The sequence below is a fragment of the Antechinus flavipes genome, chromosome 2 (assembly GCF_016432865.1).
Source record: "Antechinus flavipes isolate AdamAnt ecotype Samford, QLD, Australia chromosome 2, AdamAnt_v2, whole genome shotgun sequence".
Taxonomy (NCBI): Eukaryota; Metazoa; Chordata; class Mammalia; order Dasyuromorphia; family Dasyuridae; genus Antechinus; species Antechinus flavipes.
In genome coordinates, this window is record NC_067399.1 from 424,882,445 (window position 1) to 424,954,533 (window position 72,089).

Consider the following 72,089-nt stretch of genomic DNA (forward strand, 5'->3'; position numbering starts at 1 on the left):
GTTTATTTTAAATAGCATTTTTTTTTGTTTCATAAACTGCATTACAAATGGTTTAGGGATAAATCAGTGTATGGAAGCTATCAGCTGAATTTTAAAAGTTTTAGGATCAAGTAAATCTGAAAATAGCCTGATTTTTTTTTTTTTTCACAATTATAACTTTTTATTGATAGAACTTATGCCTGGGTAATTTCTTACAACATTATCCCTTGCACTCACTTGCATTCTGACTTTTCCCTTCCCTCCCACTCTCCCTCAGATAGCAAGCAGTCTTATACATGTTAAATATGTCACAGTATATCCTAGATACAATATGTGTGTGCAGAACCGAACAGTTCTCTTGTTGCACAGGAAGAGTTGGATTCAGAAGGTAAAAATAACCCGGGAAGAAAAACAAAAATGCAAGCAGTTTACATTCATTTCCCAGTGTTCTTTCTTTGGGTTTAGCTGCTTCTGTCCATCATTGATCAATTGAAACTGAGTTAAATCTTCTCTTTGTCGAAGAAATCCACTTCTATCAGAATACATCCTCAAACAGTATCATTGTTGAGGTATATAATGATCTCCTGATTCTGCTCATTTCACTTAGCATCAGTTCATGTAAGTCTCGCCAGTCCTCTCTGTATTCATCCTGCTGGTCATTTCTTACAGAACAATAATATTCCATAACATGCATATACCACAATTTACCCAAACATTCTCCAATTGATGGGAATCCATTCATTTTCCAGCTTCTAGCCACTACAAACAGGGCTGCCACAAACATTTTGGCACATACAGGTCCCTTTCCCTTCTTTAGTATCTCTTTGGGGTATAAGGCCAGTAGAAACACTGCTGGATCAAAGGGTATGCACAGTTTGATAACTTTTTGAGCATATTTTCAAATTGCTCTCCAGAATGGTTGGATTCATTCACAACTCCACCAACAATGTATCAGTGTCCCTGTTTTCCCACATCCCCTCCAACATTCCACATTATCTTTCCCTGTCATTCTAGCCAATCTGACAGGTGTATAATGGTATCTCAGAGTTGTCTTAATTTGCATTTCTCTGATTAATAATGACTTAGAGCATCTTTTCATATAAAATAGCCTGATTTTCTAGATATATAAGAAACTTACAAAATATATATGAACAAAACTATTCCCCAAAAGATAAATGGTCAAAGCATATGATCAAAGAGTTCTCAAGGGATATGAAAGATTGTTCCAAATCACTATTAAGAGAAACACACATTTTCTGTAAAAAATGAAGTTTTATTTTACTCAGAAAATTTAAAAAGATGGCAAAAAATTTAATTAGTAAATGTTTCAAGGTTTATGAGAAAATAGAATCATTAATACATTACTGTGGTGCAATAAAGCAATCTGACAATTCTGGAAATAATTTTTAATTGCACAAGAAAACTAAATTGTTCATATCTTTTGACCCAGAGATAACACTGAAGGATATATACAAAAGGATACCAAATATTAAAAGAAAGCCTTGCTATATTCCAAAATATTCATAGCAGCTTTCATGTTAGCAAAGAACCAAGAAAAAATAAATGGATATTAAAATGACTAATATAATGGAACAAGGAACAATGAATAGAAGGAATTCAGAGAAACATAGGAAGACTCTCATTAACTGAAATATAATGAATTAATGAAACCAGAAAAACAATATGCACAAGTCTAAAATAATATAAAGAAAAAAAGAAAAATAAGAACAAATACTATTAAAGTAGTTAGGTGATGCTAGTCTTAAGCTGGAGTCAGGAAGACTCACCTTCATGAGTACAAATTCAGCCTCAGGCAGTAAGTGCCTGAGTCACTTAACACTGTTTGCCTTAGTTTCCTCATCTAGAAAATGATCTGGAGATGATGACAAATCATTCTAGTATCTTTACCAAGAAAATCCCAAATGAGATCATGAAGAGTCAAATACAATTGAAAATAATTGAAAAACTTTAATTGTAATGACCTGTCTTGACCTCCGAGAAAAGATGAGGAAATCTACCTCTTCCCTTTTGTTAGACAGAGGGGAAACTATGATTTGCAAACACTGTCATATTTTTTATTTGTATTCACTGTCATTAGCTTTATGAGCTGGCTTTGCCCATTGGGCTTTTATAAAATCAGAACAAATCATTATAGAACAAAATGAATCAATGTTAGTAAAAAGCAAAAAAAAAAAAGTCAGATCTATCCAAATTATTACTCTTTTCTTCATACAACAACCTAAGAGGTCCTTATTCTGCTGAGATAAAAATAACACTTTTATGATGATAAATTATATGGCCCTCTATATTATCTGAAAATTCCTGCAGAGGATGAGCATGTTAATAGTAATTAGCTATAGTTTACCTAGTAAGATCTGAGTTAAAGAAATAATGAAAAAGAAGATCTGAAAAACAATGAAAAAGTAAACTATTGGAAGAAAGGTGATTAGATGCATATGGATATTGTCACTTAAGACAAATTCTGACAAAGATAGCACAGCAGTAGAGGAGGTGGAGGGTGGGGAATTGGGAAAGGAGAACCAAACCAAAATGTTTCTCTTTTCTAACCTTGTCTGAGGCCCTCCCTACTTCAGACTATTACAGCTCCATGGACAAGCCTGGCTTTTCTGGAGGGCTCAATTGCCTTGCCCACTTGGCTATAGCCCAGCCTAAAGCCATCACCTTTTATGACATCAGTGTGATGTTGTGAATCTACTGAGTGAAGGGAAGTCTCAGGTAGGTAATCCTGAGAGGAAACCCAGTCAATGAGATGGAGTTAGCAAGGAGTCTAATTGAAATGATTTGACTTTTCAGTGTCTTTACCTAGACTATGCAGGTTGGACATGTGGGCATTGTCTGGAAAAGAAAAGCAGATTCATCTAGAAGAATTGTCAGTACTTCTATAGACAAAAAACAGGTGAGATTAACCCATATCTATTACTCATATCAGTGCCACGTATTTTGATACTGATATATTTATTCTATTAAGCTCTTTATTATTTACTGCATTTTATTGGTCTCTAGGACAGCTAGATGATACAGTGGATAGAATGTCAGGCCTAGAGTAAGGAAGATTCATCTTCTGGGCTCAAATATGACTTCAGACCCTTCCTGACTGTGTGCAAGTCACTTAACCCCATTTGTTTCCGTTTTTTTATCTGGAAAATGAACTGGAGATAGAAATAGCAAACTAGTCTAGCATCTTTCCCAAGAAAATCCCAAATGGGATCACAAAGAGTTGGATACACTAAACAGCAACAATATAGCATTTTAAGGCTTGCCAAGTGCTTTACATATATTATCTCATCTGACAGAACAATCCTATAAAGAAGATATTGATAGTCCCATGTTAAAGGTGAGGAAAATTAAGACTGAGTGAGCCATACAGTTGGCAAAATGTATGAGTTGGAATTTGAATTCAGACCTTCCTAAATCTAGGTTCAGTATTTTACCCATTCTGTCCTAGCTGCCTTTAAGCCAGCATCTTATTGAAGTCATCAGAGCTAAATATTCCATATTCCGACATGGGCTTCATCCTTCTGACTTGAATTCTAAATTTCAACTATTTGTTTTCCCAGGAGGGATAAGCCTATAACTAAGCATTTGGTTGCAGATTGTTGTTTGAGATCTATGAATGATATGATATATTATATCATACATATCATTGTTATATTATAATAATAATTCTTCTCCTTTGTATAGCACTTAGCAACACATTTCCATATTATCTTATCTCTGAAGTTGGTAGGGCAGGTGTTATCTTTGTCACTCTAGTGCTGAGGAAATGATGCTTAGAGATGAAAGATGAAGCAACTTGCCCACTGTTAGTCAATAAACATTAAGTGCCTACTATATGCAAGATGGAGGCAACTAGATGATTACTAGAGTATTGGCCCTGGAGTAAACCTGGCTTCAGATCTGGCCTCAGACTCGAACTAGCTGTTTGGCCTTGAACAAGTCACTTAACCCTCGCCTCTATTAGAGAAGGAAAGGGCAAACCACTCCAGCATCTTTGCTAAGAAAACCCCATTGACTGTATGGTCCCCATGATGGGAGAACAAAGAGTCAGACATGGCTTAATAACATCATCTATCATAGACCTAGATTTATCTGTCTATGAAGGAAGACTCAGAATCAAACATGCCTGAACAACATCATCTGTCCATATAGATTTAGATTTATCTCTCTGTCTGTGATCCAGGGGGGTCCCATAGAGTCAGACATGACTGAAGCACTGAACAAGAAATGCCAGGCCAGGCCCTCCAAGGAGCTTACCTTAGAATGGGGGAAGGCAATACATAAGAGGAGGTTATCAGAGGTGGGGAAGGGGAGGGAAGTCATTAGGGAAGGGAGGCACAATAATAAAATCAGTTAGCTGAATTCTGAGCCCTCTATAAAGTGAACCGTTCAGAGGAATTTATTGCTCTTCCCTCCAGCTATCCAGTCCAAGGGATGAGGCAACTGAGAAGACATTGAGTATCAAAGCTAATCAGTCTCCATGATAATGAAATTACAGGTGATGAATTTATCCTGGGAGGTAATTGATGTTGGAAAGAGTTGGAACCAAAAAAAGTAGTTGATGACAATTATTATCCAGGTCATAAGTGGCAGAACCAGGACTAGAACTGTGGGTATAGGGCACACTAGGAGTTAGAATTGGTCTGGCCAATCTTTTTTATTTTACAGATAAAGAATTGAGGCACAGAAAATGGGGAACTAACCTAAGGTTACACAAGAATAATGACAGTATCTAAAGCTAATAAGAAACATATGGTCAGAAGTCTAAACTTGGTCCTCTAACTCTGCCTTCAGCATTTTAAAAAATAAATCATTATTAATGTCTTTTTATATCACAATCATATTCTGTTCTCTTCTCCAACCCCAATCCTTCAGGAATTGAACCCTCTTTTATAAGGAAAAATAATTAAGCAAAAATTATGTCAATCCAGAGGCCACATAATTAATATCTGCCATTTTTTATCCTTTTGGATCATATAGTTTTCTTATTCTTTTGGAACATATAGTGGTATGTGGTATAAAACGATTGTCTAACCCTAATTTCTGCCAAACTGATTTAAAGTTTCCCAGAAGTGCTTGTCAAATATAAAGAGTATGCTTCACTGTTCTATGTTCTTTAGTTTATCAAATTTTGGACTTCTATTTTTGAATGCCTCTTTCTTTGTGTATTCCACTGATGAACATTTTTCTTTTAAAATCTATGCTTAAAAGACTTTAAAAATATTATTTCTGTATAATATACTTTGAAATATTGTAATGTCATTCTATCTTCATTATTACTTTAAAAAATCATTTCCCTTGAAATTTTAAATCTTTTTCATATTTAAATGAATTTTGTTATGAAATTGTCTAGTCTCTGCATATGATTTTTTGATTAGTATAGCACCAAATCTATTTAAGTAGAACCATTTTAAGTAGAAGCATAATTTTTATGACATGATCTAACACTTAGCTCCAATATTTTTTCTAGTATATAACACTGATGCCTCATGTACTACTCATTCCATTATGACTTCATCACTCAACTGAAACTACTCTCTCCAAAATTACCAACAGCCTCTTAATTGATTAACTTGCTGTTCTTTTCACATTCTTATCCTTCTCAAACTATCTGCTTCTTTTGGCCATTTTGACTATCCTTTCCATCATAGATAGGCATTCCTCTCTGGGATTTGTGATACTGCTCTCTTTTATATTACCTCCTCTGTGTAATCCATTTCTTTACTGGATCACCTTCCATGTCATGCCCCCTAATTGTAGATGTTGCCCATAGCACCATCCTGAACCCTCTTCTCTTCTCTTCCTATACAGTCTGTGAATTTATCATTTCTCATGGATTTCATTATCTCTATGCAGATGACTCATAAGTCTTATGTACCCAGTCCCATTTTCTCTCCTAATTTCAGGTTTATATCAACTATTGATATAACTACTATATATCAGACATTTCAAATCCTAGAGTCATCTCAAACTTATGATATCTAAAACTGACCTTTATCTTTTCTCCCAAATCCTCTCTTCTTTTAAACTTCACTATATTCAAAATAACCTTCCAGTCTTTCAAGTTCATAAGCTGTAACAGTAACCTTGATTTCACATTTTCCCTCATCCCACATATCCAATTAGTTGCCCAATCTTGTCATTTCTACCTTCTTATCTTTTGTATTCAATCCCTATACTCCACTCACACAGCTTTTACACTTATTTCAGGCCCTCATGATCTCATGTCTTAATTATTGCATCTTTATAATTGGCCTATCCATCTCAAATCTGTCACCCCCCAATCCAACCTGCACACTGCTTCCAACGTAACTTTTCTTAAGTAGAAATTTGACCAAATGATTCTTCTTTTCAGTCAACTCTAGTGACTGCCTATTGCTTCCAGGATAAAATATAAGCTACTCTGTTTAGTTTTTAAAGCCTTATACAACCTGATTGCAACCAGCATCTTTGGACATTATTACCTCTCCTACACTCTGTGATCTAGAAAATTTGACAAAATAGTCTCTCTCTTCTTCATACTTTCCACTTTATCTCCTTTCTCCATGTTTTTGCATTGACCATCCCACATGTCTAGAATTCACTTCCTTCTTGCATCAACTTGATAAGATATCATTTCTACATGAAACTTTTCTAAATTTTCCCAAACACTAATGATGTCTCTGCAAAACCCACCTTGCATTTAACTACTCTGTAAATATAGGTGGTTCAGGGAATAGAGCACTGGGGTTAGAATCAGGAAAACTCATTTCATATAATTACAGATCACATGACTAAAATGATACTATAAAAATATTTGTCTTTATTCACTTTATACTTATGCTCTGTGTTTGAGTGCCTCTGTGTATATACAAATTATATATGCATGTTATTTATGTATGTATATATTCACAGAGATATTATATCTTGTATCTCTCGCATTTGAATAATTTCCTTGTAAATAGGGATTGTTTCATTCTTTATACTTGCATCCCATGGTCTAGCATAGTGCCTAACAATAGCAAACATTTAATAAAATATATATCGATTAAACTGACTGGTTGGTTTAAATCTCTTCAGAGAAGGAAGAGAGCATTATAAGCCAATTCTTGATTTTTAGCTTTTGCCAATTTCTAAAGTGTAAATTTCATACTGAAAATTTAACAATGAGATCTTTGTAAGACTTTTAAGCTAGCTCCAGCACACACCTGAAAATCTCAGATTATTTAAGCATAAATGTATTTTTCACCATTTCACCATTTCATGTATTCATCTTATGTTTAAAATGATTACAAATTCCTCGAAGGCAGGAACTATGTCTAAACTTCTTTATATGCCTATAGTACTTAGCACATTGTATATTCTATATAATAAATGCTCATCAAATATTTATTGATTTTAACTAATTAGTTTTTCAAAGTCATTTTTATTTTATTTTCAATTTCAAATTCTCCCCCTCTTTTCCCTCCCTTTCTCACTCACTGAGAAGTCAAGAAAAACAAAACTAATTACAAATATATAAAAATATGCAATGCAAATTTCTATATTAGTCATGTTAATCCAAAACTAATGTTAAGGAAAGAAAAAATAATAAGGGAACAAAAACAAAAAGAGAAAATATATGCTTTAATTTGTACTGAGTCCATCAGTTCTCTCTCTAGAGATAGAATTTCAGCATGAGATTTCAGCATGAGCTCTGTGATGGGTCATTTTGTTGATCAGACTTTCTAAGTCTTTCAAAATTATTGCTGTTATTGTATCAATTTGAACTAATTAATTTGGTGCTCACTAAATTCTCACAAGAAAGGAGCATGCTAAACTATGTATTATAAGCAATACAACACAGATGTTCTCAGGAAACTCTAATGTCTTTTCTTGTCTCTCATCCCATTCTCCATTTCTCCATCTTGATCTGCAGAGCATCCTGATATTGCTGATTTTATTCCTGTACTTGACCATGTGGTTATCAGGTAAGATAGCTTGAGTTCCCTGGATGTTCCTATGAAAAAGTCAAGAGAGTGAGTGTGAATGAAGGTGTATTTGTGGAAGAAATCTGGCTTAAGCAACAGTCACTATATCCTTTCTGTCTCCTCTCCATCCTTTAGAGTTGGGGCTAGAATTAGGGAGGAACTTAGGCAGGAATATGAATTATATGTATAACATTTGTTGCCTCCCTCTTGTAAAACTGAATTGCAATGTTTGTGTCTTAGCTTCAGGAAAAAGCTGGGAGACCTCAGAAGGAATCCAAGAATGTAATTTCTACCAGAATCATGGAACTTCTAAGGTACAGAACCAGAAACTAGATTTGAAATTAACCATTCACACAGATCTCCCCCTAGACTGGCAGTTCTTCCTTTAATGACCCACATACAGGACATATTTGTTCCCATTGTTTCCACTGGCCTACCCTCTCCCTTTGTCATTATCCAAATCCTACTGGTCCAGGTCAGAGATGACTTTCATAAGTCCTTCCCTAATAACTTGATGTGAAGTGATCTTTACCTTTTCCAATTCATTTCCCTCTTATTTATTACACACATTACACATTCAGCATTTTATTACATACTATCTAAATTTTTACACCAAGAATTTAGTCCTTCTCAGACTTCTTTCTTGTTCATTCTGTCATGTTTGTTGGCGTTGTCTCCCACATGGAACCAAACATTTGCAGAGCATTTACTATATGTAGGACCCTATGCTAGTTGCTTTAGGGGCATAAAGAAATGCAAAAATAATCCCTGCCTTCAAAGTATTTTAATCTCATCTTAAAGTAAAATTCACATAAAACAGTGAAAAAAAATATAGTTGAACAATTTGAGATTTCCTCAGGTGTATGATGGAGCCAGTTAGAACATTTCACAAAAGTTGATTATTACATTTTCAATATGAAAGTGATGGGTATGTTGTATACTCATTTTAGATCTTATAGCACATTATAAAACACATTTGTGGTTGAATGAATAGTAGTCAGTGGAGGAGAAAAGAGACAAGTGTGACTTTTCTTGGCATTTTGAAGTAGTAAAGACAAAGGGGATGAATAGAGAAGCAGTTATAAAACCCCTTCCTTATGAGAAGGTCTTTGTGGGAAAGAAGATAACATCTTGCACTTGGATAGTACTTTCTGCTTTCTGGAAGCACCTTCATAATAAATATCTCATTGAATCTCACAATTCTTTACCAATAAGCAAATCATATTATCCCTGTTTTATATGTAAACAAGAATACAGCTTTGTTAGGTGGATTGCTCAAATTTATGTAATTCTGTAGGTGTTCTCTTTGGGAAGAGGTACTAAGGCAGGGTAGATACTTGAAGAATGGCAAATCAATAGAAAAAAAGAAAAAAATTGCACAATGTTTTGCACATAGTTAACACTCAATGAATTTTCATGAACTGTCTGAATGGCAAAGGTAATACTTTTGATCAGATACCATGAAGATGATGGAAGGTATTCATACAGTATTGCAATTTATTCAGTTTTTTTGGTCATATCCAACTCTTTATGAGCTCATTGGGGATTTTCTTGGCAAACATACTGGAATGGGTTTGCCATTTTCTTCTCCAGTTCATTTTATAGATGAGGAAACTGAGGCAAGCAGGATGACGTGACTTGCCCAAAGTCATACAGCTAGGAAGTGTCTAAAGCCAGATTTGAACTCATGAAGATGAATTTTTCTGATTTGAAGTCTAGTGCTCTATTTTACTGTGCCACCTAGCTGTCCTCACAGAATTATAAATACTTAGTTTATGCCAGAAACAAAAGTTTAACCATTGTAATGAATACAAAAATTAATACTATGAGAGCTTAGTATATAAGATGATAGTTTAGAGGGTCAAAGAATTTAAATCTTGAATGGACCTCAGAGATGATTTAGTTAAGACTTCTCCTTTTACAGAAGATAGAGATAACCTCAGAGAGAAGTGATATAACCAAAATCAAAGAAACCAAGTTTGGCTGGGAAGATAAAAATCTGGTTCATAGCTTTGAAAATAATCTTCTGTTCTCTTGAATAGAAGCTTTAAAAAGAAAACAAATTTACTTGATGTGGTAACTAACACAGAATTGTTTCCAATTCCTTAGCAAAGCATTAGAAAATGTATCACCCAAGAGGCAACAAGGTGTAGTAGTCAGAGATTTGTAACCTGAAGGGAAGACCTAGATTAAAATCCAACCTCACTTTAGGAGCTTACAAATTATTTTAAATTTTGTTTTTTAATTTATGAAATAAAATAAGAATTTCCATAACTAGTATAATAATTTTTAAATGATTTGCACATGAAATTGTAAATCTATTATATATAATTTGCTATTCATTTTAAATGTATAATAAAGTTATCATAGAAATTTTTTTCTTTCATCTTCTCATCCTAAAGATGGCTATCATTAGACTATATATATAATATATTTATGTAATATAATATATTAAATATATATTTATATATATACATGTATTGTGTATGCATGCACACATACATGTATGTGTACATCTAATATATGCACAAATATGTGTGTGAAATCATTCTATACATATTTCTATTTATCAGTCCTTTCTTTGGAGAACTTGCTCAACCTTTTCCTCAATATCCTCATCTGTAAAATGAAGGTGTTAGTCTCATTGGCTTCTAAAATCCTTTTCAGCTCTAAGTCTATGATGCTCCCTGTAGGTTCAGGTTCTAAAATTCATAGATCAATTAGGGAAGTCTTTGCTTCATGTTTCAGAATTGTCCTGAAGTCAGTGCAGCATTCTGTCTGGCACTTCTCCTTAGAACTCTCATGGACGTATATGGATTTGGTTGTCCTGTAGGAGCTCTTGCTTCTATTCTGCATCTCTAAAAAGCACTGGAGAGCTTGATGGCTCCCTTGCTCCCACTCTATGTGTCAGGATAGCACCAAGATTTTTGATGGCTCCCTAACTGTTGGAATCTTTACAAACTGCTAACTCATTAGAGTTGATAGATTATTGATCTGATCTGTTTTGGGCCAGAACCTGAAACAAGGTACTAAATAGAACGAATTAATCCAATGCTTGTGTTTACACCTTTACTCAGTGGAGTTCACAAGTATGTGAATTCACAAAGCCTAACTCTGATCCATCATCATACTCACTCCTATTTCCTTTTGGCATGGCTCTCTCCCTACCTGTGCTTGTCCTGTTCCATTTCCTCATGGAATCCATGGGTTTATCATACCCAATCTTCAAAGTGGCCAATCTGAAAGTTCCATTCTCTCTGCTATAACTATAACTACACCTTTAGATATTGCCTTTATATCTAAGGAAGGAAGGGAAGAGTGGCTTCAATTCCGATCATCCCCTATTGCATCCCTTCTCACACATTCCTACCTTTTAAAAAAAATTACATTGGATGTAAATGTACAGTATTGAGGTGTAGATTATACATTAAGGTGTACATTATAAGATACTTCTAAGTCACACACATAGTATTACATATATAACCCAAACTTCCTGTTGCAGAGAGGGATCAGGCCGTGGCAGGGTGGGGTAGGGAAAATAGCCCTATACTGCTCACAATATTCTGTGATTCTGGATTAATAGAGAAAACTTACATTCTGGCAATCCTGTCCTTGTGTAATCACATGAGAGGTAAAAATTTGTTCAAGACTTTTGGGGAGAAGATACCTTTCTTTCTTCCAGCTTCAAAAAAACGACTCATGTTTTTCCAGACTCTCTTGGGAACCAATTCAAGATCCATGGGAAGAGAAAAACAGACAAATAGGACAGTCGTTAGAAGCTATGGAAGCAAAACTGGCTTCTCAATTTGTCCATAATTTCCAGCTTGTCTTCCTAGAGACTTCAGAAAATTTCCTCTTGAGTGAGATCAAATCCTTTTTCTTGGTTAAGCCAAGATCTCATCTCTCTTTTATTTAAAAAGCTTATCCAGTCTTGTGTATTTTCTTGCATATCTCATCTATATAACTTTTCTGATTTCTGTTCACCATTTTTAGATACATGCGTTCATTACATTCATTATTTGTGATGATCTTTTTTCTAGCTAGTTTTCTATGATAAGGGGTCAGATTGTGAATATAAGCTTCAGATAATCTTGCCCTCCAAATCATACTGACTAGAGGTGCTAGTGACTTTTTTGCACATATAAGATTATGTGTTTTTTATATATAGGTAAGGCAGCTTGAAGAGATACATGGATAGATTTTTCTGGAATCTTGACCACTTTACTCCAAGGAGTAAAAGGAGCTCCTGGAACTCCTAGAGAAGGAGCAAAAGAAGGGACACAAAGCTGGTCAATCTGTGATTCTCTGAGAAAAAAGATTTATGTTGTTCTGTTATATCTGATAATGTGGGATTCCATTTGGGGTTTTCTGAGCAAACATTATAGAGTACTTCATCATTTCCTTCTCCAGCTCATTTTACAGATGAGAAAACTGAGGTAAGCAATATTAAGTGATTCTCCCAGGGTCACACAACTAGTAAGTGTCTGAAACCCAAAAAGATGGATCTTCCTGACTCAATCCACTGTGCCACTTAACTGCCCTGAGAAAGAGAGTACAGGACTAAAATTATATTTATTGCCTCCTACCCCAAAATGTTTCTGATTTAGGGGCACAATTTTTAGGTTCAGAAGCAAAAAAGAAAAAAAAAAGGAAAAAAGGAAAGAAAGCTTTCCTGGTTGCTATTCCTTAAAAAAGAAGTTATTTCAACAGTTTGGTCTCTTCTTACCAACTTCTAATTAAACAAAACCATCACAGACAGGGAATAGTGAGGGAATCTGTTTATCCAAACAAATAGGAAGCAGAAATCAAAAGTTTTGCAGATTATATTGCACAAGAAATTCACAGAGTGAAGGGAGCTCTTTTACATATCTTTACATAAGATCAGGATGAGATCTTGGCTCAATCAAGAGAGAGGTCCTGATCTCACTCAAGGAGAAATGCCCTAGGGAACAAAGTGGAAATCAGAGACATGTTAAGGAGCCAGCTTTGCCTACATGGCCGCCTTCCAAAGTCTGTTTCTCTACATGTCTTGAGTCAGTTCCCAAGAGAGTCTAGAACCACGAGTGCTTTCTCTCAAAACAGAAATGGATAAAGTCTTTCTTTCCCAAAGCTCTCACACTAACTTCACCCCCTTATGTTGCATTATTGCATTATTTTTCTCTCCACTAATCCCAAATCACACTGCACAGAAAGCCTGTACCACAGGTGACCTTCTTCTCCCTTCTCACCTTGTTTGAGAGATGTGTTAAACATGTAAAACACATCATATGTCCCAGATAGGAAATGGTAGACCATTGTCTCTCTAGTCCCCACTTCTCTGTGTGAAGAAAGTTCTTGAAATGAGTTGCAGAGAGATAATGCCCCTCTGAATAATATCTTGAGCACAACATTACCCAACCAGTGCAAAAAAGCTTCCTAGAATTCTTAGAGGGAGTGGTATATTGCTCTGGATTTCCTTACTCTCTTTTACTAAATAGTGATGAGAGGCCTGCCATATGTATTTGAATATACTAGATTTGAGGTTGACAGGCCAATCATTGTGCCATGACTGAAAGAGATAGGAAAGGTTCAAAAATAATTGTAGCCTGATGAGACTGGGAAACGTTTAAATATTCTGCTTTTTAGAACCTTGAAAATCAGCTCAAGGACCAGCCTAAGGAACCAACCAAGGCTATGGGAAAGTGGTTGAGAGAAAGCCTGGACATTCTTCAGGAGAGACTGGAGCGAGAATTAAGGGTTCTGGAACAACAGGTCAAAGACCTGGAAGAGTGGCTAGATTATCACTTAAAGGATCTGGGGTCAGAAGAAAAGTGTGGAACCATCACAAGTCACTTTTAAGCATTCCAGGGATAAGGCTGGAGTAGCCTACAAGGGAGGATGGCTGATGAAAACATTTCTGAATGTAATGCAAAATAACACTCTGAACAAGACGGAGCTTGAATACTTGAGCTATGTGGTAAAACAAAAAATAAAGTAATTTGAAAACCAAGCACAATATTTGTCTCCATGAATGATTCATTTTACACACATACACACACACACACGCACATACACAAACATACATGCATACATATATATGTATGTATTTGTGCATGTGTATGTGTCACCTATAGGTATAGGATGTTATCAATGTATCATCTATAGCTCCCTTAAATTGATTAAATATTTCATAAACATTATAATAAAAATAAATGTTAAATAATTAAATTATTGTTCAAGAATCATATTTTTATTTCAAAGTCCTCACTGAGCTCTGGTTTTTTATCATAAATGCTCAAAAGTCCTCTATTCCATTAAAGTCTATTTTCCCCCTGTAGGATTATACTCAGTTTTGCAGTGTGAAGTCTGGGCTAATTCGTTGGAGGCCTCAGGGTCAGGCAGATTCAGGATAAGCAAAAGTCCTTGCTCTTTAAGGAGAGGAGTGAAGGAGATGGACAAAACTGCCAGGAGTTTTGCCAAGGATCTAGAGTTCAGAATCTCTACAATTTTCTCCTGTCTATACTGCAACCAAGTGAGTCTAACTCTTCTCACTCCACCCTTTAATCCCTTCTAGGATTATCTGTATACACCAAAGATCCAGCCAGCACAGAATAGTGAGAAGGGCCATTTTCCCAAGCATATGCTAATAGAGTTATTGTCCAATAGGTAATTAGCCTTAAGTGCTTGGTTGTCTGATTCAAGTACATCTTTTAAGAGTTTCAGCCCTTTACATTGCAGGATAAATCATTCTCATTGTAAGGCAATATCTTTTGTCATTTGTAATTTTAAGATCTCCAAGATTTCCAGCCTTTTAGTGAAAGCTTTCAGATCAACATGTTATCTTGATTATTGTTCCTTGATACTTAAACTGATTCACTCTGTTTGCTTCTACTTATTTTCTTATTTGCATTTTACCTTAGATTTTTAAATTTATTTTAAACTTAAGAACAAAAGAATTACCACATAGACGACAAAACTTAAGAGAGTTTTCAATATAAAGCAATAAATTTCCATTTCAAGAAAGGCTCTATAATAAAAACTGCACATTGTTTTCAAAGCTATCCAGCTTTTCTTTGCTTCCTTATAGGTTTCCTTTTATTCTCTGCTATGTATTTTTTACTTTTTTTCCCCTCTTCACCTAAGAAGATTACATTAAAATATGGACACATACACATTCAAATATACACATATACAAAGATACACACACACACACACACACACACACACACATATATATATACATATATATATGTATACTTGTATACACATACATATATACATAGATATCTATAAACATATACATATATACCCATATATACTCATACACATATATGGTAGACCATACTATGTTTATTTTCACTTGTCATCTGTTTCTCTGAAGGTAGATAGCATCATCTTTATAAGTCCACGTCTTTCCATGCTTTTTTTCTAAATCTACCAGCTCATCATTTCATACACCACAGCAATAATTCAACCCCATCATATTCTATTTGAGATATTGTTTATAAAAATTTTCCCCTAATTTTCTGCATGCATTCTATTCTTGGTTTCATAGCTTTTATTCCTACAAGAAAATTTTGATTTAAAATAATCAAAATAATCCATTTTTCTCTTCAACAATCCTCTTACCTTATTATATGGTTTAAAATCTGATACTACTGAATCTGCTTCCTTTACATTTCTCCCTCCCCCTTGTTTTTTATTTTTTTGAAGTTTTGATCTTTTGTTTTTCTAAGTGAATTTTGTTATTATTTTTTCTAACTTAGTAAGATAATTTTCTTAGTAATTTAATTGGGATTTTATGACATAGATTAATTAGGTAAAATTGTCATTTTAAAAATTATATTGTGTAATGTTCTCTTATTTCGATTTCCTTGGGAGTCTCTGGGAGCAGCTTTCCTTTCAATTCAGTAATCACCACATGAATAGCCAGGTGTTAAACTCCAAATCCTTTACTGTCTCTTTTAAAGTCCTTTCTCTTTCACTTGGGGTTCCGCTAGTTTTCTGGAGGCCTTCTGGAGTATTGGCTTCAGTGGAGATGTGTGAAGGAGAGCCTGCCACCAATGCAGTGTGAGATGAAGTGAATGAATCTCCGAGTCCAAAGGTTTGTGCTTCAGCCTCCAGCCACCACAAAAGTAGAAGATGGAATGAATCCATCTCAGCCTTCAGGAGCTTCTAGTGTGTTTGTCTTCTCTGGCCCTGGGAGCTTCCCTTTTGTAGCTCTCAGTCCCTGCTTATATGTTCCACACTGAGTATAAACCAATCATTATATATCAGGAAACCATTATTTATTGTAGTATAAAATCGATGCTAAACTATATTTAACCATTGTCTCCTCAATTCCACTTAGTACCTTGTTTCAAGTTCTGGCCCATAACAATATTGACTTTACCCATGAACAACCAATATTACTTCAGTTATTTAGATTTAACTTTATTTGTATAAAAAATATTTTATGTTTATATGTGTATGATTTCTGTAGCTGTTTTGGCAGGTATACTCTGGTACTTTATACTGCGTAATAAAAAGTGAAACAATACTGAATAATTTAGATGATATGTAGTTTCCTTATTTTTCTTTTAATTAAATCTATTTTAGCTTTAACTTTATCTATAATCATGATTACTGCCTCTGTTTTATATATATATTCAATTCCTGACTTTTATGTTTGTGTAAAATTCTCATTTTTATAACATTTCCTGAAAACAATATATTGTTGAATTCAAATTTTTAATCTGCTATTAGTTTCCATTTCATAGGAAAATTTATCCCATTCACATTCTAAGCTATAATAACTTTTTATATATTTTCCTCCTTCCTATTTTTTCCTCACTATCCTTCTCCATCCTATTCCTATCCCTCTTCATTCCTCTGCTTTATTTTTACTTATTACCTTGCCCCCTCCTATTCCTTAGCCTACTTACTCCTCCAAGAATATCTCCCTTATCCTCTCCCCCTATCCTATCCTTTTTTCCCCCTCTTATTTCTTTCTGAATTTAAAAGACACACCACACACACACACACACACACACACACACACACACACACATATAATGTTATTCCTTTTTAACTCATTCTTGATGATAGTAAGGTTTCATCAACACTATATACCTTCCCCCATTAACTTTTTCTGTATCATTTTTCTCCTTTTTTGTCTCATTTATATAGATAATTGCTTCTTTTTCTATATCCTTACAATTTTATTTTTTAAAATAACTCCATCATACTCAGCTCAGCCCAAACATTTCTTTCAAACTACCCAAATAAAGATGACAATCATAAAAGAATTCATATTTCCCTACATAAAAGTAAACAATTTGATCTTATTGAGTTATATGTCAATTTTTTCCACTTAAATTCTGCTGTTTTTGTCCACGTATCTGAAAGTCTTTCAATTCATTAACTATCCATATTTTTCCATTCAGGATTATATTTGATTTTGCTGGATAATTCATCATTGCTTGTAACTCCAAGTCAACTTAATGTCTGCAAAGTCTTGTGTAATGCTTATTATAACTCCATATTTCAGCTGTTTTTTCTTATTGTTTCCAATATTTTCTTCTTAACTTAGAGCTTTGAAATTTGGCTATTATATTCCTCTAAGTTTTCTTCCTGAGATCTCTGGCAGGTGGTGATCGTTGCATTTTTTTTCTTTTTCTACTTTGACTTCCAGTCTTAGAACTCCAGGACAATTTTCCTTGATAATTTCTGGTAACACTGTATCCAGATTCTTTTTTTATCATAATTTTTAGACAGTCTGACTACTTTTATGTTATTTTTCCTCAATCTGTTGTTTTTCAGATCAGTTGTTTTTCTGAAAAGATGTTTCTATTATTTTCTACTATTTTTTTATTCTTCTGATTTTGTTTTATTATTTCTTTGTGTCTTAGAGCATCATTAATTTCCTTTTGCCCAAATCTAGTTTTCAAGGAATTAATTTCTTCCTTAAGTTTCTGGTTCTCTATTTCGAGTTGGTTGGTTTCCTTTTCATACTTGATTTTTTTTTTGTATTGTTCTTATTTTTTTTCTAAGTTTTCCTCAATTTCTCTTATCTGATTTTTTTAAATCCTTAAATTCCAAGAATTCTTTTTGTGCTTAGGACTATTTGACATTTCTCATTGAAAAAGGAGGGTTTTTTTAGTTCCATTACCTTGTGAGTATGAACCTTGAATTTCTCTACCCCCAAAGTTGCTATCTATAGTTGGGTTCTTTCTCCTTTGTTCATTTTTTGTTGTTGTTTTATTTTGTTTTTAACATTATTAGAATGATCAAGTTTAGTCTGCAGTCATGGGGATTAATGACCCAGCCAACAGATTTTTCTTACTGTTATTTTCTGAGATCTGTGCCCAAGTTCAACTTTGGACTCTACTATCCACTCCTAAGCCACAACTAGAGCCCCTGGTCATGTTGTCCCAAATATACTCCCACTCCCTCTAATCCCTCCTGTGACTGCAAGCTATAACTATTCTCTCTTCTTTAGAAATGAAACCAGGGACTTTGCTCTTTTGCAAGTATGCACAGACAGTAGGGTTTCTTCTCCTCTGCTACTGCAGTTATCAGATGTGTGGTAGCTTCTTCTCCCTTGAAATGACAGCCTAGTCCAACACATGTCTGGTCAGCACTGCTGTTTGCTATCCCTTGACAATAGAAGGTCCTTTCAATCTTTTCCTACTCTACCATTAGACTCCTACATTGACCCTGAGATGAAAATTTCTAAGGCTCGGGCTCCTTCCCAATCCCAGTTGGCCCCAGTGTTGTGGTTTGTAATTTCACAGTGTTAGCCTGCCTATGTTTCACTCCACTCAGGGGCAACGCCTGCCCCTGGAAATCAGGTCCTTCTTGAGATAATCTTAGGTTGTCTTATAAGAATAATTACTTTATCCTGATTTTTGTTTATTTCCATCATTCTACATTCCTTCTGAGATAATGTTTGTCTTTTTTTCTGGAGTAAATTTGGAGAACCAAAAGTTTTCTGACCTACTCAGCCATTTACCCAGAATCCTCTCCTCTATAATTTTTCTTTGATCTGAGAACTTGATAATATTCCTGGGACTTTTCTGGATTTCTCTCAAAAAGTTATCATTGGATTCTTTATATATTATCCTCTACTTACAATAGATCTAGTTAGTTTTTATTTATAATTTCTTGAAATATAGTATTCAAGCTTTTTTTTATTCATGGTTTCAGGGAGTCCTGTGATTCTTAAATGATCTCTCCTTGATTTTTTTTCAGTTGGGGTTTTTTTTTTTCTCTTTTTTTAAGTCAGATATCCTACATTTTCTTTGTTTTGTTTTTTGTTTTTTCATTATTTTGACTTTGTTCCAATGACTCTCATGGAGTCAATGATTTCCTTTTGGTCTGTTACAATTTTCAGTATGTCCATTTCTTGGGAAAGATTTACCATCATTTCTTCTAAGCAACTTATTCTCTTCCAATTTTTTTCTACAAGAACTTTTATTTCTTTTTTTTTTTCATTTCTTGTTTTATTTCTTCCAAGTATTCAAATAGTCTTTGTAAAAAAAAAAAAATCAGTCTCTGCCTTAATTTGCAATTTTTTTCCTTTTGGATGATGTTTTCTTTGATTTGCTTATTTCATTAGCTTATTTCCTAAATTGAGGCTTTGTACCAGGGCCAGCCTCTGCCTTTTCTATATTTGTGAGTGGGATAGATGAACCTGGCTTTACTCACTAGTACCATTGTATTCTTGGACTTACCTCCACCTCTCAGTATTCAGGACTCTTAGATCTTAAATGGCTCAGAATTCAGGATCTTCAGGGACCTCTCATGTATTTCAATATGGACTGTGAAATGCTTTGACTTGTGCTTTCCCTATCTGAGCACTAAGGCATCATTTTAGTCTGATTAGTACCAGTCTAGTTGCTGACTACTTTTATCTCCTGAGACTTCCAGGATCCTCTATTCTTGTTGACTCCAGCTTCAAAGTTGTACATATTTTATGAGTCCCTAGATTTATCTAGTCAATTGTGAGTTTACCCTGCCCTGGTAGGGGAAGAAGAGGAAAAGTTGTGTTGGTTGCTGACTTTGTATGCAGTTCTAGAGTAGAACAAGTTACTTAAAATAGTTACTCATTAGATTTCTTGAACCATATTCAGTGAGATGAGAACTTCTCAGTGCTGCTAGAATAGATATATGTGTATTGAGAGAATCTGCCTCCTGGTACCTCCTCCTTGGAATGAATATGACTATCTCTTTCAAACTTTCAGACACAAATTCAGCTATTTGAAACAAAGAATTTCTCTACCCACAAAATGAAAGGAATAAGTTCCTTTGCCCAGTGTGGGATGCCAAAGTGAAATGTCTGGGCTAGCTTTCTGAAGGTCCTCGGGACAGGCCTTAGATCTCATCAGGTGATCTTAGTCACCACGAGATGGACAAGAATAGAGTCTAAAGTCTTTATTGTCTCCTCCACAGTCTGTCTCCTTCATAGTCTGTATCTGTCACAGTCTGACCCAGTCTTGATCTTAGTGGAGGAGTGCAGGAGGCAGGAGAGCCATAAGGAAGATAGTCAAAGATGGAATGTCTCATTTCCAGTACTCTCAGCCCTTAAATACCTTATTATAATTACATTATTATAGCATACTGAGTATGTGTGAACTAGAGAACCGTTACAGCATCATGCTAAGTACTAAGCATATCTATAATAAAGAACCATCATCTCATCAATTCCACTGAGTTAACAGCTTGTTGTAAGTATCCTTGTTTCACGTATACCTCTCCAGAGTTCCAGCCTTCTACAACATCATGGTATAGGTGAAACCAGAAAAATAGTGACTAGCTCGAAATTACACAGCAAATCAGCAGTATAACCAGGACCAGAATCAGATGCCCTAACATGAAAGGCATTCCAAAATATGATATGGGCTTGGGAGTTGGACAACTCGGGTACCTAGCAATAGACATCTCTAAGGCTGAGGCTCTATGGCAAGATCTTACAGATATGGCATGCCCAGAAAGATTTCTGTGCACGGAATCAGGAGACTTGCATTCAAAATCCGACTCTGACATTTATCAGCCACATACCTTTGATCTTGTCAGTTAATTCCTCTTGGTTCCCCTATCTTTTATATAGAGGTTACAGTAATGGTTAGAATGCAAATTCTCTTATTATTGTTCTATAAGAAACAATAAGCAGGATGATTTCAGAGAAGCCTGGAGAGACTTACATGAACTGATGCTGAGTGAAGTGAGCAGAACCGAGATCATTGTACACTGCAACAAGATTATATAATGATCAATTTGATGGGCGTGGCTCTTTTCAACATAGGCCAGTGCCAATGGTCTTGTGATGGAGAGAGTCATCTGCACCCAGAGAGAGGACTATGGAAACTGAGAGTGGATCACAACATAGTATTTTCACTTTTTTATTATAGTTTGCTTGCATTTTGTTTTCTTTCTCATTTTTTTCCTATTTGATCTGATTTTCTTGTGCAAAATAATTGTATAAATATGTATATATATGTTGAATTTAACATATATTTTAACTTATTTAACATATATTGGATTACTTGCCATCTAGAGAAGAGGGGGTGGAGAAAAGGGAGGAAAAAAATTGGAACACAAGGTTTTGCAAGGGTCAATGTTGAAAACTGTCTATGCATGTGTTTTGAAAATAAAAAGCTTTATAAAATAAAAATAAAAATGTAAATTTCTTAAAAGTTTGGATTATTTCATTAATTGTATTTGTATCTTCAGCATCTGATACTTAATAGGTCCTTAAGTTTTTGTGGATGGGTAAATTCCTGTAAATGAATTTACAGTCTGGTTGGGACAGTACGTTAAAGCACTGAACTTAGTGTCAGAAAGATACTAGTTCAAATTCAGTCTCAAAAACTAGCTGTGTAATCCTTGTGCAAATCATTTTATTTCTACCTGGCTCAGTTTTCTCATTTATAAAAAGAAAATAATAATAGCACCTACTTGCTAAGGTTGTTGTATCAAATGAAATAATATTTGTAAAGCCCTTTGCAACTTATAAAATGCTATTAAAAGTCTGGCTATTACTACTTCATCAGACTGGTTTGAGTAAACCTTACAGTGCTATTGAAATGTGAGCTGTCATTCTAGGAATGCATCCTGGAGAAATGATCTTTTCTACTAAGGCTTCTGAGAGATAATGGTACTAGTTTACAGAGATTTCCTCTCAATAGTGAAAATCTTTCTTGTTAGTTGCTAAGAAGACCATCTCAAATATTATAGCAAATGGAACAGTTTGGTTTTTTTAATCATTAATGAAGATTTTTCCAGTGAAAAGACATCCTCAGAACTGAAGGAGGGAAAAGGGAAGGGACCTATTTTCAGTTTCTGTCACATACAAGCCCTGGAGGAAAGGATAGGATTTGCCTTCTGTCTTGTTAAACCCTGTGGTGAGGAAAGAACAGTCATCTGGATTTGGAGGATCTCATGGCTTCCTAATTGTCAAAAACTTCCTTTCTTTGTTTCAGGCATTTAAAAAATAAGTTCAGCGTCGCAGTCAATTAAGACATGTCATTAATTTCATGCTCTGTCTTTAATGTTAATAGATGTTTTTCTCTATTCTCTTCTTTTTAACCAATATATTTGAAGATATTTTGTTGTTGCTGCTGCTTCCCTAGTCTTTCTTTTACCAACCTTAACTCCATCCTGGATTTGTTTTCTCATTTTGCTTTTGGCCCTGGGATTTGTTTTTCTCCTTTCATCTTACATTCATGATTCTACTGGGTCAGAATCTGCGATACTAGGGCCAGGGACTGACCTTTACACAACCTATGCTTAGCAAATTAAGAATTTAAAAAACAGGGTCTTCTTACCAGAAGAAAGAAATCTGGCACCTGAGTCAGGATGGGGATGAGGATGGGGTGGGGCTAAGCGTGGGGATACTGATGGGGATAAGGATAAGGTTGGGGATGAGAGGATGGAGATGGGAATGGAGTTGGGGATGGGGATAGGAATGAGGATGGGGAAGGGGGTGAGGTTGGGGATGGGAGAGGGGTCTAAGATATGACCACTTCTGTTTCTGGATGAAGTAAACTAGAGACAGAGATCATGGGATTTGAAAAGATTGAGGGAAAGGGAAATCAAATTACTAGAACTGTAGGCATGGAGAAGCCTGCTGTTAGCTTCTTGGGAAGGCATGGGACTATTCTATTTTTATTTTTTGGCAACCTTAGCACCTAGCATAGTGCCTGACATACAGAAAACAACAAATTCTTGACTGAAGGAATGCTGAAGATACTATATCTCCTAAGGATGTCTTGAACAGTAAAACTAATTAACCTGAGAAAAAATGACTTTCCCAATACCCTTCCGCAGCTCCAACACATACACACAAAATGCTTTGATATTCCAAGCTATTTTAAGTCCACATGGGGCTTATTGTAAGTGACATAGATAATACTGAGACTCCTATCTAACCTCAAAATTACCTAGCCCCACTCCCAGGAAATTATCTGAAGAAAAAACATTGATGCTAAGAAGTTTCACACAAGGTAATTAAAGGAAGCAAAGGTAAAGAAGATGGTGAACCAAGAGATAAAATTATTGATGGAATTATAAGGATCTAAAGATCCATTGAAAACAGTAGCCAGGATTTGGGCAGAATAGAGTAAATTTTAAAGGTTAAAGTGGTTGCTGAGATATGGTGGCAGAAGAAAAGTCTGATAATGACAATGGGATCCTATGCCCATGGTATCATGGAGTCTAGGAGTGAAATCAAGAGCATTTAGTCTTAGAGATGATGCCAAAACCTGCTGATGGTTTTGGTAAATAATAGAAGATAGAAGGAAAGTGAAATGCAATGGATAGAGTGCTGGATATCAGGAAGACCTGAGCTCAAATCCAGCCTCAGAATCTGACTGTTTAAATCTGAGCAAGTTATTTCATATCTTTCTGCTTCAGTTTCCTCATTTGTAAAATGTGGATAATAGCATCTACCTGCCAAAGTTGTTGTGAAAATCAAATACGATGAAACACTCTAAAACCTTTAAGGTACTATATAAATACTAGCTATTATTATATTATTATTCTTCCAGAGGACAGAGGGTAAAGGCAAAATAGAGGCTAGAACTCTGCAAGGAGAGAGTTTTGGTATCTGCATCATTTACATCAAAACTCATCCGTAAAAATAGTCCAATTGGAAAATCTAGATGCTGCCATTGATCTCTGCCTGGTGTCTTGTCAATACAAGGTGTACCAGCTGGCCCAAGTTCCCAGGATCCCCAGTGCACCAGGTTCAGTTTGTCATACAGGAAAAACAAGAGGATTATGTGTTAGAATGATGGTACTATGAGACTTGGAAGCCCAAGACTTTGGCAAACCTTGCTAGTTCATTTTGCTCAGATAGAAAACTTTCAAACACTTTAGAAAATATCCTTTCAATTCCAGACAATTAGCATGCTAACTACATTATTTCTCAAATAAACTAATATTTACTGGTGTGTGGCATGCAAGCCACTAGGCTAAGCAAGAAAAGAAGAATAATACAAGTAGCTTATAATTTAGTTTGAGAAATAAGGCATGAATCTAGAGAAAGAAACAAACTGGGGGTTAGTCAGAATATGTGGTTCTCTCTCTAAAAATTAGTCTGAGGCAGAAACTGTCAATCGACAAGAAACAGAAAAGAGGGGCTCACCAACTTATTGAACTGTTCTGACATCACACTTTTGTAATATTAAAAATGTTATATACCAAAATAAGTTTTCTTTTTGAACAAAAAAAAAGAATAAAGACATGACCCTTCAAAGCTTCAAAAGATTTGAAATTCTATGTTATGGAATATTATTGTTCAGTAAAAAATGACCTGCAGGATGATTTCAGCAAGGCCTGAAGAGATTTACATGAACTGATGCTGAATGAAATGAGCAGAACCAGGAGATCGTTATACACTTCAACAACAATACTATATGAGGATCAATTCTGATGGAAGTGGCTCTCTTCAACAATGAGAGGATCCAAATCAGTCCCAATTGTTCAGTAATGAAGAGAACCAGCTACACCCAGTGAAAGAACTATGGGAAATGAGTGTAGACCACAACACAGCATTTCCATTCCTTCTGTTATTGTCTGCTTGCATTTTTGTTTTCCTTTTTTACCTTATTTCTAAATCCAATTTTTCCTTGTGCAACAAGATAACTGTATAAATATGTATACATATATTGTATTTAACATAAACTTTAACATATTTAATATGTATGGGTCTACCTACCATCTGGGGAGGGAGTGGGGGAAGGAGAGGAAAAGTTGAAACAGAAGGTTTTGCAAGGGTCAGTGCTGAAAAAATTGCCCATCTTGTAAATAAAAAGCTAAAATAAAAAAAAAAATTAAAGATTTGTAATTCTATTTCAAGGGTCTAGCTTCTGGTCATGAAGATTAAAATTCCTCTCCTCTTTTAGTTGCTATCATCAAAATAATATACCACCACTATGACCCTTTCCACATTTCACTAAGCTGCTCCTCCCTTGTACTCATACATACACAGGTTATTGTTGGTCTTTACTGAAAGCCTTTCCAACATGGGAGGACCTCATAGAGCAGAAACTGGTACAATTTAGTATTACTCCCATACCACACTGAGGCTCAGGGTTTTGCAGCAGAGATGATTATATAATTATATGGTAAGGAATTTAAGTAACCACTTAAAGTAATACATAAGAAGTTATGAAGAGGCAGCTATATGTTGCAGTAGACAGAGAACCAGCTCTAAAGTCAGGAGGACCTGAGTTCAAATCTAGCTTCAGATATATAATACTCATTTGTTATATGATCCTGAGCAAATCACTTAATCCCAGCTACCTTACACATACACACACACTCAAAAATTGGTTTAAAAAAGTTATGAAGTCATGTGTGAGAAGAAAAATATGTACCATTCAAGCTGGACTAATTTTTTCCTTGAGATACTGATCCTTTATTATATGGATATTTATTTGCCAAAAGGAACAGAAAAAGAACACTTGTGGGAGAAATCCAGAAAAAAATGCAACAGAAGGCAAATACTGTTTTAAAGATCAGAGAAAATATACTCTCATATAAAAACATCTGAGTGAAAGCAACTCAGAAACAAAAGTGCTACCTAGTATTGGAGATAACTGTGGGACATTGTTTTTGAGAAGCTAATTTGATTATGACTAGGGGCAGCCTTTGACTTATTAGCAGGATGACTATGGGAAAGTCATTTAATCTCTCTTAATCCCAATTTCTTCATCTATGAAAAGCATCTACATCCAAGGATTGTTATGAGGGTCAAAAGAGAAATCCAAAATGCTTTTCAAAACTTAAAGTGCTATAAAAATGCAAAGTATTGCTATTGTCATTGCTATTGCTGTTGTTTAGGGCTTTGGTGTTTCTTGCTCAAAAATTCTGAATCATAGAACTATTTGGGGACTGTAGGGGAAAATGCATTCATTATTTGTATTCTATCTGACAGACAGGTGAATTTAGGGGTTTCTCAACTTAAGATAGGTGGGTCATTGCACATGAGGACGCCTTGGTTTCAGGCAAGAGAATGAATAAAAAGCCTCAGCTTGAGAAACTGATGAGAGAAGACAATAAGAAATAATGCTTATAGAAGACACAATAGAGAAGCTGATAGAAACTCCAGAAGGAAAGCTTAGGTAAAGTGAGCAAATCAGCAGAGCTGATAGAAATTGAGCATAGCTAAAACCAGGTGGCTATGCAATTCTTGATGGGAATGGATCTGATTGGAGGAAACCTGTTACTGGTAGCTGACTTGGGAATCAGCGTTCTATACTGAGGGGTGGATGAGGAAAGGCTGTCCTGATCTGTAGTGCTCTCTATAGCTTGAGAGGGAAATTCCTCAGATGATTGCCTCAGCTGCCCTTTACAATCCTCTCTGGCTCATTCTCCAATTGATAAATGGTCAAAAGATATGAACAGACAATTTTCAGACAATGAAATTGAAACTATTACCATTCATATGAAAGAGTGTTCCAAATCACTATTGATCAGAAAAATGCAAATTAAGACAACTCTGAGATACCACTATACACCTGTCACATTGGCTAAGATGACAGGAAAAAATAATGATGAATGTTGGAGAGGATGCAGGAAAACTGGGACACTGATGCATTGTTGGTGGAGTTGTGAACGAATCCAACCATTCTGGAGAGCAATCTGGAATTATGCCCAAAAAGTTATCAAACTATGCATACCCTTTGATCCAGCTCTGCTACTACTGGGCTTATACCCCAAAGAAATACTAAAGAAGGGAAAGGGACCTGTATGTGACAAAATGTTTGTGGCAGCCCTGTTTGTATGGCTAGAAACTGGAAAATGAATGGATGCCCATCAATTGGAGAATGGCTGGGTAAATTGTGGTATATGAATGTTATGGAATTTTATTGTTCTGTAAGAAATGACCAGCAGGATGAATACAGAGAGGCTTGGAGAGACTTACATGAACTGATGTTAAGTGAAATGAGCAGAACCAGGAGATCATTATATACCTCAACAACGATACTGTTTGAGGATGTATTCTGATGGAAGTGGATTTCTTTGACAAAGAGATCTAACCCAGTTTCAACTGATAAATGATGGACAGAAGTAGCTACACCCAAAGAACGAACACTGGGAAATGAATGTAAACTATTTGCATTTTTGTTTTTCTTTTTGGGTTATTTTTACCTTCTGAATCCAATTCTCGCTGTACAACAAGAGAACTGTTTGGTTCTGCAAACATATGTTGTATCTAGGATATACTGCAACATATTTAACATATATAGGACTGCTTGCCATCTAGGGGAGGGGGTGGAAGGAGAGAGGGGAAAAATCAGAACAGAAACAAGTGCAAGGGATAATGTTGTGAAAAAAAAATTACCCTGGCATGGGTTCTGTCAATAAAAAGTTATTATAAAATAAAAATAAAATATTAAAAAAAAAAAAAACAACAATCCTCTCTGGCTCTAGAACGGAACCTCTCAACATCCATAGAAAGTGAACCTGAATAGTTTTGCAGATCACAGGATTAAATCCTTCAATCAGATCAGCTACTCAAATCAACTATAAAGACTGACTTTATCTCCTGTCAGCTTCTCAGCTTGAACTATCTTCTATGTTCTAACCATTCCAAAGTTAGAACTGATCTAGATTCTGAACAGCATGAAATAAATGTTGCAGGACCCAACCAAATAATCTTATCTCCTGGGTATAACCTAGTAGCTCTGTATCCAGACAAAGTGTGGAGTAGCAAAGATAGATTAACTTTAGACTTGAGGTCAGAAGACCCAATTTTTAATCCTGACTGTCAATCTCTGTATGATCCTGGGGAAGTCTCTAGGTCCCATTTTACTTATCTATGTAAAAGTAGGGAGTTAGATTCTAGATTGTCTCTAAGGTTCGTTCTATCTCCAAAATCTTTTCACTTAGGAAACCATAAAGTAAGCAAAAATAAGAAAAATTGTGATCCTTTCCTTTTTAATATCAACTCCAAATTCGTATTCAACATTCAATGACTTCTAAATTGTTTAAATACAAGTGATTCACTTAATTTCTTTAGTAGTAGTAACTGGTACCAGATAATTTACCTATGTTTTATACATATTTGTGTATAAATATATATGTATAAAACAAAAAACATATATACAATGAATTTTGGGTTGTTCCCTATTTTTATCTTATTTTTAATTTATCAACTAAGTTATTATCTCCTTAAAAGTAGGGATGGTATCATGCATATAGTGTAATATACTTTGGCTCAGTGTGTATGGTGTGATGTGGAATGGAAAGATTGCTGTACTGAAAATCAGAATAATTGTTTACAAATACTGGTTTTATCATTTGCTTGTTGTGTGACACTTGGCAATTTGCAATTCCTTTGAGGTTCTGTGTCCTTATTTATAAAATAAAGATAGGCAGAGTAGATAGAGAGACAGCTTGAAATAGGAAGAATTGAGTTCCAATCCAACTTCTTATACATACTATATATACATATAAGCAAAAAGCTGCTGGAAGAAAGTTTTGATGCTGGGAGCCAGTTTGACCTTGGGCAAGTCAGTTAACCTCTCAGTGTCCACAGCAATTCTCTAAGACCATAAAATGAAGAGCAGGTCAAGCAGCAAGCAGCTATTGATCTGCATTGATATAAGGAATTTCCCAACAGGCAATTCCTTATACCAGTGACATTCCAGACCCTTCACCCTAGGAAAAAGGTAGTTATTTTTTTATTATTATATTTCTGTGCCTTGTACAATAGGTGGCACAGAAAACTAATGAAGTACATAGTAATTACCCCGGAATCTATAGATTATAGCTTTCATCAAGTGCTATATAAATATGAATATTATTGTTGGATTTATATGTCTTTCAAACATTCATCTCTTTTCATGTCATTCTTTCTAATTAGTTGCCTATATATTACAATCAGCCTAGTATAATAGAAAGAGCACTGTTTTAAGTTCTGTCACTTAAAAGATACTTTTGAGAAATTTTATCTACAAAATGGGTGCCTGTCCAACCTACCTCATAGGACTGTTTTGTGTCATCTGCATCCCAGAGGTTTTTCTCTCTCTCTCAAGGACCCCGATTCTTAATTCAAGAGTCTTGAGGGACTCTGAGTCCAAAAGAGAAAGGGTAATGCCTTTTTTTTTCATATTCTCTGATTCATCAAGTTCTTCTTCTCCTCACCCAAAATCTCTTAAACACAATTTGTTTAATTTAAAGAGTTCTCAAAAGGGATTAACAGAGTCTCTTCTAGAAATGTCATATAGTGTACAAGTAATATTTATCAGCTATAGGACAGCTATTTATTTCCTCCACCAAAACAAAATGCTTAAAATAAAAAAATTCATAAGCAAGCATCAACAAATACTCAAAACATGAAATAGTAACCATAAACTAGTCTTGTTTTACTTTCCTAGGAGATAAAGACTGCCAAGAGTTTTGTGAAATCCTGAACAGATTTCATTTTCACCTCAGTCTGCACTGTCCAAGCAGTAATTCACTCCTGGGAATATTTCTGATGGAGTTGGAATATATAGCTCATTCCCCTGGCAATAGTCATCTCCACCAAGAAGGATGCAGCTGCAGGAAACTTCTACTTTTAGGAAACTAGTCTGCTCAATGGCTCTGGACTCTTGAGCTCACAAAGTATCCTCCAAATCTAGATACAATTATGTTGAATTATTGTTTTGTCAGCAGCACTAAGAGAAAGCAATACAAAGCAGGAGCAGCAGGTACAGCTTTGAGATAATGTTGGGATCACCTAGACAAATCCATGCTCTCACTATCATATAACATAGCTTGTATAACTGCTATTGGTCAATTGGGTGGCTCACTGGATAGAGCATTGAGCCTGGAATCAGGAAAACTCATCTTCCTAAAATTTGGCCTCAGACATTTCCTAGCTATCTGACTTTGGGCAAGCCACTTAATCCTGTTTGCCTCAGTTTCCTCATCTATAAAATGAGTTGGAAAAAGAAATGACAAACCATTCCAGTATCTTTGCCAAGAAAATTCCAAATGGGGTCAAAAAGAATTGGACAAAACTTAAATGAATAGTAGCTCTTGAGGAGGATGAGAGGGAAGATGAGGTAAATTCTTGCTCTCTCTCCACTAGAAGACTAAGGGAGAGCTCATAAAGTCATGACAAACTTGAAAGAAAAAAAGAGCAAAAGCAGGAGTCCATTCTCCTTCAAAGCCTACTACAGGGCTCTATTTCAGCTCTGCCAACAATCATCCTCAAAACAGTTGAAGTGATGGAGACTAAGGGGCTAACCAGGATCCTCATGTTGCATGGGACTTAACAAAGAGAAACAACATAAAACATTGGGGTTCAGACATGACTCCACTGGAAATGTCCACAGGGAAATTTCCGTGAACATCACCTTTGCATGAGAATCAAATGAAAAAAATCTGTTTGTAAACTTAACTAAATGGCAAAACTATTTGTAGCTCTTTTTAAGAAAGTCCCCCAAATAATTATTTTAATTTGTAAAATGTTATATTGCTAGCCTATTTTGACACTGAACTTACTTCCCAATAAACTCTAATAACTCTTAATGTCACATATAGTAATTTTTTTTAAAAAAGATATTTATTCCTTTAACTCCAAGCCTAATACCTGAAAAGTTCAACAAATGATTGCTGTATTGAAATGAACCATTCATTTTTACAAATGGCTGAGAAATGACAATGACTTGTATTATCTTGGGCCCCTTAGTGTAGGAATAGAATGGAATTGAAGATAGATGGTTAGGTTTAGAAAAGTAGCAGTTTATAAATCTGTGATCATTTTAATAGAGTTAGCACTTAGAATGGAGAACTTTGAGTCAGAAAGACCTGGATTTGAGCCCTATCTTACACTTACACTATGTGACATGGATGAATTATTTAGCTCCTCAGAACCTCAGTTTCCTCATCTGCAAAAATGGAGATAATAATGACACTTATCTTGTAGGTATTATTGTTGTGATGATCAAATGAAATACAGCTTGGTCCTGATTAGTATAAATAAGGAATTTGCTGAAGTCATTGAATACATTCACATTCATATTATTCAAAGTTTTAATCATGTAAAATATGGTGTTTGGTTCCAGCTCAATGGAAATATGCAGTGCAAACACAAATAATGAGACCACGTTAGGGATTTTTATTTGCCCCATCAGGGTCTGACTCGTATAAGAAGATCATTATGTAAACCTTCAAGTGTTATATAAAGTAAATTGTTTATAAGAATAAAAGTTTAAAGGAGGATTCTTGTCACTGAGTGTCTTGCTGCTTTTACTATTTTGCCACTGATTGTTAAGAGTCTAAGTTGGTGAAAAAATCAGGAGCTAACAGATTTTAGAGCCTAAATGCAAAGCTATTTAACCACCAGCATGGTGACCCAGAACTCAGAGTTCTGTGTTGGAAAGCCAACTATGCCATTTGGGGCTCTCTTCTGCACCTCAATTTCCTCATCCATACCGTGAAAACATTGGATAAAATCCCTAAGGATCCCTTCAGTTTCATATTCTATGCATTATTCTACCTGAATCTTCTATTTGGGTGAAGTAAATGTTGGTATTGTGTTACTAGTATGCCTTATTGGAGGCTGGATTTAAACTGTAATCTAAACTCAGTTCTGATTTGTCAGGACCAACTTTGATGAAGTCAGGTAACTTTTCCTGCCCAACAGGACAATAGGAATGCCATAAGAAATAAGTGTTCTTCCTGCAGGCCAGGAAGGTTTATATCAAGCCTTTATTTGGGATGGTGTCAAATTAAAATCTGTGTTTGGTTTGTCCCTTTTATCCATTAATTTGCTAAACAAAATTGTGAAATGCAGTAAATTTAATTTGGCCCAAATCTCAGTGTCACAAGAACAATTGAGGGTAAGGATGGATGGAGCCAAAATTGACATTTCCCCCCCAGGCACCTACATATCTACTGCAGTGACTGTCACCACTAATGATGTGTATCCTGTGCCTGCGGCAAAGGAGAGGGAAGATGACACCAAGAGAAGAGAAGGTTTTAATCTATAACCTAGGGCTGCACTTCTCTTCCTGCATTCCTGTCATTAAAGGCAAGACAGACCTAATGGAGCTTCCATTCAAACATGTTTCTATTTTCTAACAGCCCAAGGATCTTTCCATTAGCTCATTTCTTCTTCATTCATGGTATATCATAGATCATGTACTGTCAGAGGCAGAAAAAAACCTTCACAACCTACTAGTCTCAAGTCTTTTATTTTAAAGATTAAGAAACCAAGGTCCAGAGAGAACAGACTTACCTACTTTTAAGCCATATGTAAGTGACAGTGGATACATTATATCATCAACCTGAGCACTGCCTCCAACAGTATAGATCTCAAGCCATCCATGTCTTTTCATCTTTTTTGATTTTTGTCCAATGTCTTTCCACAAATCCTGCAAAGAGAACCTAAGGAATACACAAGAGGTTTCCCTTTGTCACTTAGCATTTTGAAAACTGATAGTTATATATTACTTTAAAGTTTACCAGATAGTTCACAAACACTAGAATTGCATAGCAACCCTAGGTTATTATCCCCATTTTGAAGAGAAAGAAACTGAAGAATTGTCACTAGCCCTCAATTTCTTGGCTATTCAGTATCATAGGAAGAATCTGAACTCTTGGTTTTCTTGATCCCAAGCACAGCCCCTATACCCTGTAAGTAAAATAGGAACATTCAGTATTTCTATTAGTTATGTCATTGTTCTTAATACTTGATCGATCAATATTATTTTTAATCTATCCGTATTCTTGATGTCTTTAAAACCACTTGAGATCATAGAAGGCACAACTAAGTGTCAAAGTGAATAGATTGAAGGAGCTGCAGTCAGGAAGACATAAGTTTAAATGTGGCCTTGGACACCTATCAGCTGTGTGATCCTGGACAAGTCATTTAACTCTACTTTATTTTCCTTATCTGTAAAATGAATTGGAGAAGAAAATGGCAAACCATTCTAGTATCTTTGTCAGGAAAACCCAAATGGGATCATGAAGAGTCAGACATGACTAAATAAATGAACAATTACAAGAAGGTTTAGAGGGTCATTGAAATGGAAAGAACACTACAAGTCATCTAATTCAACTTCTTTGTTTTACAGATAAGGAAACTGAGGCATAGAGAGTTTAAGTAACTTTCCCAAAGTCACTGGGAAAATGTGTCAGGAAGCAGGATTTGAATGTAAATCCTGGAACTTCAGTTCAGTGATCATTCTACTTTGTACTGCTTTTAATATAGAAGCCATCATTGGTTATATGATGCAACTTGCTTATAACTACGTTCACATATGGTTTGTCACTGGGTCTGCATATGGATTCAGATATATGACTATATTAGAAAATAGGACCTTCTGTTTGGTCATTGTTCCTACTCTTAACTCTGTGACTTTAAGGCAGCTAGCAAACCTTTCTGATTTTCTCACCCACAAAACAAGGGGAGAAAGAACTAAGTCATTTCTAAGATCTCTTTAAAGCTATAGCATTTTATGGTCCACATGAAGAAATAACTCAAATGTCCTATGAATAGAAAATCAGTAGCATCATAGGCAGTCAGGTGGCACAATGAATGGCATGCTGAGCTTGAAACTAGGAATACTCGAGTTCTAATCCTGTTTCTGCTGACTAGCCATGTGACCCTGGACAAGTTATTAAACTTTTCTCACTTGATTTCCTCATCTGTTAAATTGGGTTAATAAAAGCACTTGAGATATATGTGAAAAGCACTTCACAAAGCTTAAAGCACTATATAAATGCCAACTATTATTATTATCTTTCAAAGGATACTCAGAAAACATGCTAAATGTGTAAATAGTCATAGATGTAACAGGTCCAATTCAATATTCTTCACATCTCCACAGTAAGGAGAAGAAATCCTTCTTCTAGGATTTCCTCTTTTCTTTCAATATTTGACACTTCATTTTTCTTGGTTTTTTTCCTCCCGTCCCCTGCCTTGTATACTCCAATATCTTGCTTTCTCTACCTTCCATAAAGTTCCCTGTGGCTCTATTGTTGGGTGCCATATAAACACAAACTCAGGGTGAAACATGACTCCATGTCATTCCCCAAGATAGGTATAGCATCCTGAGAACATTTTTTTCTTCCCAAGCTGAACAAAGTTTAATTCATAATTTTACATTTTTCAAGCTGCCTAATGCTGGTAAAAACAGAAAGCTTTCAGTAACCCCGATTCGGTAGCCAAGAATTAGCAAGGAAAACACTGTTTCCCATTTTCTAATTGATGCTTACGCCAAAGGGCCTCAGGTATGCAGAATCCTGAACAACTGTCTTCGGGGAGTTGAAGTCTCAGGAAACATATTCTCTCGGGCAACATGTGGTTTCCTGTAGCTGGTAGTTCTTTTGCAGTGTACTAGATGTTAACTTTCTTAATAAGAAAACATTTTTCAAATGAAAAATGACTTGTTAAACCACTTCTGTGTCACTTTTTCAGTCACACATTAAAGTAAACAAATGTGAGATGAAAAATGAAAAAGCTGCCCACTGCACCTGCAGAGTTTTACCAGCTCACATTACAAAGTCCTGTCTGAAGTGGTCCGAGAGCTGTTTCCATTACAAACAGCAAGTGTTCTTGAAAGTAATTCAAAGAGCCAAATTAGGCAGATTACATCAGGGTCTATTTCCCTGCAGCCTAAGTACTTTTGAAACACCTGCCTGACATATTTCAGACATACACCAAGGGAAGCCGGGCCCTTTGTGGTTTCAAGAATTGTTGAAGTCTCAACAAAAACTGGTGTTTAGGTTCTACCAAAATTAAAACTTGGTGATGTGCCTATGCTGTAATTTAAGTTGATATTGACCCGTTTTAGGCCATTTTTTTCTAGGGAGTTAACCAACTTCTCTTCTCTTCAATATTTAACTGTGCCAACCCATGGCTGGCCACAGCTGCTCAAAATGAATATTTGCTCAAAACGAGTAAATTATTGGGTAAGAGTTCATGGTCAGCAATCTCCATCCCAATGAACAGATGCTGAAATATGTTTTGCTCTGCTTGGTGAAGAGGTAGGGGATGACAGGTGCAGAATGTTGCCCAAACTTATCAGAAATTATTCTTTGGTTGATCAGTTTTGCTGAATTGTTTTTCTTTGTTACTAGGGAGTATTCAGCACTAGGAGGAAGTATAGGAAATTACTGAATATATACAGATATGTATGTATGTATGTATATATAACAGCAAAACTCCCCTCCTTTCTAAAAGCAAACCTTCAGGAAATTAACTAAAAATGATCTTTCCCAGGCCAAAATGCGTACGTGTTGGATGCCTGAGGCAAAGTTTACCTGCTTATCTTATTGGCAAACAGAAATTTGAGCTTCTATCAGTTGAGCAGACATAGATAAAGCTCTGAAATTGCTCCCATTAGATTTAATTCAACCTCAAGCATCACTGACCAAATTGTCAAAGCAGAATCCCAAATGCAGAATTTTTATGACTAGTGATGATGTAAGACAGAAAAAACACAGCTGGGTTTTCAGATCCTGCTTTAAGTTTATAAAATAGCAGTTAGAAGAATTATCATTCCTCTCTCAAACAAAACTTGCTGTCATTCAATATCCTTCAGATAGATTTGAGCATCATGCTGTGAGTATCCAATAGATGATGCATGGGAAAGCACTAAATAAATGTCAGCTATGGTTGTACTGATTTCTTGGAGGTTAGCATCCTAAAAAGTATTGGTCTCCAGTCTCTAGTAGTAGACAATTAGAGGAGAAATCAATCAACATGTCAACTAGCCATCATGTGAGCCAATCAATCAGTCAATAGGAGAGCTGGTCATTCTTCATTCATGTTCATTCAGTCAGTCGGCTAGTCCCTGCTTTCACTCCCTAAGACACCTCCAGACCAAATCTTTGCTTGTGTCTGTAGCTCACTTCATACAGAGCCATGTGGGAGTGATGTCATTACACCATTGCAGTACTATGCTATCCCTTGAGGTCCTCTTAAATTGCTTCTTCATAACCTTTTCTGGCAATAGAACCAAGGTAAGGATTGGGACACTCTCCCCAAACAGCTGCTACCTAGACTGTATTTACACAAGACCAACATAGACATGTGAAAAGTGAAAAATTCAGTCTAACAACCAGATCTCTTGGGGTCTGTATTACTATCACACACACACACACACACACACACACACATCCCACATAAATCAGACTTGTGATTTCATGAGTATGAGGAATTCCCTAGTGAGGAAAACTCCCTCTACTAATGCAGGACAGCATCTGCTCTGCAGTTTAGAGAGTCAGCTATGACATTGAGAGGTTAAGTGACTTGCCCATGACCAGTATGTGTTAAAGGAAATTCCTAGTGTCAAACATAACTTGGAAGACCAGGCAGCCCTTCTGAGTGCAGCCAAACTAGATTAAAATATAATTGGGAAATATTGAATGAGATCAACAAAAATACAATAGAACACATATAATTTAAATAATTGGCTTTCTGAGTCAATACATATCCACATGACTACTTATGCAAGGTTTGATGGTCCCATTTCTTTTTGAGTTGGACCCTATTGAGAAGAACTTAAGCCTGGAGTTTCATAACCCAAAATTTAATTCTCTATCTACTATACCACACTGCCCCTCCATCACCTTTGTGTCTTCTTGTGTTGCATGTGTGTATGTGTGTATGTGTATGTTATTTCCAAGAGATTTCAAGATTAACTGTCTCAACTGAATAACCAATTTGAAAGATTTTGTTTTTCAACAAAACAGAATCTGGTTGTAGCTATGTCTCTATCATGCCCCCCCAAAATCAATTATTAATTCTATTCAATCATTCAGCCATTTTAGTTTAGGCTAGAGATAATGACAGTCAAATTACTTAATCTCTCTGAGCCTCATCTATAAAATGAAAAATTAGACTATATAACTTTCAAGATCTTTTTTTAGCTCTGAATCTATAAGCCTTCGTATCGTCTGGTTAAACTGACCTGATTTTGGACTTATCTGGCTAAGTGCTTTACTAAACTATTCAATTCAGTCACAACATCCCTACTGACACACTCTACGTTAGTCACCTCAACAGTTACTTTCATACTGCATAGATGTATCCTCTATCTTCCTGAGCTTTAAGAGACTACATCAAATTAAAGACTGGAGTTCTGCATTATACTTATTATGTAACAAATCCCAGAACTTAATGTGTGCTTTCATCTTCTTGCTGGAAATAGTTATTTTCAAAGGCCCCTGAGTTCTATTATGTAAGAAGCATTAACCCATGTATAATGAGGATGCCAGAGTAAAAATGTCATTTAAAACATTGCACAAGTTTTAAAATTAGTGTTCTACAAGTAAACTTATTTTTAAAAAGAAGAAAATAGCGTATAAGCTTAATCAGGTTTTTATGCAAGCCAAATAAATGAGGAAGAACAAATCAGAGGCTATTGAGCATCCCAGTATGCTGGGAAATGCTGGCCATGTATCAGAGGCAGGTAGAACTATGCTCTTGGTAATATCAACTGATAAGTTATTATTCAAATTCAAAACAACCCCACATTCCCCCCAAAAAATTGTTTTAATTTGATGCATAAGAAATAGATAACACTAACAAGGACTAGCCAATCAACTCAATTGGTTTCACAAGAATACACTATTATGTACTACAAAATGTGATTATTATCTCTATTATCATGGAGTCCAAAAAATAAAAACAGATGATGATGCTTTGAGCAGCTAAATATTCAACCTGGCTCCAAGTGTTCCAACAATCCTAACCCTTCTCTTCTCTCCCAGATTCTTCACACCAACTGTGAATTATGTAAATGGTTTGGCCAGAATCCATTTCTTTTCCCAAAAGCAATTTGGCATAACTGTTAGAATTGGGACTAGGAGAAGGGAAGGTAGGGGACCACATAATGCCCAAAATAGAAGGAGAGGACCAACAAAGGACTTTTTCAAATGCTGCTTTTCACAAATGTACATATATTCAACACCATAAAATTCTTCCTAGCATATATAGGTACTTATTTTGCAGTGAATCATGTGGCATGTGTCACAACACAGGCTCAAAGCCTTCACCAGAGAGCAGAAAAGAAGAGGCAACATTCTCAAATATAACAAGGCATCATTTTAAACCTTTGTGTAAGGTTCATGACTATTATTCCATGCCTATTGCTTGACAATTTCTAGTCAGGCCCACTAAGCTATGAAAAAAAGTTTAACATCCAGCTGGGCTATTCAACTGAAACACTTCTACCTCTTTTACTGTCACAATAAGACATTCACGAACAAGGTTATAAAAAACCAATTTATATATATGTATGTACCAGTTTAAACCAATAATAAAAGTTCTAAGAAACTTTTCTTTGGCAATGGGGGAAAGCCATCCAGATTTTCTGATCTGATAAAAATCATTCCAGATTTTTATGTGAATAGAAAATAAAAGGTAGACAACAAAACTTGTTGGATTCAATCTGGCCTCTAGGCTAAGGGATTACAAATAGGTGGACAGATAAAATAGCATTTGGGCAATTGAATCATAGTCTCAAAATCAGTGTGGATATTTCTACTCCTTATGTCCCACTGTAACTCATGAAGCCTCATGTTCATATGTACACTTGCCAATCTTCTCCTGATTGCAAGCTCTCTGAGGATAAAAAGCATTTCCTAAAACATAAAGTGTGCATCTCCAGTAAGTCAAACAGATCAACCTCCTACTTCTTTCAAGTAGTTGTGCTCTAGGAGAGCTGAACATTAACTGATAAATTGTAAGTTTAAAAGTGGTTCTTTTGGTTTTGTTGATGTTGTTTTTATTAAGGTTTCTGACTACATTGATGGGGGGGGGTATTGATAAACTGGTTTCTGGTATAACATAGTCTAGAATCTCTTAAATTTAACATTTTGACCAAGTTTAAGAATATTTCTCACCCTTTAGGTAAGTTCAGTTCCATGTCCTCAAAAGTAACTCTTTGCTAATGCTCAGTACTGTGTGTGTATTTATGTGCATGACAGAATGACAGAATGACAGAAAAATCTAACCAATCTTTGCTTTATCCAAGATGATCCAGCAAGCTCTCTGACATCAATTTACATTCTTCTAGATTTCAGTGGTGACAGAGATGGTTTGTGAAAAGTGAAGGAAGAAACTAAGTCAATTTCAATGCCAAAAAAAAAGAAAAGAAGGAAGGAAAGGAGAGAGAGAAAGAGAGAGAGAGAGAGAGAGAGAGAGAGAGAGAGAGAGAGAGAGAGAGAGAGAGAGAAAGGGAGAAAGGAAGGAAGGAAGGAAGGAAGGAAGGAAGGAAGGAAGGAAGGAAGGAAGGAAGGAAGGAAGGAAGGAAGGAAGGAAGGAAGGAAGGAAGGAAAAGAAAAAGAAAGAAAGAAGAAAAGAAAATAAATTTATAATTCACTCTGAGTTGTAAGAAAACTGATTTTTCTTATCCAATCTAGTAGTCTTGCTTCATAGTTTATAATAATATAAAATTTGGGGCAGCTAATTGATGCTGCTCTGAAGTCCTGAAGTCAGGAGGACCTGAGTTCAAATTTGATAATATTTCCTAGCTGTGTGACCCCAGGCAAGTCACTCAACCCCAATTGCCTCAGCATAAAATAAAATTTGAACTTTCTGTGGGGCCTTGAGTCAAGAAGACCTGAGTTTAAATCTGGTATTAGACACATTAGCTGTGTGACCCTAGACAAGTTAAGCCCTTAATAGCACTATACTAATATTTCAATATACTAAGACTAAGTAAAGACAATTGTATAGGAAACTTGAGTTCCTTATTTTAAATGCTTACTACATTTAAAATAAAAGTTTAAAAAAAAACAAACCTTTTTGCTCTGTTCTTTCTATTTTTAATGATTAAAGTTTTTTTCCCTTCCTTTTTTGGCATCACAATCAAAACTTAGCAATTCTTCATTCTACTCCTCTCCCATAGAAATATTCACTTGTAATAAATAAATAAATGAATGGATGGATAAATAAATATGCCTGAAGTTTATTTTTTTAAGGATTATTCCTTCTCAAGTTCCAACCTCTCTCTTAAACTTTCCTCTCTCCTTTCTGGTCCCCAACTATTTCTTTATTGTATTTTATGTATTTCTACACCAGAATTCTTGTGTGTGTGTGTGTATGTTCAGCTAATCCAAGGCTATTAAGATGCCTAACTCCTCTCCTCACCATCTTCTCCATTCTTTCATTTGGACACATTCTAATTACAAAATTATCCTTTGTTTTTTACCTAGTATATTCCCATTTTCCTCCTATTAATTTTTTTAAATACAAACAGTGGATAGAGCACCGATCCTGAAGTCAGGAGGATCTGAGTTCAAATCTGGCCTTGAACACGTAACACTTCTTAACTGTGTGACCCTGACCAAGTCACTTAACCCCAATTACCTAAGCAAAAAAAAAAAAAAATAATAATAATTAATAAATGAATGAATGAATGAATGCAAACAAATCCAAGCCATCTCAGCATTTGATCTCCAGTGCTCTTCTACTATATTATGGAATCTCTCTTTTATCTCCATCTTATATATGAGGAAACAGAGTCTCATTGAAGTTAAATAATTTGCTCAAAGTTACCTACATCTTTAATGAAAGGGCTAAGAGTAGAATCGAGGTAAGAATCACAGAATCATGGATTATCTGTATTTGAAAGAATCTTAATGGCTCTCTTATTCAATTGACACCCCCCAAAAGAATCATACTATAGTATACTCAAGAAATGGTCATCTAGCCTCTACTTGAAGACCTGGGGAAGAGAGGAAATCCATCTTCTCATAGGAAAGCTCTTTCTGCATGTCTATATCCAATGGTTATGATTTTTTTTTTATGATATCCAGCCCAAAGTTGTCTTTTTGCATCCTTTTCCATTATTCCTGGTTCTACCATCTAAGACCACATACAATAAATCTAATTTCTCTTCCACATGACAGACTTTAAAATGTTTAAGAGAGCTACCATCTCCCATTTGAATTTTCTCTCTTCCAGGCAAACCATGCCCTATTCATTCAGCTAATTCTCATATGGCATGAGTTTAAAGCTTCTTAAACTGAGTGTCCCAGAATTGAACACAATTCTCCAGATGTGGTCTGATCAGAGCAAATTGTATTAAAATTATCACCTCCTTATTCCTGGAAGCAACAATTCTCTATTTAATGCAGGTCAAGACTGTGTTAGTGTTTCTGGCTGCTATATAACATTATTGATACATATTGAGCTAACTCAACTTGTAGTCTCCTAATTCTGAGCCAATTTCACTATACTAGATTTTTCAAATATTTGGATTCTGTTTTCTCTTTTCTTACTATCATTATAACCAATTCAACATCATTTTAGCCTAATATACAAGCTTTTCAAATTTTTGTACTTTTATTATTATCTTTTGTTTTTATATCACGCTCATTTCTGAAAGTATCCTTTCCTCCTCCTCTACCCAATGAGCTAACTGTTGTAAAAGCAACAAAAAGAATGAAGGGGAGAAAATCAGCTGAGTAAATTGAACCAGTGTGTCAACCAAATCTGGCCATGTATACAATATTCCATATCCAAAGTGTCTTTCCACTTCTGCAGAAAAAGGAAGAAAGTGTACTTTATTCTCTATTTTTAGGGGGAAGGGATAAACATGATTATTATGATTATGCAATATTGTTTTGGTTTTCCTTAAAATATTTTTTAATAATCAAGTGCTTAGAATTGACTGACTGACTTGTTTGGCAATGTCCATGCAAATGCTTTTCAAACCTCACCAGGGAAACTATTTGTAAGGAGAATTAGTGGCTACTGAATGCAGCACTTGTGCTAAGTGTTCAAGTGCAAGTATTCTAGCCAGGCTGGTCCCTTGGGCTCTACAATTTAAATCAGAGCCTAGCAAGACAAGATCTCTAAGTCAGAATATTTTAGAATGTAGCTGAATCCAACCACAAGGAAAAAAAAAACTCTTATCTTTGAAAACATATAAACATGCATATACAACACAAACACACACACAAAAAAAATTCAGAACTAGAAGATGTAGATTCAAATTCTAATTATGCTACTTTAACTGTGATCTTGGGCAAATCACTTCCTGTCTCTCAGTTTCAATTTTGTCTTTGGGGAAATGAGGGCAATGGAGTAGATGAACTCTAGAATACCTTTCAGTTTAGACTTTTATGGTCTCAAGAGTCTGTGACCAATATATTGGAGTCAGTGGCTTTCTGCAGATAGAGCCATTGGTAGAGATTTTGTGATTTTACTGCTGTGTGTCCTCAACCTCTGAGATATATTTTAAAGCCAAGAATCAGAAATCAGGAAGGAAATGGAAAACTGCAAAGAAGGTTCTTGAGTGGAAGGCAGAGATGTTGCATTAACCCATGACTATTAAGACTCCTCCTTCTTCCAAGATTCTGTGATTCCCTTATTGCTTTAGTTGGATTTAACAGTTCACACAGATTCCCATCTCTATATGAATGTCACCTTAGTGTAATATTTTGTCCCGAATACCTGCCTGATTATTTTTAACTCTGTTGTTAAACACCTACTAATGTGCCACAAGAGATATAAAGAAAAACAAAAAAAAATCCACTATGTTTGCCTTCAAGAAGTTCACATTCTCATGGGGAAGAGCACTTAAAAATAGTTGTACATAACAAGATATGTACAGTACAAAAGGAGGTAATTTCAGAGGGAAGGCACTAATATTGAGAAAACTAAGAGTTAGGATATGAACTAGATATTAAAGGAAACCAACATTTACCTAATATCATTAGCAAACATTATTTATAATGGGGATACACTAAAAGTCTTTCCAGTAAGATCAGGAGTGAAGCAAGGATTATTTAATATTATATTAGAAATGGTGGCAATAGCAATAAGAGGGAGGAAAAGAAAGAAATCAGAATGGATAATAAGGTAATAAAACTATCTCTTTTGCAGATAATATGAGGATATGCTTGGAAAATTCTAAAATTCAACTAAAAAGTTAGTTGAAACAATAATTTTAGCAAAGTAATAGTATATAAAATAACTCCACACAGATCATCATCATTTCTGTATTTCACCAACAAAATCCTGCAAAAAGAGATAGTAAGAGATATTTAACTATAGATTGCATAAAATACCTGGGAATATATCTGCCAAGATAAACTCAGGAACTACATAATCATAGGTATAAAACATTTTTATGTAACGTCAGATTTAAATAAATGGAGATATATTATTGTTTATGGGTGGACAAAGCCAATATAATCAAAATGAAATTTCTGCCCAAACTATTCTACCTATTCAATGCCATACTAATTAAACTACCAAAAAGAATTTTATTGAACTAGATTTTTTAAAATGTATTTGGAAGATTAAAAGGTCAAGAATATCTAAAGAATTAATGAAAAAATGTAAAGAAAGGAAGTTTAGCCATATAGATCTTATTATATTATATAGTCAAGTAGTCATCCAGTGTTTACTTAAAGAAATCTGGTGAAATGAAACATACGAGCTATCGAGATAGTCTATTTTGCATGCAGCCTTCTTCTCCTTTGCCTAATAGGATCCCTATAGTCCTTTAGCTGAAGACTCCTCCTGATGAGGACTTTATTGGCTCCCTCCTCACTGCTAATGTACATACTGTCCCCCCAGAATTATATTGTACTTACTCTTTATATATTTTGCATTTACTTATTTAATGGTAACTGCTCTCTCCCTACTGTTTGAAGGACTAGAATGTGTCATACCCTATTTCAGTGTTCTACAGTATGTTGAAGGAGGTTTGAGTTTCTTACATTGACTTCAGCCTCCACCAGCACCATTTCTACTCTTAACATCAGATTAGCTTTATAAAGAAATATTTACTTCAATTGTATAACAAGAACCTTTATGCAGGTATTGCCCCTCGCTCCAGATAATTGAGGAGCATAACTGCATCTTGAACCATTCAGATTCTATAAAGAGAAAGAGTATTAGACTCACAACTTAATTCACTTCTTATATAGAACAATCACACCAAGACCCAAGTCTAAAATTCGCTTTGGACTCAAGCACGAGGCATATTGGCTTCTCAGGACTTCGCTGATGGTCTAGATGCAGTATCTAGCTTAGATTTTTTTCTCCAAGGATGCCATGGTTCAAATCTTTCAAGATGGGCATTCTATCACCTGGGCCTATAGCTAAAAAGGAAGAAGGAAACAGAATAACCCCTCATTCTCAATTCTTGAAGCCAAAAAAAAAAAAAAGGGAAAATAGTTCCCTCTTCCCCTTACTCAGTTCAGTTTATGATATCCATCTTTCTGGATATTGCTGGAAAGAGAGACTATCCCACTCTGACAAATTTAAAGTTGCAGCCTGTTTTGGTTACATAGACAATGGAAAGAAGCCATTCCCACCCACATATCAGGAGAATACAGAATGTCTTCTCCTGGTAACAGTGTATCTCCATGTCAGGCAATATGCAGCAAAGCCCCCATTAAACTTACATATCTAAATGCTGTTTCCCTTGAGGAAATTTAGGGACTCTCCTCAGTCTAGCACAGTACATACCATAACTGGTGCTAAATAAATGTTTGGGTACTATATAAATGATGGATTAGGAAGTACTTCCTTACATTAAGTCTAAATCTGCTTCTCTAGCTTTAATCTAGTTCTTCTGGTTCAGCATTCAAGACCAAGCAGTTATTCACTACCCATGTGACTCTAAGCAATTCACAACTTCTCTGATCTCATATTCCCCATTTATAAAAACTAGGAGACTGGACTAGATAGCTTCTTATGTTCCTTCTCTCTCTAAATCTATGATCATAAGTTTTATTCTTCCTTCTAGGTGGCAGTCCTCCAAGTACTGGCCACCTTCTAAGTGGCAGATAGTTTATATCTATCCCTAAAGTTTTTCTTCAGGCTAAATATTATCATTTTCTTCACCACATCATCTTATAGTATGATCTCAAGATACTTGATTGTCTTAGTCATCTCTTCTGGTTGCTCTTCAACTTATTCAGTTCAATTCAACAAATATTTCTGGATTTCTTTTATGTATAAACTAAGATTTTAGTATCAGGTATTCAAAGATGAAATGTTATATACATCTGCCTTCAAGGAAATTGCAGTCTAATATGGAAGGAGGTGAACTATGACACATTCATAGATAAGTATGGTTCAAAACAGACTATCATGCTCATGGGTGGGCTGAACCAATATAATAAAGATGACAATACAATCTCAATCAATCTATTTATTCTGTGCCATACCAAACTATCAAAAAATTATTTTCTAGAGCTAGAAAAAAAATAACAAACTTCATCTAAAAGAATAAAAACTTAAGGATATCAAGGGAATCAATGAAAAAAGGTGAAAGAAGGTGATCTAGTCATACTGGATCTCAAATTGTATTTTAAAGTGATAGTTATCAAAACAATCTAGTACTGTGGAACAGCTAGATGGCACAATGGATAGAGCACCAGCTCTAGAGTCAATTTCAAATGAGTTCAAATCCAGCCTTAGACATTTAACATTTATTAGTTGCATGATCCTAGAAGAATCACTTAATTCCAATCGCCTTTCAAAAAACAAAACAAAACTGGTACTGACTGACAAATAGAGTGATGGACCAATGGAATAGATTAGGTACCAATTGCATTATAATAAATCACCATAGTAATCTACTATATAGTAAACCCAAAGATCCTAACTTTTGGAACAAAAACTTATTTGCTGGAAAAACTGGAAAATAGTATGACAGAATCTAGGAATACTAAGATAAAGTCAACATGAGTACACAATTTACACTTAAAAGGGGATACCATAAGCAAATTAAGTGAGCATGAAATAGTTTATGTGTCAGATTTATAGCTAATGGAAGAATTTATGACCAAAGAAAATATAGAGAGCATTACAAAATATAAAGTATATCATTTTGATTATGTAAAATTAAAAAGGTTTTGCAGAGGCAAAACCAATGCAACCAAATTTATTAGGAAAGCAGGAGGCTGTGGGGGGAAAGAGGGAGGAAGAGGCTGATTTGCAACAAGTATCTTTGAGAACTGAGTTTAAAAAAAAAATACAGCCATTCCCCAATTGAAAAAAGGTCAAAGGATATGAACAGGCAGTTTTCAGACAAAGAAAGCTTTCTATATAGTCATATAAAAAAATTCCCTAAATCACTATTGATTAGAGAAATTCAAATTAAAACAACTCTGAGGTACCTCTTCCCACCTATCAAATTGATTAATATGAAAGAAAAAGAAAGTGTTACATGTTGGCGGGAATGTGGGGAAATGTGATATTCATTGCATTGTTGGTGGAGTTGTAAACTGATCCAACTATTATGGAGAGCAATTTGGAACTATGACCAAAGGAGTATAAAACTGCACATTTAATCCCATGATACCACTGCTAAGTCTATGTCCCAAAAACATCCAGAAAAAAGGAGAAAGGACTTATTTGTACAAAAATATTTACAATAGCTCTTTTTGTGGTGGCTAAGAATTGGAATTTAAAGGGTTGCCCTTCAATTGGGGAATATCTAAACAAGCTGTGGTATGGAATTATAATGAAATATTATTGTGTTATAAGAATTGAGAAGCAGGATGATTTCAGAATAACCTGTCTGTCTTTTCCCCTCAAATTTTAAAAAACATTTTTATTTAAAGTTTGGAATTCCAAATTCTATGCCTCCCTCCCTTCTCTCTCTCTCTCTCTCTCTTCTGAGATACTAAGCAATCAGATATAAGTCATACCTGTGCAATTATGTGAAACATTTACATATTAGTCATTTTGTACAAGTAGATCTGAATAAAAGGGGAAAAATGAAAGAGGGAAAAATAGCATGCTTCAGGCTATATTCAATTGATAGGGGCACAGGAGAAATATAGACGTACTTTGTTTTATTACACTTTGCTTTATTGCTCTTTGCAGATATTGGGATTTTGTTTTTTATTGTTGTTGTTTTAATAAATTGAAGGTTTATGGCAGCTTTGTGACAACCAAGTCTATTGGTACCATTTTTCCAGTAATGTGTCTCTATTGTGTCTCTGTGTCACATTTTGGTAATTCTCACAATATTTCTAACTTTTCATTATTATTATATCTTCTATGGTTATCTTTGATCAGTGATCAGTGTAATTGTTTTAGGATACTATAAACTGTGCCCATATAAGACAGCAAACTTAATAAGTGTTGTGTGCGTTACGACGACTTCACCAACAAACTCTCCCTTTCCTTGGACTTCCCTATTGCCTGAAATGCAACAATATTGATGAATATTATATAAACTTATAAAACAGCATCATTGTTTGAGAAAATTAACTCCAATTTTGAAAGTTCTAATCTGGTAAAATGCTATTAAACAGCATGACATTTTATAGAGAAATTTTTTATGAAAGGAAGACTTAATCAGTTCAGTAAATTTTATTGTTATCTTATTTTAAGAAATTGCCACAGTCACCCAAACTTCAGCAATTCCATTCTGATCAGTCAGCAGCCATCAATACTGAGGCAAGACTCTCCACCAACATAAAGATTATGAAGGCTCACATGATGCTTACATTTTTAACAAGAAAGTGTTTTGATTAAGGTATGTACATTTTTTAGACATAAGACCACCATACACTTAATAGACTATAGTATTGTATATATATATAGATAGATAGATAGATAGATAGATATAGATATAGATATATATAGATATTCAAAATATGGGGTGATTATTGGTTTATCATTTGATAACCTCTAATATTGTTTTTCAGTCATTCAGTCATGTTCAACTCCTCATGTCCCCATGAATTATATCATTCTAGTCCCTTCTATCTTTCAGTTTCCCTAGAAGTCTGTCCAAGCTCATTTTTGCTGTTTCCATCACACCATCTATCCATTTCATTCTCTGCCAATACCTTTTTCTTTTGACTTCAATCTTTCCCAACATCAGGGTCTTTTCCAATGAGAACTGTTTTCTCATTATGTGGCTAACGTATTTAACCTTCAGCTTCAGTATTTGACCTTCTGGTGAATATTTAAATTTATTTCTTTTTTTTCATAATTATAACTTTTTATTGACAGAACTCATGCCTGGGTAATTTTTTTTTTTAATTTGCTGAGGCAATTGGGGTTAAGTGACCTGCCCAGGGTCACACAGCTAGGAAGTGTTAAGTGTCTGAGACTAGATTTGGTAATTTTTTTACAACATTATCCCTTGCACTCACTTCTGTTCCGACTTTTCCCCTCCTTCCCTCCACCCCCTCCCCCAGATGGCAAAAAGTCCTATACATGTTAAATATGTCACAATATATCCTAGATACAATATATGTGTGCAGAACCAAACAGTTCTCTTGTTGCACAGGAAGAATTGGATTCAGACGGTAAAAATAGCCCAAAAAGAAAAACAAAAATGCAAACTGCTTACATTCATTTCCCAGTGTTCTTTCTTTGGGTGCAGCTACTTCTGTCCATCATTGATCAATTAAAACAGAGTTAGATCTCTTTGTTGAAGAAATCCACTTCTATCAGAATACATCCTCTCATACAGCATCTTTGTTGAAGTATATAATGATCTCTTGGTTCTGCTCATTTCATTTAGCACCAGTTCATGTAAGTCTCTCCAAGCCTTTCTGTATTCATCCTGCTGGTCATTTCTTATAGAACAATAATATTCCATAATATTCATATACCACAATTTATCCAGCCATTCTCCAATTGATGGGCATCCACTCAGTTTCCAGTTTCTGGCCACTACAAAGAGGGCTGCCACAAACATTGTTGCACATGCAGGTCCCTTTCCCTTCTTTAGTATTTCTTTGGGGTATAAGCCTAGTAGTAGCACTGCTGGATCAAAGAGTATGCACATTTTGATAACTTTTTGAGCATAGTTCCAAATTGCTCTCCAGAATGGCTGGATGTTGAATTAATTTCTTTAACTTTTGACTGATCTACTTGCTGTCCACAAACACTCAAAAGTCTTCAACACCACAATTTGAAAGCATCATTTCTCTGACACTCAATTTTCCTTGTACTCCAACTCTCACAGTCACACATTGCTTTTGCATAGCTTTGACCATACAGACCTTTGTCAGCAAGGTGAGGCCCCCACTTTTTATTATACTGTCCAGATTTGCCAAAGCTTTCCTTCCAAAGAGCAAGCATCTTTTAATTTTATGGCTGGAGTTGCCATCTGCAGTGATCTTTGAGCCCAAGTATACAAAATCTGACATTGCCTCCATTTCTTCTCCTATTTGCCAGGAAGTGATAAAACCAGTTGCCAAGATCTTAGTTTTTTTTTTCCCCCTTTCTTAAATGTTAAGCTCCAAGCCAGCTTTTACACTCTCCTCTTTTACCCTCATCAAAAGGCATCTTAATTCTTCACTTTTTGCCATCAAAGTAGTATCATTTGCATATCTAAGATTATTGATATTTCTCTCAGCAACGTTAATTCTATCTTTCAGTTCATCAGCTTAGCATTTCCCATGATGTACTCTACACATCAGTTAAATAAATAAGGTAATAATATACAGCCTTCTCATTCTTTTCCAGCCTTAAACCAATCAGTAGTTTCATGTTTAGTTCTAACTGTTGCTTCTTGGTCCACATGCAGATTCCTCAGGATCAAGTAAGATAATAGGGTATTACCATTTCTTTGAGGACTTGCCACATTTTGTTGTGATCCACACCGTCAAAGATTTTAACGTAGTCAATGAAGTGGAAGTAGATGTTTTTCTGTAATTCCCTTGCTTTCTCTAAAGTCCAGTGAATGTGAACAATTTGGTCTCCAGTTTCCCTGCCTCTTTAAAAACAAGCTTTCTTTTTGGGTAGTTCTCAGTTCATATGCTGCTGAAGCTTGGCTTGCAGAATCTTAAATATAACTTTACTGGCACATGGAATGAATGCAGTTGTTTACTAATTTGAACAGTTTTTGGCATTGCCCTTCTTTAGAAATGAGATATAAATCAGTGGCCATTGTCGTGTTTTCCAAATTTCCTGGTATATTGAATCCAGCACTTTAACAGCATCACCTTTTAGGGTTTTCAACAACTTAGCTAGAATTTCATCACCTCTGTGAGCTTTATTGTTAAGGTCCACTTGACTTCATTCTCCAGAATGTTTGGGTATATATCAATAACCACACCATCATGATTGTTCTGATTATTGTGGTTATCAGTAATATTAAGATCTTTCTTAGATTGTTCTTTTGTGTATGTGTTCTTTTGTGTTCTTATGTATTTTCTTAATCTCTTCTGCTTCTGTTAAATTCCAACCACTTTTGTCTTTTATCATGATTATTTTTGTGTGAAACATTCCTTTGATATCTCTGATGAAATTCTTGATGAAATTTCTTCTCCTTTCCATTGTATTTTTTTTTTCTATTTCTTTGCATTGCTCATTTAAAAAAATCTTATCTCTTCTTCCTATTCTTTAGAATTCTACTTTCAGTTGGATGAATCTTTCCCTTTCTCTTATCCCTTTTATCTTCTCTTTTTCCTCAGCTATATATAAAACCTTATCAAACAACCATTTTGCTCCTCTTTTTCTTTAGAATATTTTTGTTTTTGCATCTTGTACAATATTGCAAAATTCTGGTCCTAGTTCTTCAGCTATTCTATCTATCTGATCTAATCCTTTAAATCTATTCATTACTTCCACTTCATATTCATAAGGGATATGGTCTGATGGTTTTCCCTATTTCAATTTAAGTCTGAATTTTGCAAAAAGTCATGATCTCATCCACAGTCAGCTCCAAATCTCATTTTAATTGACTCATAAAGGGTGGCTACAAAGTATATAATCAATATGATTTTTATATTGACCATCTAGTGATATCCATTGGTAGAGAAACCTTTGGTGTTATTGAAAAACATGTTTACCTGTGTTATGACTTGTGAGTTATCTTAACCAAGCTCTTTTAGTCTCTGCCCTGCTTCATTTTGTATCCAAGGACAAACTTGCTTGTTACTCCAATTATCTATTGATTTTCTACTTTAGGAGTCCATTCCCTTATGATGAATATGACATCTTTTTTTGGTATTATTTCCAGATATTGTAGTTCTTCATAGAACTGATCATCTTTGGCATTATCAACATCAGTGTTTGCAATGTAGATTTTTTATTATTATGATATTGAATGGTTTGCCTTGGATTCAGACAAATATCATTTTGTCTTTTTTGAGATTGTATCCCAGTGCTTCTTTTTTCACCTTGTTATTGATTATGAGAACTACACTATTTCTTCTAAGGACTTCTTGTCTTTAGTAGTATAGATAGTAATCATCTGAATCTGAAATTGTGCTCTTAAAATCCTTCATAATCTGACCTCTTCCTTCATTTTCAGTCTTCTTACACCTTACTTTTTCAACTCTATCTACTCTGCTCTGTATGGACATTGGCTTCCTTGCCCTGACATTCATATGTTACTCCATCTTCCAAATAGATGCTTTTTCACTGACCATGCTTGAGACTTTTAACAACCCCACCTCTGGCTTTCTTGGCTTCCTTCAAATCTTAGCTGAAAGAAAACCTTCCCATTCCACTTTTATCTTAGTGCCTTCCTTCAGAGATTAACTTCAATTTATTCTATAGCTAGCCTGTTTGTACACAGTTATTTTCATGGTATCTCCCCATTAGACTGTAAATACCTTAAAGTAAGGAACTATTTTTTTGTATTTCTTTGTAACCTCAGTATTTAACACAGCACCTTGTACACCATTTTTGTTCATGTTCGATTCTTCTTGACCCCATTTTTGGTTTTCTCAACAAAGATATACTGAAGTGGTTTGCCATTTCCTTCTCCAGCTCATTTTACAGATGAGGAAACTGAGGCAAATAGGGATAAGTGACCTTTCCAGGATCACTCAGCAAGTATCTTGAGAAAGATGAGTCTTCCTGACTACAAGTCTAGTATTCTCTCCACTATGCTACCTATCTGCCCTTTTGGTATATGGTAGGTGTTTAGTGACTATGTGGTCACTAACTGACTAATAAGACACTGAAGCAGCATGATATAGTAAGATCATTGGTTCTAAAATCAAAAGACTTGGATTCGGAATCTGTCCATGACACATACTAAACTGTATGACTTTGTCACTTATTCTCCTGAGACCTACCTGACCTCTGAGGTTTCTTCCAGCTCTAGATAGATAGTCTTAAGATCTTATTTATTGGTCACATCCTTTTCTAAGTAAGAAGTTGGAATAGATGAGAGCTGTAAGGTCCCCTCTTACTCAAAAGGAGCCACTAGGTGGCACCATAATGCACAGAGCACTGGGTGTGGAGGCAAGAAAGCTCATCTGGCCTCAGACGCCTGACTGTGTGAACCTGGGCAAGACACTTAACCCTGTGTGCCTTAGCTTTCTCATCTGTAAAATGAGCTGGAGATGGAAATAGCAAAACACTCCAGTGTCTTTGCCAAGAAACTCCAAATGGAGTCACAAAAAGTCAGATACAACTGAAAAATTATTCAACAACAAATGACTCAAAATTCTAAGCATCAATGACTATTTGATTATAGTATTATTTCTTGAAATAAAACAGAATCAGAAGATCTGTATTCAAATCCTATGTCTACCATTTCTTCCTTTTGCCAAAAGGTCCTCCATTTCCTGATCTAACAAATGGTCCAGATGTTCTCTGATGTCCATTGCAGCTCCAAATGTTTGGTCTTACAGTCTTATGTATTTCTCATGTCCTTTCTGATGTAACAAGAGCAAAAGAGAAGCGATGGACAGCCTAAGTGATTCTTTGGTGTCCAAGCAATGTTAAAAAATCAAGAAGTTCTCTAGAATACTGAATGACTCCTCTATGGAGAATTGCTAGAAGGATATGAACAAGAATCATATGAAATGAGAAAGCATGGATGAGTGTTTACCTGTGCTGGCGGGAAAAATATTCTCATTGATATTAAATAATTTGCCTAAGCTCACATAATCAATAAATATCAAAGATAGAATTTAAATCCAGGAGATCCTTTGGCTCTAACCAAAACTCTTTCCATTATACATTGTCCACATTCACATTCAATTCAATTTAATTCACAACAAATATCCATTAAGTACTTTTTGTATACAAGATACAGTACTGGCCAGCCTTTGAGAATTTTACTCTCCCCTCAGACAATATCATCCATATGAATGTATTAAATAGGGTGGAGAAATAAAAGGCTCTAGCAAAATTTGGGGAGAAAGAAAACAGTTTAAATTTATTACATTTGTTCCATATGTGAAATATTTTCCTAGTCAGAGTATAAGTCTCTTGAGTACAAGAACAATTTCTTGCATTTCTCTTACATTCAATTACCATACAGTCCTAGATGAAATTGAATACATTCAATGAAGACTTATTACTTGACCGATTGAGTGATTCATTTGCCACTGATATTTGTCCTAATTAATTAACACTGTCATCTGTTTTGTTGTGAATAGAATGCTAAATTTGGAGTTTAAAAGATCTGGGCTCCAATCCCATCTCTATCAATTTGTCAATGAGTAAGTATATATTAAGCACCTACTTGTGCCAATGACTTTTCCAGGTGATAAGAAGGCAAAGACAAAAATGAAACTCTATATCTTTAGGACATTTGCTTTCTGACTGGGATATAGATATAGACATACATACATACATGTGAATGAATATATGTATACATATGTGTTCTATATATGTATATGTGTATTTATATACATATATATTTCCATATGGAAATCTTTTGGAGAGAAAATACTAATAGCAGCTGAAGGAATCAAGAATGATAACATGAAGATAGCATTTGGATGCAAAGGACTCTGGGAATTTAAAGGTGAGGATGGAATATGTTCTATACACTACCTGATCTTGACAAGTCAATTGACTGCCTCCATTTCCTCATTGATGAAATATGTAATTAGTAAAAATCAGGATAATAATATGTGCAGCATTGATTTCATTCACAAAGTTTATTGTGACATTCAGATTAGAAAACTTATATAAAGCACTTTGAAACTCTTAAAGTTCTAGAAGTATGCTGCTATTACTTTTATTTTTCATTTGAAATCAATTATGTAAAAATGACTTCCAATCAGCTAGTCATCCCACCAAACAGTAACTGCTTTATTTCTTCTTAATATCTAGAATATGGACAGGGTGACATAAAGGAAACCTATGAGTCAAAACATCTATGGTAGGAAAAATAAAGGTGACCTATAAAGTAGTTCAACAACTTTCCTAAAGACTTCATGTTTGTACCTTATAAATCATGGAAGTTTGTTCCATGATGGAGTTGCCAAACATGCTACATTGAGCTGAACATCTTTAAGAGCCATAGTGACACAATGGGTTCTTGATGGAGTGGGCTGTATTTACACAAAATTTCCTACATCAATCTTGGTATATGAATGGAGGTGATGTAATAACACTGTGAAACAACTATCATTTGTAGAAAATTCAAAGCAGTTTCAGGAATGGACAGTCATACTCATTTATTAAAAGGGCTTCTATTGATTATATTCTACTAAGAATTTCTTTTAAAAAAATAAGTACAAGAATACAGAGAAAATAGTAGACTGAATAATTCATGGATCAAATACGTGACAGATTTGAAGTGTTGCATCCATTCATCATAGCAAAATAGAAAGAGGATTGGATTTAGGTGAGAAGATTTGGGTTTGAATCCTGGCTCTACTACTTGCTACCTGTGTGACACTGGACACTAAAAAACTGGATCTCAGTTTCTTTATTTATAAAATGAGGTAGGCTATAATAGATGATTTCAAAATCAATTAGTTCTAAATCCTGCAATCCTATGTCAACTCCACTTAAGTCATGATATTGGAAATTTAGAGATCAAAGTATTCTTTAATCTTCATGTTTACCCAGTTATAAAATGGGAAAAGTTATACCTGACCCTTTTTTCTGTATATAACCATACTAATAAATGCTAGATTGTGTGCATTGAATCCTACATTCTGTCAGCGCAGAAAGCAGACATGGCAGAATATGGTTATTTTCTGATGGAACCATCAGATCCTATAATTCTAAGATTTAGAACTAGAAAGGACCCTAAAAGCCATGTAGTTCATTTTACAGAGAAAGAAACTGAGGCTCAAATAATTGAAATGACTTTCCTAATATCTCACATTTAGCAAATGGCAGAACCAAGATTCAAAGTCAGTTCCTCTAACTCCAAATCCATACCATTTGCCTCTGTACCTTTTTATAGTCCAGAATTTCACACTAATTTGCAAATTGCCATGCATTGCTTAATAAATCAATATCCTCAGAATATTGAACCTTTGATTCCTAGTCATTTCATCTTTTACCCACCACAATAGTGAAGGGAGGTCCTGCACTAGAAACTCCTTTATGATAATGAAATTAAAAATCCTTTGTAGTTTGCATTTAATGCCAGTAAGTATTAAATGTAATCATTTAAAATTGTCTTTTTTTAAAAATGCAAGTTCCTTGACGACAGGAAGTATTTTTCTTTTTATTTGTATTTGTGTCATTTCTGAAACATATTAAGTGTTTAATGAATGCTTATTGACTTGACAGGAAAGGTAGTTTAGAATTAATTCCTATACCTATATCCTGTATTTACCACATCATATCAACCAGACGCCCAACAAGCAATAAAAGCAGCTAAAATCAGAGAAAAAATAATTATCTAGAAGGTAATATTTACAAACTACCACTTCACTAATCCATTACTTCTTTTTTTTTTTAAATTTTTATTTAATAATTACTTTATATTGACACTCGTTTCTGTTCCGATTTTTTTTCCCTCCCTCCCTCCACCCCCTCCCCTGTGTCTTCCGAACCTGCTATTGCACTCCTTGAATTAGCTTCAGAGTCTCTGGTCCTTCATTGATCATTGTAGTTAAGCATCAAATTTCAGAATACATTATTCAGCACTGTTTCAGCTAGATCTCATTTCCTGTGTAGTATTAAGGCTGTGGTATGGATTAAACTCAGGATGAAGGTTAAAGGAAAAATATCAATCATAAAGGAAAGTGGAACCAATGCGGGGAAAGTATCCACTTAAGAGGTCTCTAATACTTCACCTTCTGAAGTAGATTGGCATCCTTGAATATGACCAACTCTGGGGGAATAGCCTATGAATAGTAGTGGTGGAGGAGGGAGGGACCCAGAAATATAAACATATTACAACTACATATAACAATAGTGTTGAGATAAAAATGAAGAAGAAACATAGATACAAAGGCTTCTCAGAATATTGTCTTATCAGTGTCCAAGGGGTCCTTCTTTATATTCTTAAATGGTCTGGAGTCCATGATCCAATCATTCCTCAAGGTCAAGCTAGGAGAGGAAGAAATTTAGCTCCTGAGAAAAACATGCTGCCCAGAAGAGGAGGACAAGGAAGTGCAAAATTATATATATAGTATAATATGTAATATTACATAATATAATTATTGTAAATATATAATTTTATGTTTATATTACATAAATATTATATTTGTGTTGTGTTATATGTAATGTTATTAATATGATATATTATATAATATAATAATATAATATATAGTAATATATAAAGAAACAATATGGTATGCAGTAGGAAAGAGTGTCAATCTTCTTACACATAGAGTCACAGGAACTGAATTTGAATCCTAGATCTACTACTTAATACTTTGATGACTTTAGATAATTCACAATCTCCCTAAGGCCCAGTTTTCTCATCAGCAAAATAAAGGAGTTGAACTCAATGGCTTTTAAGATACTCTTCAGCTCTAATTCTATGGTCCTTTAACTAGTTGAAGCTACAGTAGTCTTTCAAAGACTTCCTGGCCATGCTCACACATTGAAAACTACAAATATGAAACCAATTTTGGTGGTCTGGAGAGGAAAGTAACAAGAGGGATATTTTAAGAAAATAAAGGATTCATGTCAAGAAGGTTGATCATAAAAAGAACACCACAGGAAAACTTCAGAGAGACTGATAAAGAACATTGGAAAAGTGATAAAAGAAGGGGAAATGAGAAAAATATCTAGAAGAGTGAAGACAACAAGCATGTTATAGTGAACGTAACTGAATCAAAGATAATCAAGAGAGATGAAAGTATTGTGATAAATTTTGAAAGACTGATGAAAAATCTTTTTTTTTCTAGAGCTGTTTCATGATGAAAAATTTATTCCATAAACAAATCATTGCAAAGTCAAGTTATAAAACCTCAAAGATCTTCTGGAGTATCCTTTTCTTTCTTTTTTTTTTTTTTAATAGCTTTTTATTTTCAAAATACATGCAAAGACAGTTTTCACACATTCACCCCTGCAAAACCAAATTTGTATTCCAAATTTTTCTTCTTCCCTCCCCTAATTCTCTTCCCCCAGACACCAAGAAAAAAAAAGCAAGCAAACAACAAAAAAAGGTAAAAATATTATGTTGTGATCCACATTCAGTCCCCACAGTCCTCTCTGAATGCAGTTGGCTTTCTGATTACAAGTCCATTGAAAATGGCCTGAATCATCTCATTGTCAAAAAGAATCACATCCATCAGAGTTGATCATTACATAATATTGTTGTTGCTGTATACAATGTTCTCTTAGTTGTACTCACTTCATGTGAGTCTCTTCAGGCCTTTCTGAAATCATCTTGCTGATCATTTCTTATAAAATAATTTTTTAAAAGGAACATTAGAATTAAAACATAGAAATAGAAATAGAAAACTAAAGCAAAAGACAAGATTGAAAGTGCATATGAAATCTCTAAAAAAAAAATTGAATTTTAAAATAAGATGTAAAAATAAAATCTGAATGAATATTCTAGGAACTCTACATACCATACATTAGACAACCACACAGAAAAAAAATGGAAAGCTCCTAGTAAAGTATTAATTGAGAGAATCCACAGATGAATGGCAGAAAAAAGCCCCAAGTTTAATTCACAAAGAAATATAATGGCCAAATTATAGATTGTTATTTAAAACAACAAATATTGTAGATAACCAAAGGGAGGAAAAATCCTTTTTTTTATTCCAAGAAGAATCAGTGACAATAACTGAGGACTATTCTTTCTTTATGCAAATTAAAGAGGATAAAGTGATATATGACATTTTGAAAAGCAAAGGATATCAGTTTATACCCCCATGCTTCAGAGATAAAGCTAATTATCAATTGAAAAAAAGGATATTCAATAGAAGAGAAAAAATGAGGCATTTCTTCAAAAGACATCAGAGGTGATCAAAATATTCAATAGTACAAAATAGAAGGAATACAAGTTTGAGAAGTTTAGATACAGAATGTAGAAATGAAGCACTGCTTTAAAATATGAAGAAAGGAAAAATATAAAAGAATTGAATGGAAGTAAGCACTAAGCAAAAAATGTTTGATTCCATAAGTGAATGGATTAAATTTCCCAATAAAAAGAAAGAAGCAATGATTTTTTAAAAAACAAACAACTCACCAATTTGTTGAGTACAAGAAAAATATAAACATAGGTAAAATGAAAATAAAACTGTAGAACAAAATTAATTAAGTCTTAAGCAATTACAAGGGAGAATCATATATAAACAATAAATAAGGAAAAAAATTATTATTTGACAAAAACTTCTGAAAAATTAAAAAGCATTCTGGCAAAAATTAGGCATAGATAAGCACATTATATCATCCTTGATAATATATTAATATTAAAAAATTATATTCATCCAAAAATTAGAAAAGAAGCAAATCGCATACTTTTCACAGTCATATACAGAAACTATATTTTTAAGGTTTACATTTTGGTCATTTAATTAAATTTTATAAATTTTTATTGATATTTTGTTTTTATATCATCATAGTATCCCATATATTTCTTCCTCGTCCCCTCCCAGAGAACCATCCCATATGATAAGTAGTATTTTTTAAAGAAGAAAAAAGTCGTTTTAGTTTGCTCCAATGACTGATACTTCATGGGGGAAGAGGGGAGGGGAAGAAAGTTCTCAAATGTGTGCAATGTGTAACACTTGTTGACCTCACACTTCCACAAAAGAATACATTGAAGGTGTCTTCTCACATTTCTGCATTAGAATTTTACTTGATCTTTATAATTTTGTTACATTTATTTTTGATTTCTTGATGTGACATTATTCTTTCTATTAACATTGTTATCATTATTGTAATACTCTTGGCTCTGTTTACTTCACTTTGCTTCAGTTAATATAGATCTTTCCATGCTTCTCTGGATTCATTACACATCACTTACAGCACAGAACAGTAATATTCCATTATATTTATGCACCACAATTCATTTAGCCTTTCCCTGATTTATGAATATCTATTTTGTTTTCAATCATTAGTTATCACCAAAAAAGTGCTGCTATAAATACTTTGGACTAAACAAGGGCTTTTTAAAAAATAGATTCCATGGGGAATAAGCCACTCAAAATGAGATCACTGGTTCAAAGACTATGGACATTTTAGCAAATTTATTTATAATTCCAAAGTGCTTTGGAAATGATTGTATATTTTTAGCTCTACTTATTATACATTTATCTGTTAAGGAATAACTATTAGTTATGTTTATTTAATTACTTAATTATATTTATTAATATATCAGTTATCAAATTTTTATCAAAGAAATTTGAGACAAATTTCCCCCCCAGTTCAACCACTATTTTTCTTATCCCAGATGCAGTAACATTGTTTAGACAGAAGCTTTTCAATTTCAAGTAATAAAGTTATCTATTTTATCTTTTGTGTTAGTCTCTATCTCTTGTTTGATTAAGAATATATCTCTTGACTTACATGAACTGATGCTAAGTGAAGTAGCAGAACCAGGAGAACATTGTAGATGGCAACAAGAAAATTATACAATGACCAGTTCTGATGGATGTGGCTTTTTCCAACAATGAGATGGTTCAGGCCAATTCCAATGGTCTGATGAAGAGATCCAGAGAAAGGACTGTGAGAACTTAGTGTGGATCACAACATACTATTTTCATTCTTTTTTATTGTTGTTTGTTTGTATTTTGTTTTATTTCTCATTTTTTTTCTTTTTCATCTGATTTTTCTTGTGCAGCATGATAATTGTGGAAATATGTATAGAAAAATTGCACGGTTAACATATATTGGATTACTTACTGTCAAGGGGAGAGGATGGGGGAAGGGAGGGAAAAAATTGGAACACAAGGTTTTGCAAGGATGAATGCTGAAAATTATGCGTGCATATTTTTTGAAAATCAAAGCTTTATTTTTTAAAAGAACATATCAAAGAATATGAACAATTTTCAGCTGAAGAAATTTTTCTAGTCATATGAAAAAAAATGCTCTAAATCAGTACTGATTAGAGAAATGCAAATTAAGACAACTTTGAGATAGTACTCTCTACACACTTCTCAGATTGGCTAATTTGACAGAAAAAGATGATGATAAATATTGAAGATGTGGGAGAACTGGAACATTAAAGACCCACAGGAGCAAAAATGTTTGTAGCAACTCTTTTTGTGGTGACAGGGAGCTGGAAACTGAGAGGATGCCCATCAGTTGGGCAAGTTATGGTCTGTGAATGTTATTGTTTTATATGCAATAATCAGCAGGATGATTTCAGAAAGGCCTGGAGAGATTTACATGAACTGATGCTGAGTAAAGTGAGTAGAACCATAGTTTATTCATTTTGTAGTTATTTAGAATGCGATTTATGTTTCTGTTATTTCTCCCTATGTTTTGCTTTTATTATCTAGAAATGTTATTATTTTGAGGTTTTATTTTGTAACCTGTAATTTTGCTGAAACAATTAATTGCCTCAGTATCTTTCTTGAGATTTTCCAAATAAACCATCATATCAGCAAACAGGAATAATTTGATTCTCTCCTTACCTGTCTTTATGCCTTTTTTTTTCTTGTCTTATTGCTATTACTAACATTTCCAGAACAATACTAAATAATAGTGGGAAGAATGGGCTTGCTTGTTTCACTTCCCTATTTATTGAAAATGGTTTTAGTTTACTCCATTACAAATGATGATTGCTTCTGGTTTTGGAAAGATGTTTTTGTAATGGAATTTTTAAAAGATTCTTCTATACATATACTTTGTAGGCCTGAATATTGTATTTTTCCCAAGTTAAATTTTTCTGCATCTATTGAGATGATAATGTCATTTTGGATGCTTTTATTTTTAATATCATCATGTTAATTGTTTTTCTAACATTGAACAATTGATGCATCTTTGGTATAAATCCCATTTGATCACATCGAATGATTTCTTGGATAAATTGCTGTAGTTTAGTAGGATTTTGTTCAAAATTTTTGAGTCAATGTTCATTAATAAGTTAACATACTTATCATTCTGTTTTATCTTTTTCTGGTGCTCATTTAAGCCTACTTGAGAAGGGGGATATCCCAATTTGGAGGAGTACAGTATTCTTTTGTCAGCCCTTGCTTTCTGATAATAAAGTCATGGTGCCATGATCACCCATATGAAATACAAATGCTGATAAATTACACCTTAGCTGGGGTATTTGGTTTATGCCTTGAAGAAAGTGACCCTGATGGGGAATAAGACATCAATAACTTTAATGAGACACCAGGAATAAAAAGGCAGATGGCATGGAATAGGTTTGAGGAATGGAATGGGAGAGGGAGGTATACAGCAAGGGAAAGAGAAACAAGAAGAAAAGAAGCACAATCATGTAGCAGTTGAAGGAGTGATCAAAGAACAGGGTTTGGGGGGCCCATTTCTATAGGGTTCTAGTGGGGGAACTATACCATCTTAACTTTTGCTCATTAACATAACAAATGTCATATCAAAGTTATCAATGCCACCTTAAAATTACCTTATCAGCAAGCTGTCTCTGGTTTCACTGTACACATCTGGTGCTTACAGAACAAAGGTTGTTTATTGCGGCTTAGCTGGTTTCTCTTACTTTAACACAAATTATGGATGTGGCCTTAACTTAGCTTAACTGGATGAGGTCTGGGGGAGATGGGGAATTGAAACCTATGGGAGTAACTGGCACCTGGAGGACTGAGTATGGATCCTGAGAGGAAAATTCCAGGAAAATACAAAAAATGGAAAGTCAACAAAAGAAGGTGGAAATCAGGGATGGTGGAAGACCTCTACCATAGGGTAGTATCCTTTCTGACACCTGAAATAATTGGCATTGTTCTGGGAGTGAAACATAGTGGAGTAAGGGAATGCATGAGGTAATCTCTATAAGACAGTGGCAAGAGGTAATTTTGGCAAATAGATTCTATGTTCCCTGTTATATGCTAAGTTTCTATTTCCTGTTTATTGTTACCTTATCCTAGTTACTTATGTATTTACTATAGAAATCATAGGGTAATCAATTGGCAAGTCATTTAACCATTTTTGCCTTAATTTCTTCTCCTGTAAAATAAACTGGAGAAGAAAAGTAAGCCATTTCCAGTATCTTTACCAAGAAAACTCCATATGGGATCATGGTATCATGAAGAAATTACTAAACAATAAAAAGGAGTAGTAAATGGAATTATAACAAGATACAATTTCAAAATATCTTTAGGCATTAGGTCTATATTTGTCTCATAAAAATATTGTGAGAGGATTTTTTTCTTTTTTAATTTTTGAGAAAATTATATAAAATATGAGAACTGTTCTTTAAAAGATTGATGGAATTCTACTATGAATTGTTCAGAGCCAAGAGTTCTCCTGCCCTTTGGTGGTCCCTTTATAGCTAGATCTATTTCCTTTTTCAAGATTATGTTTTTTTAAGATTGCTATCTCATTCTGTGATTTTCGAGCCTTTTAACCATTTGGTCTCTTTTTTTCCCTCTGTATTCTTTATACAAAGTTTTCAAGGTATCCAGTCTAGGATCTCCCCTTTAGGTGCATTCTGCCACTGTCTTATAGAGATTACCTCATGCATTCCCTTGCTCCACTATGTCTCATTCCCAGAACAATGCCAATTATTTCAGCTGTCAGAAAGGATACTGCCCTATGGTAAAGGTCTTCCACCATCCCTGATTTCCACCTTCTTTTGTTGACTTTCCATTTTTTGTATTTTCCTGGAATTTTCCTCTCAGGATCCATACTCAGTCCTCCAGGTGCCAGTTACTCCCATAGGTTTCAATTCCCCATCTCCCCCAGACCTCATCCAGTATAAATTTTTCATTATCCACATGAGCATTCATCAGTGGAGATCTCTCCCACATCCAAAGTAAAACTTCTTTCTTTCCTCTATTCTCCTTAATTACTCTCCTGTAGATTTTTTTCTTTCCCATAGAAGTCATTTTCCTGTCATCTCTATCTAGCCCTTGATTTGATCCCAATGCATCATCCACTCCTTTCTATTCCTGTGCTCTCCTTCCCCCTTTTCATGTACCTTTCAATGCTGTCATGTAACCCCAGTAAAAACAAAACAAAAACAAAAAACAAAGAAAGAAACGAATTTCATCTTCAGGCAAAGTGTCAACATAATCTGCTCATAATGACTCCTATCCATTTCTTCAATGCTACCTCCACCAGATTTCTACCTTCACTCTTAACTTCTTGTGTTTATTTGCAAAGAAATCTATTACTGATTTCTCTGTTATCACTCTGTTTGTATTGCTGTGTTTGGCTAATGTTTTTATTCATTTCTTCTGCATTTCTATTGTTTGGTGTCCAAGAAGCAAATGATCTGACTTTCTTTCTAAAACTTTTCTTTCTTCTTTGTTACTGAATGTTCATCTTTTGTCCCATATAGTTAAGCTCAGATCTGCAAGAAATATCACCCTGAGCTGCATCCTAAGCTTCAGTGCTTTTTGGAATGCATTTTTCCATTCCTTTTTCCTTTTTTCTAGTGGGTGCATAATAATTTTGCATTATTCAAACATCTTTTATTTATACTTGAAAGTTTTTCTCCTGTTGGCAGGCAGACCTTATTGTTTCTGAATTGATTTGTTAAATTTAATCACTATATGTCTTAAAGTTTGCAGCCTTTGAGGGTTTTTTTTTTCCCCTTGGAGGCAATCTGTGAATTCTTTCCATTGATATTTCATTTCTTTGTTCAAACATTCTGGGAAGTTATTTTGTATCATTTCTTGCCTTGTGGTATTGAAGGTTTTGTCCTGGAATGTTCTTCTAGGAGATCTATGATTCTTAGATTGTTTCTATACATCTTGTCTACTTGCATAGTGAGTGTATTTTCTTTTATTGTTTTTTGCTGTTCCTCTTCTAGATTGTCCTTTACTTCTATATAATTGTATTCCTTATTTTTTTGTTCTCTCTCTCTCTCTCTCTCTCTCTCTCTCTCTCTCTCTCTCTCTCTCTCTCTCTCTCTCTCTCTCTCTTTCTAATTTAGGTTTGCATTGCTCATTTGAGGTTTGCCATCGCAAATTCCAACTTTTCTATTCTGCTCATTTTTGTTGTGGAATAATGTATAAATTCTGTTCTCAAAATTCTCATTTCTCTTTTAAGACACTCAGGATCAGTGTATTATAGTTACATATTCTCAAATTCCAGAGAGTTTTTTGTCTCATCAAATGGTGAATAATTTTCTTTTATTTTTTCATAGATGCCTGAACTCATTAACGATATATGGAAATAATATTTGCTTCTGTTGTCACTGTTTTTCTGTTGATAAATATAATGTTTATGCTCAAAGTCTTTGAGTTTTCTACTTTCTGAAATCTTTGGTACTTCAGTCTTTTTTGCCCCTTATTTTCCTTATCACTCACTTCCTAAATCTCTCACCCTCTGATGTGTGGTTTCCTTGAGGACTGGATCTCAAAAAAATCTCTCAACTTTCACATGAATGTTCATTCATTCTCATGAATGGGCAATTCATGTTCACCAGAGTAGGAGTGCTAGGAAGGAAGACTATTCTTCCCAAGTTCAAATATGTCCTCAGACACTTACTAAGACTTATTAAGCTAGTCATTTAACCCTTTTAGCCTCAGTTTTCCCATCTGTAAAATTAGCTGGAGAAGGAAATGATAAATCACTCCAGTATATTTGTCAAGAAAACCCCAAATGGGGTCACAAAGAATCCAACATAATTGAAAATTTACTCAACAACATTTTTTTAAATTTATTCATATATATGTATATTTATGTATGTGCATATATAGAGAGAGGTACATATACATATTTATATATGTGCCAGCAGCTTTTATGCCTGTGTGTATGTGCATATATACATACACTCATACATGTATACATATACACACACATACATATATACATATACACACATATAACACCTTTGTGGATAGATAGATAATTTGGAGGGATATGTGTTTATGTGCGTGTATGTGTATATGTGGGGATATATAAATATATGTTTTTGGAGCTACATATATATGTGTGTGTAGCTCTAAAAATTAGCCCCAGGGTCCAAAGATATGAACTATTGCAAATTTTTAGCAGTCACATGAAAGAATGTTTCAAATGAGAAATCAAAATCAAAACAACTCTGAGGTTTCACTTTACATACTACAAATTAGCATAGATGACAAAAATGGGAATAGTTAATATTATAGGGGTTGCGGAGTAATAAGTATATTAATACATTTTTATGGAACTATAAAATGATAAAACCATTTTGCAAAGTAATTTGAAATTATACAAATAAAATGACTGGAATGTCCATAATGTTTTGACATAACATTTTAATTACTACTATGCTAATTACTACAGGAAAACTACAAGAAGAAAGTTCTTGTGTACAGAACATCTATAGCAGCACCTTTTGTGGCAGCAAAAACAAAGCAATCTCACTCACTGGGGAATGTCTATATGAACTGTGGTACAGGAATAAAACAGAATATCATGTGCTGTAAGAAATTAAATATGATGAACATAAAGAACCATGGAGATCTATATACATTTTTACAAAGTGAAGTAATTAGAGCCAGGAAAACAATTTATGCAGTGTCTACAACAATTTAAATGGAAAGAATAACCACAATACCACACATATACATACAAATCAAAAGTGAATGATGAAAAATTACAAAGAACAAACATGGTCCCAAAAAGAGATATGAGAAGACACTCTCAATTCTGTGCTTTTTGCAGGGGTAGGAAGTGATTAGCCTGATGTGGAATCTCTTGAGTCCAAATACATGGACATTTTAATAATTTTATTTGCAAAATTCCAAATTATTTTCTAGAAGGGTCAAAGAATTAAAGAATAAGAATCTGACTTCTTTTTAGGGGCTAAGCTCTTTATAGAATGAATTTGTCTACCCATGTTTGTAGGTACAAAATCAGCATTCTTCAAAAGAAAAGTATCATAATCAACAAGTATTTATGAAGCATCTTCTATATGCTTAATATTGTGATAGATACTAGGAACACAAAGACGAAGATGTAATAGTACTAGCCCTCAAGAGGCTTACATTCTAGTCAAGGAAGGCTTAAACACCATAAATAAAAGTAAACACAAATTTTTATTCAAAGTAAAAACAAAGGACTGCTTGCCATCTTGGGGGGGGGGGAGGTGGAAGGAGGGAGGGGAAAAAAAACGAAACATAAGCGAGTGCAAAGGATAATTTTGTAAAAAATTACCCTGGCATGGATTCTGTCAATACAAAGTTATTATTAAATAAAACAAAATTTAAAAAAAAAAAACAAAGTAAAAACAAAGCAACTTTGGTCAGGATGTGGAGGGAATCTTTAATATTTAGGATCACCAAAATAGACTTGATATGAGCAATCCCATAAATCCTTTTAATTATTTCCCCTGATGTTTTTATTTTGAATATAAATTTTCAGCTTATTTTTATCCTAACATTTCTACCAAATATTGCTACCATCCCAGGACCACCATTTTGGGAAAAGACACAACTAAGCATCACCACATTCCCACCCTTTCTCTCTCCACTCTACCTCCTTTTCTTTATCTGTGACATTGCCTCCATTTGGGTATCCTTGCTTTCCACAACACTCATTTCCTTTCTCCTTTAAGTGTTGTCTTCCTCTTTAGAAAGTGCACTCCTTGGGAAAGGACTATTTTGTTTCCTTGTTGTTGTACCCCCAGGGCCTCCCACAATGCCTGGCCCTTAGTAAGTAATTAAGGCTTTAGCTATCCATCTCTCAAAGTACTGAAAAAATACTGATTGATGGAATTCTGTCCCTGCTGTTTAAAAGTCCTACATCTGTGACTAGTGAGACATGTGCCTTTTCCAGTACTCAGTTTGCTCATCTGTAAATGAAAGAGTTAAAGTAGATGGGCTCTATGGTACCATACAAATGTGACCACCAGATTCTAAATGCAAACAAAAAAATAAATAAAGGCATTCACTATATTTAGCCACTGTGAAATAGAAAGAATGCTCTTTCTACCTCATGGGGTTGAGGATAAAAGAAGATAAAAAGTGTGAATGTGTTTTTGAAATAAAAAGAACCTATGATTGCAAAGTAACATTACCATAATTACAAAAAACATTTAGCCTCTCCAGAGATTGGGGAAATGGGCTTATTACCTGTGAGCATAGGGATTGGTTTTCACCAGTTAATCTACTCAATCATCTTCTAAGTAATTAAGGAGCTAAAAGCACAAGTCTGCTGGTTTTGCCGACGCTATCTGGGGCCTCTTTTTTTTTTCTTTTTTTCTTTTTCTTTTTTTTTTTTTTTCCAAAAGAAATACTACTCTCTAAAAAAACAAGACTGCACCTGCTTCCCTTGATTTGAAGGGATCTGGAAAATAATGTTTTCAATTAGAAGTATTTCTTTCTACATTTCTTCTGAGCCAGACCAAGAATTTATAGCTAAAATATTAATTATGTTCCCTGTCCCCCATTCAGACTCTCCCCTCTTCATAGAGAGGTGGGGAGGGAGACAGACAGACAGATAGACAGAGACAGAGACAGAGATAGAGAGAGATAGTCAGAGAATCAGAGACAGACACAGACACAGAGACAAAGACAGAGACAGAGAGACAGACAGAAAGAGAGAGAGAGAAAGTCAGATAGTCAGAGAGACAGAGGCAAACATACAGAGACAAAGACAGAGACAGAGGCAGACAGAGACAGAAACAGAGACAGAAAGTCAGAGAGACAGAGACAGACACAGAAACAGACATAGAGACAAAGACAGAGAGACAGAGGCAGACAGAGACAGAGACATACAGTGACAAAGACAGAGACAGAGAAAAAGAAAGGAAGAGAGAGAGAAAGGGTGAAGTTTAAAGTGTGCTCTCCTTCCTTGTTACATTTTCTGTATGTAAATTTAAGGAAAAAATTCTGATGGAGCAAAGTATACTGGCTTCTTTGAAATTGGATCAGAGAGGAGTGTCAACATAAATGAAGGGGCTTGATTTAAACTGTGTCCTCATGTCTATTAAAAAAATCAGTCTGAAAATAAAATTCTTTGCATCTATATTCATACTGCCAGTTGGAAGCCAATTTAGTGATACCACCTTCCCCCCACCCCACTCCCGCCCCAATTTCCTCTTCTAACCCACTCCACCCCCTCGACAGAGCAAGATAGTCCCCTCCCCACAACCAATCAGGTCAGATAATTTCCTTCACACCTGTGCCCTTGTGAGTGCTGCCTGATTGGCAGGACTTGGTGGCAGCTGGGCGGTGGGCAGGATGGAATTTGGAGTCCTCCAGAGTTGCCTTGGAGACCAGCCCCAACCGGATTTTGCTGGACAAGTCACATGTCACACCTGGTTAGTTTTAAAGACAGAGCTTGAGGTGGGGGGTAAAGGGGAGAAAGAAAGAACTATGCTCCCTGGGTCTCCACTGGGGTTCACTCCAATGCACTGTTAAACTCTCTAGGCCACTTCTGGGCAAAAGCAGAGGAGCTTTGGAAATGGCAGAGACAATAAGAAGATTTATCGCTTGAGTTGAGAAGAAAAGGGATGATTGCAATTGAATAATGTGAAAAAAAATCACACCATGTGAAAAAGAACACCAGGAAATGGCTTTACCTGAAATGGGGCTTAAGGAGGTATTTATTCTTTTTTCTTCCACATGTGCTAGTCCATTTGTACAACTGGCTTCTGACCTCAATTTCTACAGTAACCAGTGCTTGGTTATCTGAACCAAAGAAGGACAAGGGACCACAGCAAGGTCTGAAAAGAAAATCCTGCCATATATAGTATAATAATCTGCCCCTTCTTCACCTTACCTTACTTTGCAAAATGAGCAAAAAAGAGGAGATGGATATATGTGTACATGTATGTGTGTATATTTACTTATTTTTTTTTATTTTTATACATATATGTGTGTATATTTTTCCACATATACCTCTGAAATATATAAACATTTAATAATGCATATCTTTAAGCATATAATTATATATGCTTCCTATGTATGTATATATACATATATATAAGATATATATGTATTTCTAAACTTTTTAAAGGTACATGTATTTGTTTACATGTTTACATTTATACATGTATACATTTTTCAGAGGGTGGGGTTGGGGAGCTGGAATTGCTATTATTGAGTCATGTCTTGATGACCCCATGGACCATTCTACCCATAGGTTTTCTTGGCAAAGATCCTGATATGCTTTGCTATTTCCTCCTCCAGTAGAAAAGCCAAAATCAAGGTTATGTGGCTTATCCAGTCACAAAGCTAGGATGTGTTTGTAGCTGGATTTGAACTAAAGTGCTGGGTCTACAGTCAGGAAGCCTCATTTCCTTGAATTCAAATCCAACCTCATACACTTACTAACTGTGTGATCCTGGGCAAATCACTTAACGGTGTTTGCCTCAGTTTCCTCATCTGTAAAATGAATGAGAGAAGGAAATGGTAAATCATTCCAATATCTTTACCATAAAACTTCAAATGGGTCATAAAGAATCAGACATGACTGAAAAACAACTGAACAACAACAAAAGCAATACTTTTTTTCCTCTAATAAACCACGACAAACTAACCTCATATCTCCAGACATTCTCAAGATCTCTCTGAAGAACTTTAGAATCCTGTAAGACACAGGAGACACTGGCATAGGGTCACTTAGCATGGCACACCTAGTCAAAGAAGGCACTGTTCTCTATGTAAAGAAGCAGAATTGTAGCAGCTATAAAGAAATGTGAGAGGTGCAAATTTAAAGACATCTCCACTCCAAAAGGTCACATGGACTATTTGTGCCTGATCTGTCATAGAACATAGAACTGAGCTATGAGTCCAAAGCTAGGACTGCTGTATCTTGACTCTAATATAGTGATGTTACTTTGGACCTCTTTGAGAATGAAACCAACTGAGGGATTCTCAGATATCTTCTCCAGCCACAATTCAAAAGTGTCAATTTTGTAGCACTCAGCTTTCTGATAGTCCAACTGTCATGGTTGTACATTGCTTCTGGAAAAACCATAATTTTGACAGCCCTTTGTCAGCAGGGTGATGTCTCTGGTTTTTAGTCTGCTGTGCAAATTTGCCACAGTTTTCCTTCCAGGGAGTAAGCATCTTTTAATTTCATGGCTGTAGTCACTGTCTGCAGTGATCTTTGAGCTCACAAATATAAAATGTGATGCTGCTTCCCTTTTTTCTTTTTTCATTTACCAGGAATTGATGGGAACAATTGCCAAGGTCTTAGTTTAAGATCTTGATCCTTAATAAACGTTTAGTAAAATGTTTCATTCATTTGGAGTCAGTACGTGGAAAGAGGGGTGTTTCCAGAGAGAGAGACACTGGGTTCAAATCTTGATTCAGTCACTTATTAAATGACTGGACAAATCACTTTGCCTCTCCAGGCCTCAAATTGCTCAACTAGAAGATAGATTGAAAAGGTTGGACTAGATGTTATTGGAGTTCTGTCTCTCAAGTTCTATATCCATGATCCTATGAATTTCAGGTGCTTAGGGGAGTGGGCGAAGATAATGAGGTGAAGGGAAGACACATTAAATCAGAATGACCATGTACTAAAAGGCAACATCTTAAAATGTATAAATTTGATGTTTAGCCATGTGATACTCATATAATCTAAGGGGAAGACTAATTTTGAAACTGGTGCAAATTTTCTCCAAAAAGCTAGAGAATGACCTCATAATTTCATCATACTGGATCATCCAACATGGAACACTAGCCATCACTGTACATAAGATGAACAGCCAGACCACATATGGTTTGCTTCCTTAATTGACTCGGTCTGTCATCTACTAATCAGATGACAGGCTTGTATGTTTCTTTTTGAGTGCCTGGATGATAACAGGAGTCATAGTTCTCAAGGCTTCATAATTTCTGGCAGTGTGCTGGCAGCAAATATTCCAATGAATAGAATTCAAGTATCTGCTATCTGCCTAAATCCTAGGAATACAAAGAATCAAATAATTCTTGCCCTCAAGGAACTTACTTCAATCAGCAGAGGCAATGTATACATATAGGAGTAATGTACAAAATACCTACCAGGTAATTTGTTTAAAGTGGGGAAGCACTAGCACCTAGGGGAAAACAGATACACAAAGGATAAATAGATGATAGATGGATGGATGGATGGATGGATGGATGGATGGATGGATGGAACTGCTATGTATTTACTATGTGTCTGGCATTGTGCTAAGCATTAAAATTACAAATACAAGCAAGCAAGACAGTTCCTGGCCACAAGAAGTCTACATTGTAATGGGAGAAGATTGCTGTTTTTCATCCATCATTTTTGAAGACCAATGACATTATGATGTGAAATCTTGACTTGGACATGAATTGGATTTAAGTGAAACAAAGTAGCACAAAGTCATCTATCTGACTCTCTTTTCCAGAGTCATCAAAGTCCATATCACCTGCTTCAGCTACCTTCATGGTCTGTAGAGCAAATTATTCTCATCCACCTATTCTGCTGAGGGAAGTCTTCACCCTATTGGGAAGATAATACATAAAGTGGAGATAGAAAAAGAATGGAGGCCCAGGCCCAAGAAAGAGAAAGATTAAAGCTTTTCTATTAGAGCAGAAGAACTCAAGTGTTGAGTCCAGGTTAGCAGT

At 35.0% G+C, this 72,089-nt stretch overlaps 1 protein-coding gene across 3 annotated transcripts; it reads left to right on the plus strand.

Annotated features, from left to right (window-relative positions):
• The first annotated feature begins 2,703 nt into the window (after positions 1-2,703).
• SMIM23 (small integral membrane protein 23) lies at positions 2,704-57,449 on the plus strand. Of its 3 annotated transcripts, none has more exons than XM_051973748.1 (5): positions 2,704-2,896; positions 7,895-7,946; positions 8,187-8,260; positions 47,734-47,878; positions 57,378-57,449. In XM_051973748.1, exons 1-4 carry the CDS (start codon positions 2,810-2,812, stop codon positions 47,875-47,877), a joined length of 357 nt encoding a protein of 118 aa, XP_051829708.1. In that variant the 5' UTR covers positions 2,704-2,809; the 3' UTR covers position 47,878; positions 57,378-57,449. The 3 variants fall into 3 exon arrangements, with proteins under 3 accessions (XP_051829708.1, XP_051829707.1, XP_051829706.1); XM_051973747.1 differs by lacking the exons at positions 47,734-47,878; positions 57,378-57,449 and adding exons at positions 4,416-4,495; positions 13,572-13,935 and having other exon boundaries at positions 2,722-2,896; XM_051973746.1 differs by lacking the exons at positions 47,734-47,878; positions 57,378-57,449 and adding an exon at positions 13,572-13,935 and having other exon boundaries at positions 2,722-2,896.
• Positions 57,450-72,089: the final 14,640 nt, after the last annotated feature.

Bases quoted from the DNA above. Each gene is read 5' to 3' on its own strand.
- SMIM23 (XM_051973746.1), top strand. From the start codon at position 2,810: ATGCAGGTTGGACATGTGGGCATTGTCTGGAAAAGAAAAGCAGATTCA. The intron at 2,897-7,894 runs GTGAGATTAACC...CTTGATCTGCAG, and splicing joins CTTCTATAGACAAAAAACAG to AGCATCCTGATATTGCTGAT. The intron at 8,261-13,571 runs GTACAGAACCAG...TCTGCTTTTTAG, and splicing joins AGAATCATGGAACTTCTAAG to AACCTTGAAAATCAGCTCAA.